The sequence below is a fragment of the Ziziphus jujuba genome, chromosome 7, assembly GCF_031755915.1.
Source record: "Ziziphus jujuba cultivar Dongzao chromosome 7, ASM3175591v1".
Classification (NCBI taxonomy): Eukaryota; Viridiplantae; Streptophyta; class Magnoliopsida; order Rosales; family Rhamnaceae; genus Ziziphus; species Ziziphus jujuba.
Genome location: NC_083385.1, coordinates 28,140,251 through 28,212,339, shown reverse-complemented (window position 1 = coordinate 28,212,339; position 72,089 = coordinate 28,140,251). Strand labels below are relative to the sequence as shown.

Genomic DNA, 72,089 nt, shown 5'->3' with positions numbered 1-72,089 from the left:
AGAATTAAACCGGATAAAATTTTATTTCACTTCTTCATTTATGCCGTTTATTATGTTGGGGCTTTAGAATTGGATTTTTAGTTTTCATTTTTTGTTATTTATTATTATTATTATTTATTTATTTATTTATTTATTTTTATGAAGTTGACTATTCAAGCAAAAGCAAGGTGCGATCCAACTAATGGATGTATATAGTTTCTCGTATTACAAGAAACATGTTTAGATCAATTTCACTTTAGTTCTTGCTACTATAATGTAAAAGAATGTTTTTGGTCAGGGTTTTAAAGTTTAATTATGATCCAACCATATCTAATTGATTTTTATGAAACCTTACTAATGGATTGTGAACTAAAATTGATGTTTGTGCATGAAAAATATTGTTTTTATGATGTATATGGAAATCTACGAATTTTTTAATGATCAAGAAATATTATTTGATATCTTAGATATTGTTTTGATGATCTAAGTACACATTTTAATAATCTTGTTATGCAAGAAACCCAAAAATACTAAATGCGGTCCAAAAACGTGCAAAACATACTGGCCCTTAGATTATACTGAACGGTTCAGATTGCATTTTTTTCCCTTCTAGTAACACTCTCTCACGTTTTTTTCTTCCTCTTCTCCTCTGCTTCCACCCTAAATGCAAGTGCTGTCCCTTGCGTTGATGTAATGTACAAATCATAAAAAATGATTGAGAAAAAAGGGAAAAATTAATTTGATAACAGCATCCAAAACTATTGACTTTGGTAAGTGGGTATACAATTGAATGCAAAAACTTTTAACAGTAGCGTGAGCCTGGTTCTTCTATCCTCCCTTCCTTTCCTCATCAGTTCCAATCTTTTTTCCTTAGCTTTCTCCGTAAGCAAGCCTTAGTGCACAGCCAATTTGGTGAAAAATACTATTTCACTACTAAAAACTTTTGAATGGAAATTTCTAAATCAATCCGGTTTTAGAAGGTTACAAGAGCAGATTTTTACAGAAAACAAACATTTATTATTTTACCCAGGGTGACAATAAAAATGGCAATTAACAAGCTCTAAAACTTACTTCAATGGATCCACTTGCTTGACACTCGGATGATCAGAACTGGGAATTTTAACAGCATTTGACTTAGCATTTGAGCCCTTTCTTAACAACTGGTGCTGTGCCAAGGCAATTTCCAGTTCTGATACTCTGTCCCTCTTTTTTTTTTTTTCCTAAAAATAAAATTTGGTGGCTGCTTGCTTGACGGGAAGATGGTGGTCGCTTGCTAGAATGGTGAGAGATGCTGGCTGCTGGATGGGTGAAAGCAGAGGAGAGGAGGAAGGGTGGAAGCAGAAGGGTAAGGGAATGCACGTGAGAGCCTTTTTGGGAGGGGAAAAAAAGGTGCAATCTGAGCCGTTCGGTATAATCTAAAGGCTAGTATATTTTGCAAGTTTTTGGACCGCATTGAAGTTAATCAGGTCAGTCCTCAAGGTAGTCTTCCTGTATATATATATATAGATCGTTGAATAGTCAAATTTCTGTTTGCTACACAGTATTAAGATATTGGAGTTATAACTAAACGGTTTCAAGTGGGTAATATCATTTTCTAGGATATCAATACTAACCTAGCACATTTTGGCTACAAGGACCTGTTATACCAACTCCAACTCCATTTTTATGTATAAACATTCATTAGGTGTTAGTTCATTTGTCATTCTTATTCATTAGGTGTCAATTTCATTACTCATACATATTCATTTATATCAGTGTACATTTTAGGTGTGCATACCCAATATTAAGCTTTCATACAAAAATGATTCAGTCTATCTAGTCCTTTTGCAATTCAAAAAGGCTACAAGTTGTATACATTAAGGTAAGTCTGCACGTCAATCTCAGCTCAGAATAACTAGATATCAATCTTGGACTGAAATGGCTACAACATTAGGGTGCCTTGGACTTCTCTTCATACTCAATAATAACTACAAGTTGGTCAAGGATCAATAAAAGTTACAAACCATATATGTTGTAGGGCAATTCTCTTGCATCTATCAGGTTCTTAATCCTAGACAGACATTAAGTTAGCCAAGCAAGTAGCGAAATGATAGCAAAGTCTATAGCCTCATAGCACAAGCTAGTCTTGAGCATATTATAACACCCATCTCTACTGGCAAATTTGTGACTCTCTATCGATATTGTTCTCAATTCAGTTACCTCACTCGGTGTAGGATTTTTTGTTTTTCAAGGAGATCATTCATCCTACAATTGCTCTCACCTAAGCACGTTTAACTTTGAAGTTATTTCAAACTGAAGCCTACCACTCTGAAAAGGTTTCAGCGTTGTGAGATTAACTATTATTACATTTGAATCATTTCCTGATCTACACCCGGATGATTTAGGATTGGACACATTAGCCTGCCAATGTTCTGTACCCACCCACATTGGTCGTTACAATTCATCCCCTTTATGGTTCAGCATCCTCGCTAGTATACTTTTGATAGGGTACAGGCTATGATACCATTTGTGATACTCACATCCACTGGTTGACTTGTAATTCTCCACCGATATTGTCATTAATTTAGCCACCGCACTAGATATAGAATTTTTTTGTTCAAAACTTCCCAAAATGTGACCAATTTTAGGATTACTCTAGCTTGAGCACGCTTAATTTTGGAGTTCTTTCAAACCTTAAAGCCAATTGCTTTGAAAAAGTCTCGGCATTATAAGAGTGACTTTTTACATTTGAATCATCTACTGATCTACATCTAGATGATGTGGGATTGGACACTAGGTACTTACTGGTGCCCTACACCCACCACATTCATTGTCACACATATGTTATCTTGAAAATGCAAGGAATGAACATTGCAACGTTAACTTAGCATTGGCTTAAACTATTATCCTTGGGATTGGTATGAAAACGGCAAATATGGAATCAACATAAAAATGACAAATATGGAATTGTCATGAAGACACAACTCAAGCAAACCAAAAGCAATCCTCAACTTATAAGTCAACATTCATTATTCCATTGAGTAAATTCTTTATTAAGAGGAGTAGTAGACTAATTGTGCGGGTAAATTCATTCATCCCTTAAATATTTAGACAAATAAGGAAAATACATTTAAACTGCTTCAACTATAAAATAATTAGGACTTTGTGGTCCTATCAATTTGGATTGTCCAAATCTTGAATCCTAATTAGAATATCTTTTATCCTATATACTATTTATTTTAGTAAATATTTTTCTTGTTAAGACCCTAATTAACAGCCTATAAAGAGTCCTAAATTGTCATACAAGCTACGGTGATTTTATACTACACATATATTTTCTTCCTTTTCATAGAAAACATAAATTCTTCTTTTGACTTAAGCATTGGAGGGTTTTTGGCCCGTGCCACACCAGTCAACGGCATGTCAATGACATTTTCTAGCTGGTAAGCATCACAGGTTTATCAACGGTGAGGGAGAGTATACAATTTTTTTTTGTTAATTTTTTGCATCAACAAGTGCCTAAAATATAACAAAAGTATTTCGCTTTCAAAAATTCAACTAAGGACATTGGTGTGTGCTAAATGTTCTAAAATTAATTTTACAACTCTAAGATTACAAAAATAACACTAAGGGATTCAATTATATTGTGAACTCTTTGGATCCGATATCTAAAATTGAGGTTTTTTTCATATGATCAATTTTATGCAATTGAATCTTCCTTTAGCTCTTAATAACCTCTAGGAACATGTTACCAACAAAAATTTAATCCTAAATTGTTCAATTTTTCCAAGTATTTACATAATTGACCCATGTTGTGTAACATACCGAAATTTTTAAATTTATTATTCTCAATTTGCAAGATATCTTTGATCATTTTTTCTTGGTATCTTATTTTCTTATTAAAATTTTCTGTTAGAAAAATTTGGCCTTTTTTTTTTTCAACTGTACTTTGGAGTACCAAAATTTATATGGGCAAAAGAAAATGTAATTATGTATGCATATGCGCACATGGTTGATAGTTTAAATGAAAAAAATTTGTTTTAATTTTAAAAACCATGAATTACCACGTGGCAGGCGTATATGTATATATAGATATACAATTTTTGGTTGGGAAATTTATTTTGTCCTTTACTAGGGGTAGTTTTGGAAAGAAAATTTACGGAGGGGTATATGCATGATTTAACTTGGACTAGCAAAGAATAATTGTGACATTTCATATGCAAGGCCTTGTAAAATACCAAATTTGCCCCCCATCTCTCTTGGCCTATGTAAACCCAACCCCAAACACATTTGATGAATCTTTCCATTCATTTGTCTTCCTTCATCGAACACACACACCACTTCATTTCTTCTCCTTCTTTTCTTTTCCAAACAAAATAAACCTCACCATTACTTTTCCATTTTCTTCGTCTTCTTCAATTCTTGCAAAACCATGGCTACTAACGTTAAATAACCTCCCCAATCTCATAATTTTTCAAACAAACTTTTGTTCTTCAATTTTCTTAGAAACCCGAGAGGCTTATGTTTTGGGTATTTGGTTTTTGAGTTAGAATTTTATGTTACATGTGTGAGATTACTTGAGTTTTGAACAAAAATTATGTGTTCTTTCTTTTTGTTCAAAATTGAGAACACCCCTCGATTTTTAAATAAGTTACCTTTATTTTTACATAGATTTTTGGCTTGGAATTGATTTATGTTAGGGTAATTTTGATCTATTAGAGAGAAATATATCTGAAATGAAATCACTTTTCATAAGTTTAAGCTTTTGGAATTAATGGTAATTCAAATTGGTATCAGAGCTAGCGATCCGAGAAGTTTTGAATTTAAAACTCAACAACTCCATCCAAAATAAATAAATAAATAAATAAAAATAAAAAAACATATAAGAATAAAAAAAAATCCAAAAGAGATGGGTTTACATATGAGAGGGAGTGTTAGAGAAAAATATTTTAAATAAAACCACTTTCTATAAGTTTAAATTTTTAGAATCAGTAGTAATTCAATTGGATTTGAGCTTTGTTTGGGTGTTGCATGTGAATGATCCTTGAATAATTTGGGTAAGTAGGATTTAGAGTGTTGGTTACATGCATGTCGAATCTAAGGATGGATCTTGAGTTCTTAAAATTTATGGAGTTGGATTCTTGAATGTTTGATGTTATTAAAGTAGTTCGAATATAATTTTTGTTGTTGTGTTGGATATAATGTGAGATTGGAGTTTTATTTATTATTTTGTTGATAATTTTGTTAAATATCGAAATAATTGTGTTTGTTTTATTGATGATTCTTTGTCACGTATTAGTTTGGATATAAGATTTGATGTTGGGAAATTGATTTTGTTGATTATTTTTGCTTGTGTACCAATTTCTTTGGTGAATAAGGGTTTTAGGTTTTGCTTATTGAAATGGTGTGTCAGGATCCGTCCAAAATTTCTCACCGGAACCCTAGACAAACGTGATCCCAGGGAAATCCTACCAGATCCTCTAATGGAAAATCCGTTAGAACCTCCCTTAAGGGTTGGACTTACCATAATTTTCCTGCACTGAAAACACACTTCTATAAACATCATCTTATTCCTCCCACATTACTACAATTTAATTCCACAAATTTGCAGCACTCCAAATAATAGGAAATTAATGCAGTATTTAATAAAATGTGTCCAATATAGTATACAGAGCATTATGCAAGTAAATGTAAGATTAATACAATGTCAGATAAAGAAGCAATGCAAGATGAAGAGGAAAAAGGAAGGAAATGCTTCTTGGACTTTCGGCAATGAACTGAGAAGTCGAGTTCGCCCCGGACGATCAACGTCTCCCAATCCTTGTACCTAGGAGAATGGATTTTAAAAATATAAGATACTAATCATCTCAGTGAGTGACCCTATCTACTGTACACTTATAAAGCAACGATAATTATAGTACATTTGGTTAATTAAGAATAAATAAGTAAATAAATAATACTTAATTGAAAATAATATTTTCTCTCAAAACCCTCACCATTCACTCCGTTGGAAAAGTTTTCCTTTTAAAACATTTTCCAAAACCCGCTATTTGTATGCCCCGAAAACCAAGGAAAACAATTAATCAACTAAATATCAAAAAAATATTAATGAGACTTACATTAAGACAATTCAGGAAATAATAAAATAATTAGAATGAATCAATTAATTGAACAATTAAATAAATGAATAATTAAATCAAATTAAAACCTCCATTTAAAATGAATGGTAAGAACATAGTAAAATCGCTTTAAAATTAGCAAATTAATATAAAGAGTAAAATAAATCATTTAATTAATAAAAGAAATACTTAAATCAATTTAATCATCTATTTGAAGTAAATGATAAAACTATAAGATAATTTATTTGAAAACACCAATCCATTTAAATAGTAAAATAATCAAGATAAAATGCATTTTAGAAACATTGATTAAATAAATTATAAAAATTCCATTAGATACATTTTTATTTTAAATACTCTTTAAAAACATTATTATTTGGAAATAATATCAAAAGTTACTTGACGCATCACACTATATACCAGTGATGTCCCACGATATCCAGCGTCCCAAGCACCGTGTAACGGGAGGTTAAAGAGAGAAACTTGCATACGGTCGCTTCGGCGTCCCGACAGCGCCGCTGCTTAAATCGTCATCCCGGCCATGGAGGGGAACGGCTTATGGCCAATATCAAACTTGTCTATCCTCGGTCCAATGGCAACTCACGGGAGACATTATAACTTGCGCGCTCATCCACATACACAGTATAGAACACCAGTACTGTATGAGTGCATCTAAAACAGATAACCAAATTTATTATTAAAATATTCAATTTTTTCAAAATTCACTGTGGGAATTATACCATTTTTTCTATATTCACCATCTCACATTTTTCCTTTAATAACACCAGCATGAATACTTCGATAATATATATAATTTTTCTCATATCACAAAATCCATCGATACAATTATAAACTTTTCAAATCCATCAACTCAAATATACAATTTTCCAATGGCATAAATATTTTTGAAACATAATTCTTTAAAACAATATTTTTCTCCAATCCTCAAAATCCATTTAAATCAACATATCCTTAAAACCACATAAATTTCATATAAATAATTAAATTCCACGATTCCTCAATATATAATAAATTTAAAATAAATAATTCCCTTCAAATCCATAAAATCAATCCATACCAAAGTAATATTAAATCACATAATTTCATCAGTATTAAAATCATATAACTATGCACAATAAATCTAATAATAAACATAACAATAAATTAAAGGAATTAAAACCACAATTCCTTTAATTCACAAATATATTTTTGGCGCCAAAACACACATTGAAATTATCATAAATTAACAATATAAAATTAAAGAGTAATTTTATTAAATCACTAACACATAAAACATAATTTCCAAATAATCAATTGACATAAAATATATAATTAATCACCCAAAATAATTTTGAAGGTGGGTCACTCACCTCGAGCATGCAATTAACTCAAGATCCTCCATGGGATCAATTCCACGATGCACACGTGCTCGGACCTCCATTGACCCCAATTTCGCCGGTGGTGGTCGGAATTTTCCCGGAAAGTACCGGCCAAACTTCACCTCTTCATAACTCGCGAACCACTTCGAATTTAAACAATTGAAGACCATATTTGAACTTAGAGGACCCAAAATAGGGGGAAAGAGGTGGAAAATCGGACTGGGCTGGCCGGAAATGGTGAGAATGGCCGGAAAAACGGAGTGAGCCGCCGCCAGCTTCAACCGCCGATCTAGGCACGTCGCCTATCGGCCGGCCGCCAAACTTGGCGCATGAGCTCGCTGATGGCTGGGCTTCACCGGTGGCTGGCGCGTGTGGCCGTCCGGCGATCGAAAACTGAGAAATGGCAAGGACCCGAGAGGAGGAAAAAGAAGGAGAAGAAAGAAGAAGAAGGAAGAAGAAGAAGAAGGTTCGCCCAGGGGGGGGGGGGCTGGGGTCTTTTTCCCACGTGGGGGAAGGAAAAAAAAGAAAAAAGAAAAAAGAAAAAAGAAAAGAAAAATAAAGAAAAATAAAATAAAAGAAAATAATTAAATAATATTAAAATAATATTATTGTATAAAATAATAATAAAATAATATGGTATTTAATCATAGTTGACATGTGGCATCTCACCGTTGTGACACATGGTACCTTTTATTAAGTCACACTTGGCACAATGTTCACATATTTAAAAATAATATTAAAATGATACTGTATTTGAAAAACTTTGTATGTCCATAAATTTTTAACCAGATGTCCAAATCGGGCGTACCATTGGTCTATGAACTCGTATCGATGAGTACTTCACAACCATGCATGAGTCAAAGCTCAACTTTACATGAACAAAAAGTCAACTCCGACATTCCTTAAACAGTTTGGATCTCAACTTGTTTTGCTCATAACTTTCAAACTGTAGCTCCGTTTTCAACGTGCTACTAGTTTATGAACTCGTGACAATGTGTACTTTTTAATGGTACCTCGGTCAATGTGAAATTCCATCAAAAACAAAAAGTCAACATGTGACCCCTTTTCGATTAACTATAGTCAAACCCGGTCAACCTTGGTCAAATTTTAGAAATTTCGATGTACTTTGGGACGGGGTGTTACATGGTGGTTGGACTTTCAAGATATAATTGTTAAGTTTGGTTTATAAAACTTGGTTTTTTGACATGCACGTACATTTTAAGGTTGAGATTTATGTTTTGAATTTCTTAAAGTTTAATTTTTCAATTTGATGGAATTTTCGACGCTTTGTTTTGTTAAGGATAATGCAATGGATTTGCATGTTGAGCTTATAAATGGATTTATATTTTTTTGTGATTAATAATTTGAGGTTAAAATTATTATATTTGAATTATTGGAATTTATGAGCTTTGAATTATTGGAAATGAATTTTGTTTTTGGGGTTGAGTTGGCCAAATGGTTTATCTAAATTGAAGGAGTTTATTGAAGTGTTTTCTTAAATTTTGGAGATGATTTTTGAATCCATATTTCATATTGGTATTTGATTTAATTACTTTTGTGGTTAAATTTGCACGTGAAATTTTGGATTTAAATTATATTTTAAAGTTAAGTGGACTTCTCAAAAATTTTTGGAAGATTTTTGGACATTTGAATTCAGTGAGTTTAAGTTCGATTTTCTTTGAATTTTTTAAGACATTTGGGTTTTTAGTTTAATATATTTAGAGATTAAAAAATAATTTACTTTGCTTTTGGAAGACATTTGGAAGTGTAAAATTTGTCGGAACTCAACCTTTCCAAAGTCCTACTGCAACGATGTTAGCTACCTTAACGTCGCTAAGTAGTCCACCTTATGCAGATATCTTTGCTTTTGAAATGCTATTCATCCAATCATGTATTTACCTCCATCTTTAGGGTTAGTTACAACACCAACAATAATACCTTAACAACATTAAAGATTATGCAAGTTTAAATATAAAAATCTTAAACTTTATATACCAAGATATTAATCCATCAGGCTCAGAATTACAAGCTACAAATCCAATATCTTCAAAACTACTTACCTCAAAATAAGCATAAATAAATGCGATACAATTTTTGGTACGAATCATACTCAACCTTAATACTATTTTGAATCAATATCCAAATATGAATAGAAAATCATAAATTCCTTTAAGTACAACATTAGTACAAAAATAACTTTTACCATATCATTGCTCCGTGATCTAGTTTGCTCACTTCACTCTTGAAATCAGTATCACTTTACTACCAATGAAGTTTGGAAACCGTGCGGTGAGTACAAGTACTTGATGAGGGGTTTTTTAACACTCACACCAAAATACATAATTCCAAAATATCATAATATATATACAAGTATACAGCTAGTCTCAAGTAAAGTGCATATTACTTTATTAAATTAAGGTCCATCCTCAATGACTATTGGATCACATTGAAAGCTAAGATAGAAACTTTGAAAAATGGTCATATATGGGTTTAGTGACATACTAAAACCTTATTTAGGAAAAGTGAATCCTGTTGAAACTCGATGACTAATAAAAGTAATTTTAAATCTCAGTTTTTGATATGATCCAAAGGTGAAAAAAAGACTTCTTGTTAGTAATCATATTAAGGATCTTATTTAACCGTGACTCTATAAGTATAAATATATATAATCACGATATGGAATGCAATGCACATGTAACATTAGTGTATGTTTGGCTTACTGATAAATCATTTACCTAATACACATGTCAAGAATAAATCAAGACATGTTAGAGAAAAACTTCTACCGTATAAAGAGAATAAGTATATATGGCTTGTAAGTAACCAAATATGGTCTCAAGTACTTGGTGGAAATACTTGTCACCAAGTATGAGGAAAATATCAATATCATAAACAACATTATAAAAAATCATCAACATAATCATCATACCATAGCCTCACTCCGACAATTGGGAACTAGATCAAACCCAATTATTAGGCCTACATATCTCTAGGTAGTAGTCAACCTCGCGGCCACATAAAATACCTACTTGTCTTTCCAAGTGATCAATTCAAGGCCATAGGACAACCCTATCTCTATTCCTTATACTGGTCAGACTAAATCTAGAGATAAAAAAAAACAATTTCATATAATATAATCAAATCAATCAATCAGAATCAAATCGTAATCAATCATATCCATATTTAGAAGTCATTAATTCTTTTCTAGGGTTTAAGGATTTGTTCAAAAATCAATTTTCAAAGATTAGACCATACACTTTGCAAATTCAATTATAAATCTCTTTGATAAAAAAAAGGATCATGTGCTATGTTTATTGCATGCTATGCGTGGTACTGTAGGCGTAAAACAATTCAAATTAATTTAAAACACAATATATCCAAAGTGACCTTAATTAAATAAATAAATAGTAATTGTTGTTCACAAATTACAAATCAAAAAATGTATATCAAAACCACAACTAAACATATTTACAAACAATTCAGATAAACATATTTACAAACAATTCAGATGTCATACTCATGAATGCATAAATATAATATACATCACCGTGTACATGCATTCTAGAAAATAATAAAGTTTAGAAAGGTCCTACTCATGTTACAATCTAGAACTCCAATCAAAATTACCCCTTGTTTAGGCATGAGGTGGTGTCCTTTCATTTGTAAAAAACCAATACTTCTAGTTATAACTCAGTCATAATTCTTAGTCCAACATATTCTATAAAATAGCCAAACCAAAGTATCCTTATTTTCTTTAAGTACCAATTGCTTACTACACAGCATTCCTTTTTGATCCACTGTCTTTCTCCCTATCAAATTTTCAAGGTTGGAAAGTTTAGTACTTATCAATTTATCCTAATTACTTCCAATAACTACCAATAATAAGATTAATTCTATAATTTATATTAGCACTTCCATTAAATCCCCAACGTTAGATAACTTGTAATCAAAGAAATGTAACTTAACTTCCAAGAAAAGAAAGTAAGGGTCCAAAAATAATTTTATGAACATCTCCAGTAAACTTGACCTTAACATCAATCATTTAAATCCAAAATAATTTATAAATCTTATATTAAAACAAGCTTAATAGTCTCTAACCAAGAAAATCAATTTTCTCAACCTTATAAAATAAATGATTCCAAAAGTCTTTCAAAATAAGAAAATTAAAACTTGACCTCAAAATACTCTTAGTTGTCCATAAGTCTTTTAATAACTTTGAAAATTAAAACTTAATCCTTGGGAAATAAACGTTCAAAGTCAAAAAAAAAAAAAAAAACTCACATTTATTGTAAAAGATTCCACTTAAATTTCATTAAGAAAATCTAAATTAAAAGTCCTTTTTGTTTTAGTGAATTGAAAACAATTCAAACCATTTCTTTAAAACTCCATTCGGCCAAACTCAACTCAATTCCCCTTTTATTAACCTTTAACCATATCTTGATTATCATCCATCTGGTTTAATCAATCAAACAATTTAAAACAAAACCAAATACTCCTCTTACTTTCAAACCTTTACTTAACAACAGATTTGTCCATCTCATGGTCAAGAACCCAATTAAACCAAATCTGATCCAAGTCCTTTAAATTTAATTCATTACGGTGCATAACTATAATGAACATTCTTTAAACTTTTCTAGCTTCAAAATAAACAAAAATACAAGGGTTTTAAATCTTTCAACTTTACACAAGTAAAAGAGAGATCTTTTAACACTAGGGCAAGATTTAGCAAGAATGAGAATTAGGCACATAACATGGAATATTGGTAGAACAATGCAAAATTCTCAAATTAAGGACAACAAGAAGTTCAAGAATTTACTTTGAAAGAATTTGTAAGAAAAGCTTAAAACAATACAAACTTAAGAACTTAAAATTAATTGACAAACTACCATTTTATTGGAAGTCAAAATAGTACACGAAGGAAACGATCAAGGCAGCAAATTAAATCATGTTTCTCTGCTTTACTCAAGCATGAATAAAAATTCCAACTTTAAGAATCTTAGTACACAAGCCTTCACACTTAAACAAAATAATGCAATTATTGAGTGTAAATTTTAAAACATAAATTTTGGTACAAAATTAAGATCAAAATAAATCAATACTCTTGGTTGATCAAGACATTATCTAAAGCATTTAAAACTTGAAATACAATACTTAGAAAATGCACCAAACAAAGTTCACCTTAACAACTTTAAAACCTTACAAAACCCCAATTGTAAAGCAAAATGAAAATGAGTCATTTTCCTCATTCAAAACCCTTTTGAAATACCAAAATTTCTAATCATACACAAGAACTCCCTGTTGAAAACCTTTGGTAGATTCTTAAGCCAAAAAAAGTTCTTTGGAACACAAGTGATTAAGAACATTAGAACATTTCACGTGAAGTTTACATGGCAAGGTCAACCAACTAAACATAAAAATTTTTAACAAGCTTTTAAACTAAAATTCTTTCAAGTCCAAAACAAATCCAAACAAAACAAAACATAAATTCATGGTTCTGAATCAACATAGCCAAAGCAAAGAAACATTTCTTGATTATAACTCACATATCAAATTATCTCTGCAACAAAGATATAAAACAAGTTGAGAACAAAAACAACAAGGATTGCATGAGGGAATCTCGGGTGAAAACTTTCCTTGCTATTGATAAGGATCAATTTTTCACTTTCCTAAATTCCTTTTCTTTGCAATTCTCTTCACATACTGTGGCAACTCATCATTCAAACCAAAAATAAAAATTAAGAAAAGAAAAAAAATATTGAACTTTAAACATGGAGTCAAGGATTTTAAGCACATAAAAACCTTGTCTATTAAACCTGATTTTACCTATTTAGATTGCAACTTCAAAATTTTGTCTCAAACGCCTTTGATCATTACATTCAAAGTAAGATCAAGAGTTTAATAACATTTAATCAAACCATACGTAAAAATCAAGTTTTAAATCAAAGGAAAAATAATTAAAGTTCATGATCAAAGCTTGTACTAGTGTAGGGCAAAAGAAACTCTACCAAAGAACTTAAAAATAGCCTTTATAACCTCATTAAATTCAACATGCATGAAGATCAAAGTAGAGATAGAACTTATTTAAGCTTTCAAAAGAATGTTAATGGAATGTTGCAAGCCAAAACAAGAAAATTCATGAGAAAACTCATGGTAAGTCTCCTTTACTATTTCTGGTTTATCAATTCTTACGCATATGGGTGTCTCTTCACAAAAGTATAAGATCAAGCATAAAAATCAACATGCAAGATGACCTAAACACTCAAAACTATCATTTTCAAAGTTTTAAACGTAAATTTACAAAAATACTTAACAAAAACCAACAAGATCAAACCATCACTTCAATATCACTCTCAGCAACAACCAACACATATTAGAACAAAAACTAAGGAAAAGAACCATACTTCACTAAATGAAAGTAGGAGAAACTAACTTTAAGGAAAAGAACCATACTTCACTAAATGAAAGTAGGAGAAACTAACTTTAAGACACTTTTAAGGAATGGTGTGGTGGCTTCGGTGAAGGAAAAATGATGAAGTAAAGGTGGGAGTTTATGAGAAGAGAAAAGGCTTTTGGGAGTTATAGAGAAGGAGGAGAAAAATGAAAAGAAAGAGAGAGTGAGAGAAAGCTCCGATGAAGAAGAGTGAAAAATGAAATAGAATAATGTTAAAATTGGTTTTATAGACAAGGAAAGGGTAGTTTGGTAATTTCCAAGCTTTTGATCATTACAAAGATGAAAATGCCCTCTCTATTCTTTATAAAAATTCAGTCAAGCCACCACTTCTTTCAAATAATGTCAATTCTAACCTTTTTCTACAAAAATCTGAAAATTCAAATACCATAAAAAATAAAACAAATCATTTTTTTCCAAACTTGTAAAATGCAATAATACACTTTAATAAAAGACAACCATAGAAAAAAAAAATGTACATAAAGTAAATTTCTTAGCTCTTAAGAAATAAATAAACCATATATACATATATACATACACATAACCACATATATAATCATACAGATAAGAAAACTATAAGAAATTAGTGAACAAAAAGTTGAAATTTGAAGGACTATAAGGTAACTCGAGTCCTAAGAAAACATTTAACAAACTACTTTCACAATGTCAAAGAAATCAAGTAGCATATACAACTTGGTCTAACAAATACATAAGGGTTGAATAGCTTGCAACCCAAAAGTAGTAAAAAAAAAAAAAAAAAAATTCCATTGCCAACATTCTTAAAAAAAACCCTTAAAACTTTAGTCTAAGTACTATAAGAATTTCATCATTGTTTAAGAAATTAGAAATTTAAATTTTGGGGTGTTATAAAATTTTTATTGTTTGGTTTTGTTTTAGGACTTGACATTGAATACTTGACGTTGAGTTTTAATTTTTGTTTAAGATTGCTTAGAATTATTAATTACACTTTGATGATGAGATAGAAGTATTGGATTAATGGTAGATATTGGATTTCTATTATTGGACTTGGTCTGTAAATCTGTAGAGATTGAAATTTGATTATGAGTTATGTTTTGAATTGTGGTGATTAGAATATTGAGTGGAATTGGGTTCATATCTTGGATTGGGTATTAACTAAGTTATAGTGAGCATCTAAAACGGATTGGCAAGGAGGTCTTTGCTTGGATGGAGGTTACTAGAGGAATAGTTCTATGAGTGAGATTTTTCCTTGAATCCTTTATATATATACATATATATATATATATATATATATATGTATGTATGTATTAGGTGCACATGGGTTGGGGTTGGCCAGGCTGAGGGGTAAACCCAAACACCAAATTGACTTTAGTCTATTGATCGAGTAACTACCCAATTACAAAAAAAATAAAAAAGTACCCTATTCAAACTATTACCTAACGGTGGGGTTTAGTCGATCTTAATGCATTACCAACAACCTTAAAAACAATCACTTTATGATATAAAATCTTGAACTATTAAGTTGGGACAAGAGAAGGTTTCGAGCTCTATATATAAGATAATAAAAGTTATGAAAACATATTCCTAGTTGATGTGGGACAAATACATTTAGCTTCGATCTACAAAGACACTTCAAGCACAGATTTAATAAATAAGAAAATTGCTACATTAAATGCAAAACAAGCAAGCACCTCAGTGGTTGCATGTGAGGCATGCATATTCATTAGCTAAGGTTTAAGCCTTGGGTCCTTCATATTTTGAAGGTATCTTTAATGTGTATTTTGGTCGGTTTGGTTGTATGTGGGTTTGACATTGTCTTACCAATGGGCTGACCAAAATAGATTAGGTTGGACATTATCCTACATGTGGACCGATTGAAGTGCCATGTGCACCATCAAAATCGGTTTGGGCTAAGGTAGCTTGGGTAAGTTGTCGAGTATTTTGAACAACTTTAATATGTATAGATATATGTACTTGTATTCATGCATTCATGAGTATGGTTGATAAGTAAGGTTGTATCTAAGAATTTTTATTAAGTTAGGATATTATATATACAATTATTCTCTTAAATAAATATATAATTATATATATATACACATGTTTATGAGCACATGTGTATACTATATCATGCATAGCATTTGAACACTAAAGTCAACTATTTTGAAAAGGTATTGGCTTTATTAAAGTGACAATATTTACATTTGAATTATCCCGTTCTATGGCAATGTTGGATTGGACACTACGTAGCCTGTCAGTGCCTCTTGTACTAGCTCACACTGGTCATTACAATCTATCTTCCTTGAGGCTCAGTGTCCTCACTAGCATGCTTCGGACCAAGTTTAGGCTCTAATACCATTTGTACTACCCATCCTTCACTGGCGGACTTGTCATTTTCTACTAATATTTTTCCCCACTAAGCCACCACACTCAATATGAGGTTTTTTGTTTAGAGCTTTCTAGAAGGTTATCCATCTTCCTATTGAAGCACGCTTAATTGCTGAGTTCTTTCGAACCCTAAAGTCAACCACTCTGAAATGGTCTCACAGTTTTGAGAGTAACTATTTTTTAAATTTGAATCATTTTTCATTCCATCCCCTGACAATATAAGATTAGACATCGGATAGCCTGTCAGTGTCTCTTGCACTCACTCACACTATTCGTCACATGAACATCTAGTAGCGGATGTTCGTTTGATTTGGGTATTAGAGCTAGTTAAATATTTTGTCACGTATCTGGAAGATGATATTTCTCTAAATCATAAGAAGGTCATGGTGATGTTGATGATGATATGATGATTATGGCTAGTTTATGATGATAATATATTGATTATGATTATTTCTACTACTTGGTGTTGAGTTCTTACCAAGTAACGGTAGATGGGGTTATGGTTATGTTACATGCCCTAAATATTTTAATATGTTCTTATTGTGTGTTAGTGGCATAAGGATTCACCTACATACTTTGATATGTTATTGGTATGCATTAATATATATTGTTTCTCCCTGCTAGTGTTCTTGGTATGTAGTGGCATTCTATCATGGTTTTTATTATTCTTGGACTAGTTTTCTTGGGTTTACAAGATTTTTGACAAACAATATTTACATTGCATCATTGCATTGCATGCCATATATTATATTTTGTTATGTTGGACAACTATTAATTTAGGGTGAATGCTTAAAACCCACTCACTAAGTATTCGTATTTATCCCTCCTTACCGAATCTCCAACAGGTTATAGTGAAGAAGTAACGGTTTTGCCTGGGTTGGAAGTGAAGTTTCACATCGAGGTTAAGCTGGATTATTATTGGATTGGAATGATATATTTGGAACATTTACGTATTTTGCTATTATTTTGAACTCGTATTATTGTTTACAATTTATGTTTTTTATTTACAATTTGTGGTGATATATAATCCTCTAAACTTTAATTTGTTGTATATGGCCATTTAGAAGCTTCTTCAGAAATGTATGGTTAGGCAAACAAATATATATATATATATATATCATTACTTTGGTCTGACAATTTGTAATGATACATGTAATCCTCACAGTTATGTAAGTGACGTTCGCCGATTAGGTTTGCTTGTGGGGAAAAGGAGAGGTTCAGGTTCCAAGTGCTTTGGGGGCAAAATGAATGTTTTTAATTTGTTAATCCCTATGCAAGCCTTTCCCCCTTATATATATATATATATATATACACCCAGATCATTTTTAATACAATTTAGATACTAATACAGACACTGGTAAAATACTTTAGCATAAAAATTCATATATCTATAACTTTGAAACCATAACTCATGAGAATTGAGTTTGTTGCCTTGTTGCCAATTTACGACCTCATGTTGATGAGTTTTATGCAACCTTGTAATAGTCAAAACCAAAACTTGACCCTATGAAAAGTCAGCCCTTAAATCGGGTTATAATTCAATTGGTCAAACTTATATAATTAAATAATACTTAGTACAGATTGTAATGGTAAAAATAATTACCTTTGTTTTTTTTTTTTTTTTTTGGATAACAAAATATAATTAACATGGCCTCTAATGTAATATCACAATCTCTTTTTTATTTTTCTTATTTATTATTATTTTTTTTTGGGGGAAAAATGACCAATGACCCAATTAAATTCTTTTTTTTTTTTTTTTTAATTTTTTGTTTGCGTAACCATGCATTTTTGAAGCAGCTTCTCTGTAGCCATACAACAAATTAAAGTATAGAGGATTTTTGTCACGAGTGTTTCTTCTCTGCCAGGGTAATTGTTTTTCCATTGCCAATTTTACCCTTTTAAATTTCAAGTGCAAAATCAAACTTTGGAAGAAAGAATTACGAGACTGACAAAATCTCATTCCATGTTTCCATGTGCCTTTGTTATTGCTGTTAGTCTGACAAAATCTCTCTGGCTTTTCTCTTTGAAGTTTTTATGTGTGTGTGTGTGTGTGTGTTTTTTTTTTTTTTCCTTTGCATTTTTAACACTGTATTCCACGGTTATTGTAGGAAAATGTCTGGCTCCGTTGAAATTGAAACAATTTCTTCTATGAACCCTCAAATTTCCCACCTTCTATCTCTGTCATTTCGTTTCCCTTCAATTTTTTGTTATCTTGGTTTTCTTCAGCCAATTTGTCATCTCTGTTCACGTCACGAACAAATAAAGAAGAAGATGGTGGACTCCTACAGGCCCATTTTTGTATTGTAAACTATCCATTTTTAATTTCCATCATGCGTTTTCTATTCAATTAAAAAAAAAAAAATGTGGGAGGGGAGAACTTGGGGCAATCGGATATTGGTTTTTCGCAGGCCATGGGAGTTCACTTAGCTATCAGTTTGCGGAGGCGATGGGATTGGAAGAGGTTCCAAATACAAAAGGGCAAATTGGAAGTGGAAAACATTTACCGTGGCAATAACGCTGCCCCATTTGTATGTAAAAACTTCTTCAAAATGGATCACACACACACACAGACTATATTCAATAAACATTTTGTAGCATGCACATATTTTATTTTAAATTATCATAATATCGAGCATAATTATAAAATATATCATTAAATTTACAACATACATTGATGAGCTGCATAACATTATTATGCCCCATGTGCATCAAACACATTGATCACATGGGAGGTTACTATCCGAGAAATTCCTCATGATCTTTTTTTTTTTTTCCCAATAAAATTCATTGTATATATATATATATATATTATATAATATTTTGAATAGTAAAACTATAATGCTAAAATTATCAAAATGTCTATTAAGTTTATTTATCAAACGATGTGATAGATGATATGTTAATCTTAATTGGCTTATTTATTTATCTAGTTAAAAATTTATTTATTTATATTTAAATTATATAAATATGTTAACTAATAATATATTAACTTATATCATTTGCTAAATAAATTGAATAAATAATTAATGCCCATATCACTATTTAGTACTGCATTTATTTCACTCTATGTTTGTATTCGGATTGTTAACCCTTTTATCATCAACACTTTTATATTCTTAATATCATATAAATAAAACATTTATAGCATATGTGCATTTCGCATTCTCATTTTTATGTGTGTTTATAGTTTTGTTCTTTTTTAATTTTTATAAAATAGAAATATAACAACAGTTCAAATTTTTATTAACTTTTTTTTCCTAAAAAGGAAATTTGTTTTTTACTCAAAAAAAAAAAAAAAAACTCTTTTTTTAAACCCTTTTGCCTTATAATTATTATAAACTCCGGACATTGGTTAAGATAATGTTCGAAGCTAGAATCCATTAAAAAAGGAACATTAAAGTAAAAAGAACATATTATTGGGTATTTAGTTTTCATTTAGTATATATTTGATCAAAAGATTCTTTTTCTCCTTTTTTGTTTTTAAAATTTCTGGACAAAGATTAATTGAAAGACATATAAAGTTTGTTCATTTAATTTCACCATGATCAGAAGTATATCAAACCTAAGCGCTTCAAGATTGGAAGCGATTATATATTTTGCTGATGTAAAATGTATAACTACAACAAATGTCTAAGATATTTCTTCTAATAAATTGTAACTAAAAGTACATAATTGCAGGAATATCATAAACCACGCCCTTATTAATTAATTAAGAAAATTAATTCGAATCGTTATAATTCCAAACAACTAAAAATGGTAGAATTGTCTTTTTCAACCATAAAATCACAACAATAATTATACAAATGTGAGCCAAAAAATGAGCGGTATTGGGATTTGAAGCAGAAGCTTTTAATGAAAATGATAAAGCTGTGAATCTGTAACACTCCACTTTGTTGAATTTGCATCACTTGAATATCAGAACCCTCTATAGAATAGTACAATAACAACCACTTACCCCACAAAAAAAAAAAAAAAAAAAGGGTTTTGGGTGTTTTCAAAGCCCTAAGAAAAAGTACAAAGCAATTCCAAGGAAGAGAGCTTTCGAAGGCCTATAATAAGCGGCAACAAGGGAGATAAAACTTTTTCCATGTCTTTTTCCTTATTTGGGAACTTGAAATTCCTCACCCTAAGCAATTGTCACTATAATCCGGAACTTAATTTGAGGAAGGAAAACAAAATTGGGTTTTGGGTTGAATTTCATGAATACCCTTTTTTCTTTTACTTGCTTTTATGGTGGTGGAGAAATGAATGCAAAAGGATATATGTCAGATCTGAACCAATCGAAAAATCCTTCTAATAATATAATTTAATATATATATATATATATATATTCTTTCCTATTTACCACCCGCTGCTAGTCTGCTACTACTTATACATACTCCTAGTAAGTCTCCTTCAATGTACACAAACAATAATGAGGACCATCTTGCTATAGGGCTTGTCTTGTTTTCATGCCAACAAAGAACTTTTCTTGTGAATTTAACTAGTCCAAAGAAATGGATCTACCATTTTCTTGAAGTTTGTAATACATTCCCAACTGTTTTGTTCTTGTTTTTTGGTTTTTTGGTTTTTCTTTTTTCTTTTTAAAATTTTTATATATATATTTTTTATAATAATTTATAAGACTGCATATGTATGTATGTATATATATCTTATCTAATTATGCTTGTGATCTTATTTTTACTAATTAATTACTTGTTTAATTAATTACATATATGGAAAACCAAATCCAATCAAATCGAATTTCTAAACTGGGTAAGTTAATGGGAAAGTCACTTTTTAAAGTTTCAACACTGATTGGTGCAATGTGCACTTACATGTAAATCATATCACCATATATGAACCATATTTATGCTGACTAGAGTGCATATACAAATGATGCTGTGGGCAGAACACCCAGCTGGAATTTGTTAACACTAAATGAACGTGCAGAGCGAATAATGATTCTAGAATTATTAACAAGATCTTGAAATCACAAACTATTTAAATTTAACTAACCATTACTTTTTATAAATCAATTAGATGGCTACCTAAAGTAATCAAAATCATGATCTTGATAATTGTTATTTCATGCACGGAAGAACATGATGCGATGTGCTCATTAATTAAATCAAGATTATTAAGATTATTTAACCGGATAATAATCAATCCAATAATATCTGTAGCTAGCTCTCTATATTAATTAGTTACCTAAGATTAATTAAATAGCAGTATTAGTTATGATAGCTAATGTCAAAGATAATATGAATAAAACGCGATGACTCACCTCTCATTAGCTAAGTAAGTTCTTATGAAGATTCATAATTTAATTGCCAGCATCAAGATTAAGATTAGTGATAGAACAAATGGTCCAATCAATCTTCATGACAAATACAATTGCTTGTATGTGGGTTTATATATGTTTATATGTATGTTTTTATAAATTTATATTTTATTATATGTGCATGGATGGTGAGTTTAATATATATATTTATAGTATGTTTGAATATAGATACCATGCAAAACTGAGAATGTTACATCATTGGGTTTTTCGGAACCAACCCTAGAATGATTGCTTTTGGTGCATGCGCAAAGGAAGAGCAGCGGGAATTATGACATAACATAGATACAATGAGAGTGACCTGCTTATTGCACTTCAAAACAAAAAGATGACCTAATATAGTCTTACCCTACCCTCTGATCTTCCACATTATTAGAGGTGATGATGCAATTTTTACGTGTTTCAAGTCCCTCTTCTATATTTCAATAATATATAATAATACCAAAAAAAAAAAAAGAAAAAAAAGGTACATTTGTAAAAGGATTTTCTTCCATTTTTTTTTTATGTGTTATTTTCCTGATTTTTTCTTCTTTCCTGATATTGGGCATTGGGGGGATTTGAATTTGAAATTATTGTCCAAAGAAAAATTAGCTCTATTTGTAAAATTGGCTTTACTTGTCCTAGTATTGAAGATTCTCACACATAGAATACAACGATTGTATATTTCTTATTAACTTTTTTGAGAGTTATTTATATTTTAGTATCCTTTTAGTTTGAAAAAATTATACTTTTGACCATTAAATTTAAAAATTTCCAATTTAGGCCTTTAAATTTCAATTTTTTGTATACATTCAATTGAATTTTTGTCCAACTGCGGTAAATGGTTTCGGGTATTAAAATGCAACTTTTTGAAGATTTAAAAGGCCTAAATTGTAACAAATTGCATTTTAATATTGGTTCAATATGATGAAATTATTAATATTAAAATTTTCCCATTTAGACCTTTAAATTTCAATTTTTTGTATTGTGGACATTCAATTGAATTTTTGTCCAACTGCGGTAAACGGTTTGGGATATTAAAATGCAATTTTCCAAAGATTTAAAACGCCTAAACTGTAACAAATCGCATTTTAATATTGGTTAAATATGATGAAATTATTAATATCACCGTTAGCCAAAAAATCCAATTGGACCAAAATGCAATAAGATGAAATTGAAGAACCTCTATTGGAACTTTTAAATTTGAAAGGTAAAAGTACAACTTCCATAAATTAAAAGGCAATAAAATGTAATTAACCCCTTACTTTAAAAGTTTTGCTATTGATCACCATGGGTTATGAGTATGAATGGGATCTATGCCGAGATGATAAATCTGAATTTGATATATTTAATTAATGTTATATATATATATATATATATATTAAAACATAGTATGGGAAATTGAACCCTTCTGAAATCTCTAATTAAATTAAATTATTAAATAGCATGTGGATTTCATTTGTGCTTCATTAAATGGTGTTGCCATACCGTAGAACTGGATGCACAATTTTTTGTTTATTATAATTCCATCGCAAAATGTTATACATAGTTTATAATTTTTTATTGCAAAAAGGTAAAAATCGACTTTTGACAAATGCTGTTATTATTATTATTATTATTTTGTTATTCATGTAGGGAAACTCTAGCTTGAATCATTTTTCAAGAAAACAATAGTTTTTAACAATTGATTATCTTCGTGTGGAGTTGTAATTGTTATTGATTTTACTAATTTGAGGCGAATCCAAAACATGATAAATGGACAACATGCTATAATATTCTATTTTTGTCCAACGCTATCTTTTTTTTTTTTTTTTTTTTTTGGTGTTTTTTTAAAGAGGTCCAATACTAATTGAGAAAGACAAAGACATACATTGTATTAGTAAATATATAATGCTCATAAATTGGCGTTTATAAGTATGAGCGTGCATGTGTATAAAGTTATTAATTCTTTCAGTTTAATCTCTGGTAGCTATAGTTAATTATATAACATTTACTAGGCTGTCATTTAAGAAAATTATGTGTTCATTCACACACCTATTTTTATAAATTTATGCTGGATATATTGGTAATCATAATGCATCTAGCTAGGTTTGAAATTTGAATTCATTAAAAAAAAGACAATATATATATATATATATATATATATATGTAGCCAGACTTAAATAAGATTTCCAATTCATTAAAAAAAAGACAATATATATATAGCCAGATTTAAATAATATTTCTAATATAAACAATACTAATATAAGGTTTTCTTTGATGTCTTTTGAATTTTGCAATTTAAAATTATATTTATTAATAGTTGGATTCTAATAGAATTTATTTTACTTAAATAGATCAATATCTCATTAAATTCATATTTAATATATACACTTATTTCCATGGTTATTAAATTAAAGTTTCTTGTTACAGCTATAAAGCAAGTTGAAAGGGCTTAATATATATATATACACAACAATTCTCTAGTTGAGAAATCCTTGATTTTTGTTAAAAGGGTTGCCATATTCTATTTTAGGTCGTTGAGATTAATGAGTTTTGCTATTTATTACTACTAATAAATATTAATAGTTTTATGTGGCAAATTTAATTAGGATATTTAATTATATTATTTTTTATATTAAAATATTAAAATTTAATCCTTTAATGGTAGCCATTTAATTTATCATCTGATATGTGAATGTTCAACGATGAAGATAAATTACATTTTTTAGATCAAATTCAAATAAAATAAAAAATGATAATTTAACAAACTAATAAACATTTACTATTTAAATAAATAAGAGATTTCTTCATATATAAGATACCAACTGCATACACATGTATAAATTTTCCATTTCAAAATCAGTATTTTTTAAATTATTTAGATAAATTAGAGATTTCTTGATATATAAGATATCAACTACATATACATGTATAAATTTTCCATTTCAGAATCAGTATTTCTTAAATTTAAAGCACATGACTAAATGATGGAATATTTAAATAAGTCAAAGATTTCCTTATATATAATATACCTACTATGTGTATACACGTATAAATTTTCCATTTCAGAATTAGTATTTTTTAAATTTAAAGCACATGACTAGATGTCGATTCGAACTTGAATCATGATCTTAAAATAAATTAGTTATCAACGCCAATTTGACAATGATAGATAGCGCAAGGATTGCTTCCATAATGTAAATAAATCATACAATCATTTCAAAGCTAGATTTGTTGGCTTTAATTACACTGTAACCCCGATCATATGGCAGTGGAGATCAATCTTTGGTACGGAAAATAAATTGCTAAGCATTATATGTGGTGCTAGCCTAGCAATAGCATCTTCAATGTGTATTTCTCGAACCGAAACACACTACTTATATCTACCGTACGTAACAATTAAAGGTAAGCCTGTAATAGTATTAGTGGTATCATATATATACTCTTCATTATTACTTTTTTTTTGGTTTATTATTCTTTTTTACCTAAATGTGGGGCATTAGGAATGCCTTTCTCTGATTTAAATTACATGTATGTGAAGATTTTAGCTCATAGATTACTAAGCATCAAATCCTCTAAATTACTATAAGAGTTTGTTGGCAATACCTTAAAATTTACTTCTTTTCTTTTCATTTCTTTTTTAAAAAAAGTACTACAATCAAAAGATCAATTGTTAATTTATAATTAAAAAAAAGGGTTTCTGAAATGGGAAGAAACTTCTTAATTTTTTTGTTTACGTTGTTGTTTTTTTTTTTTTTCTTTCCCTTTTTTTAAAACTAATTTATTCGTTGTTTGCTAATTGGCATAATTATGGTTACTGTTGCATAGTTAGTTGGAGAATATCCAAAAGATCATAGATATAGGCTTCCTAAGTAATTCATAAAAAGTGCACATATATATATTTATATGGACTCATATAAATTCCAAGTAAAATTTCTTGAGTCTTAACCAATAAAGTAATCTGAAAATGGATAAAGGGCATCCTCATGATATTTTATATTAGAACTACTCTATATTAATATATACATTTAAGTTCACGTCGAGTTAACCTAATGATTTTATCATGTGAACTTCGTTTATCAATTTTAAAATCATTTCAAAGATTAAATTTAAAAAATGCATTAGCGGTTTCCTTTGTTCAAAATAGAGTTTTAGTGTTTTACTAAATCAATAGTGTCATTGAGTGATTCAAGGTTGATGATGGAAGTTCTCATAGTAAAAGTATACAATAAGATCTACATGATATAAATAAGATTATATATGAAAACGCTATTATAGAAGAAGTAACACACTATTTGGTGGATAGCAGCCATTTACAGCTATCAGATCATGTAGATCATACAATCTGACGGCAGTGAATAATGATCACCCATCATGTGGTGCCTTATTTTGCCCACAATAGCAACCTTAGGAATATGTGTGTGTATATATATATATATATATATACAGTGAATAACTATATATATATATAGGCTAAAAAAAGTAACGGTAATTAATTTTGGTGATGACTTTCAAAAAGCTTTGCATGTGCTTATGAAGTTAACAAATTGTACTCTCCCCCATAAAAACACTTGAGAAATCCAAACCATAACAGAAATAATAGCTAGCGAAAGTAATCATGTCATGGACAGAGAAGCATAAACCATAAAGAAACAAACCCTAGGATTTCAGTGCTTTATATTGTTCATCCAAATAAATAAATAATTAAATGGGAGAGAACTCCCTATAGGATTGTGGCAAACCCTCCTTATCCCTCACTAAGAGCAATCCTTGACCCCTAAGACTACATTTTCCGGGAAAGATAATAATAATAATAATAATAATAATAATAATAATAATAATTATTATTATTATAATTATAATAATAAAATATTAACCCCTTGATTATTTGGTCCTTGTAGGCCCACCCTTTGTCTACCTAGTTTTTCTATTCATCTTGATCTATAACTTTTTGCATCGCACAAAGCCCCCTCTTCAGTAAAAATCTGCTCCCAAATCATTCTCCTTCTCTCTCTCTTTCTCTCTGTCTCTCTCTCTCTCTCTCTCTCTCACTCATACACACACATAGACAAACAAACCTACATTATCTGTCACCAAAGCCCCTAAAAGAAACAAAATACCTGAAAGGGTTTTCCTTCACAACTCACCAAACCCCTCATCTCTTGTTCTTATACAGAAAAAAATGGTAAACTATTTTGTGTTATCATTCATGTATATATCTCTCTAGAGCCACTTCAAGAATTCATCCAATAAGAATTCATTTTCCTCTTTGTTTTTCCCCCCCTTCATTTCTACTCAGAAAACTCATCCCCTCCAAGTTATATATGCCATGGACACCAACTCAACCTGGAATAATCTTCATCATATGACCATGGAAGAAAATACCAACCACCAACACCAAATTCCCTCCAATTCATTTTGGCCAAACTATCCTTTTGAACCGCATCAAATACCTACTCCATCATCAAATTTCACAAGTAGCGGTGATCATCATCAGATAGGGAATCATCAGTTGGAAGAAGAGGACGAGCAAGAAGAAGAAGAAGAGTTGGGAGCTATGAAGGAAATGATGTACAAAATCGCGGCGATGCAGCCTGTGGACATTGATCCGACCACAATTCGTAAGCCTAAACGACGGAATGTCCGGATTAGCGATGATCCACAGAGCGTGGCGGCGCGTCACAGGAGGGAACGAATAAGCGAGAAAATCCGAATCCTACAAAGACTTGTTCCAGGTGGAACCAAGATGGACACAGCTTCCATGCTAGATGAAGCCATTCGGTACGTCAAGTTCTTGAAGAGACAAATCCGTTTGCTCCAATCAAACCAATGTGTGGGAAATTGGGCTTTTGCACCTAACAAACCACCTGGCTCGTCTAGTGACGCCGCGATGACGAACACCACCGCCGGAGCTGCCGGATTTGGGTTTGGAGGAGCCAACAGGGGAGATGGTGGTTTGTCCTATAATAATCATGAGGTAATTAGTGATGATTAAGTGGGAAATTAGTAATTATTCTGGTAATTGTAATTAAGGCAAGTGTACACAGAGTTTGAAGTTTTTAATTTTTAGTGTTAAAAAAAAAAGAAAAAAGTGATGGATTTTCATGTGGGAGAGGAAAATGGCTAGCTAGCTGTTAGGATATTGTTGACTAAAAGTGTCAGGACCCGTCCAAAGTTCCCCACCGGAACCCTAGACAAGCCCTGATCCCAGGGAAACCCTACCGGACCCTTCTGTGGAAGATCCGGCAGAACCTCCCCTAAGGGATGGACTTACCACAAAAGTTCCTGCACTGAAAACACACTTCTATAATTGTTCCCTTATTCCTCCCACAGTACTACGAACTGGTTCCACAAATTTCAGCACTCCAAAATAAAAATACAGTAATCCAGTGCAATACAAATACTTAAGTGTCCCATACAGTATACAGAGCTTTATGAAGTACTGAAGTACTACAAAATACAGAATACGGTAAAAGTGAAAGAAATAGTACAACTGCAGTAAAAGAAGAACAAGGTACTGCACGAACAAATACAGCGAGGAAGATCAAGTCCGCTCCGAGTGAACACCGACAACCTGGTACCTAGAGGAACGGAATTTAAGAGTGTGAGATGCTAATCATCTCAGTGAGCGACCCAACTACTCTACACTATCATACCACGGTAATAGGTATATAAATAATAATTATTTGGAAATAATAATTATTTGGAAATAATAATGTCTCTCAAAACCCTTACAATTCTCTCAGTTGGAAAGGTTCCCCTTTTAAAACATTTTCACAAAACCCTTTATTCATATTTCCCGAAAACCAAGACATCAATTAAATACCAGAAGCGGTAACAATTATATTTTTAATTCTAATTCAGTTTCCAAACATTTTATTTTTAAAACACAGTTCTGAAAATCATTTGATGCACCCACTATATACCAGTGGCGCCAACAGTACCCAGCGTCCCAAGGTACCGCCAGACAGGAGGTTATAGAAAGAAACCGGCATACGGTCGCGTGGCGTCCCACTGCGCCGCTGCTAACCTGGTGTCCCGGCCAATGGGGGGTGGCCGCCCTCTCCGATGGCATCCACAGGACACCCTCATAATATCAACCGCGCGCTACTCACACCCACCTGCGCGCTAATCATATCCGTGTGCACAATATCCATATCACATATACCATATCACATAATCAGAACACCAGTACGTGCACGGTGCATCTAAAAATCATAAAATCCACAATTTAAATTATAAAACAAATTTCACATTTTTCATAAACATAGCGGGCATAATCCATCCGCTTGAACCGGGAAATTCTCCACAATTTCCTTATAATTAATACCATAAATCCCATGATTTTCAAATCCACCAACTCCCAAATCCATCAATTCAAATATCCACATTTTTTCCAAGCATAAATAATTTCTCGAAATATCATAATCAAATCCCATAATATTTTATGGGCATATTTCATAAAAATTGAAATCACCAACATAACCAAATATTTTCCTTGAACTATTTGAAAATCGAATCGTGCCCAATTTACCATTAAAACCACACCAATTTCAAAATCCTCAAAACCATAAAATAATTCCACATGGCATAAATTGGTGAAATACACATTTTCTTAAATCCGATAAATTCACAAATAATTCCACAATAATTCAAATAAATATTTGGCACATAGAAATTAAATTCCAAATATTTAAATCACACATTATATATTCACCAATTAAATTCCCAAAATTAATTTGAAGGTGGGTCACTCACCTTGTGCACGTATCTCAATCAAGATCCTCCGCAGGATCGACTCCGCTACTTGCACGTGCACCTAAAACATCCACAGTACCAAAACCACAAATATTAATATTTTATTCGGGTAATCCCCAAATGGGTACCCGGGGAGCGAACACCAAACGATAACTAAAATTTACGAATTATATACCGAATCGAAGCTCGAGTGATGCTAATCACAGATCCGGTCTTAATTTCCGATGATCGTACCCGACGGGGTCGGAATTTTATCGGGAAGCTTTTCGGGTTTCGGCTCCGCAATTCTCCCAAACCGTCGCGAATTGGTGGAAACGGAAGTCGGATTTGGGTTCAGGAGGTCGAACACTGCGGACTGGAGCTGGCCGGAATTTTCGGGGTACTCGCCGGAACAGTACTTTCCGGCGGGCCGCCACGTCACCGGCAACCGTCGCCGGAACAGTAATTTCCGACGGTGGCCGTTTGCTGTGAAATTTTGCAGATTTGTAGATCGTGAGGAGAGCAATCCAACGGGACCGACGGTGAGCAAAACGGAGGTCGGACGGCGGAGAAATCACCGTTTGAAGATTTTCGACCCCTCGCCGGAAAACGCTCCGATCCCGGCGCGTCGGTGGTCCGATGGTCGTGATTTTTGGTGGGTAGGCCGGACTTGAGGAGAGGATCAAGGCTGTCAGGCGCGTGTACTGTTTATAGGCCGGAATAGTGCCGATTCGCGGTGGCCGGCGGTGGAGGGGAAAAATCGCCGCCAAACTTCGGACGTCCGATCCGGGCGCGTCCGGCGGCCGTTCGCCGTGAAATTTGGAGGTTTTGCCGGAAATGAGGTGGGCAATCTGGCTGGCCGGCGCGTGTACAGTAACTAGGCCGGAAAAACGTGAAAATGGCCGGCGGCCGGCGGGTCCTCTTTCTCTCTCCTCTCTCTCTTTCTCTCTCTTCTCTCTCTTTCTCTCTCTTCCCCGAGAGTTTTTCAAAATTAAAACCCTGGGTGACACTGTTCATGCCACGTGGACCACTCAGAAGCTGACACGTGGCATTTCACTGTTCACGACCCAAAAACATTAAAATAATACGGTATCCGGTAAACTTCAAACGTCCATAACTTTTTAACCGGATGTCCGATTTAAGCGTGCCGCTAGTCTATGAACTCGTATCGACGAGTACTTTACAACCATACAAGAGTCAACTCACAATTACATCACAAGAAAAAGTCAACTCCCGGCACCTTTTAGACAGTTTACACTTCAACTTGTTTTGCCCATAACTTTCAAACCGTAGCTCCGTTTTCGACGTGCTACTAGTCTACGAACTCAGGGCGTCATGCACTTCGCCACGGTACCCTGGTCAACTCGAAATTCCCACCGAGTCAAAAAGTCAACTTTGACCCCTTCGGTCAACGGTCAACGGTCAACCTCGGTCAACGTGCACGGATTCCGGTGCGATTCGGGACGGGGTGTTACAGCCTTCCCCCCTTACAAAAATTTCGTCCTCGAAATTTCCGCACGTCACTGGAACAGATACGAGTACTGCTCACGCATCTGTGCTTCGGGTTCCCACGTTGCTTCCTCGACCAAGTGGTTCCGCCATAAGACCTTAACTAGAGGAATAGTCTTGTTGCGTAGCGTGCGTTCCTCGCGATCCAAAATCTGTACTGGCTGCTCCACATACGAAAGATCTTCCCTTATCTCTATATCCGGACTCTCGAGTACGTGCGAAGGGTCTGCAATATACTTCCGTAGCATCGACACATGAAACACGTTGTGTACTCGAGCTAGCTCTTCCGGTAACACCAACCTATACGCCACCGGGCCAATCCTCTCCGTAACCTCGTAAGGCCCAATATAACGAGGACCCAACTTACCTCGTCGTCCAAAACGTACTACTCCTTTCCATGGAGATAGTTTTAGGAATACCCAATCTCCTACCTCGAATTCCAAATCCTTTCTACGCACATCGGCGTAACTCTTCTGTCTATCTTGGGCAACCTTCAATCGATCCCTAATGATCTTCACCTTGTCCAAGGTCATCCTTAAATACTCAGATCCGACCGCATTAGTTGTTGCAAGGAGCCTCTCTTCTCCTACCTCACTCCAACACAAAGGTGTCCGACACTGCCTCCCATATAAAGCTTCATACGGGGACATTCCAGTACTCGCTTGATAACTGTTGTTGTAGACAAACTCTATCAGTGGCAGTTGTTCATCCCAGCTACCGCTAAATTGCATAATGCAAGACCTTAGCATGTCTTCTAATGTCTGGATTGTGCGCTCTGCTTGTCCATCAGATTGTGGGTGAAAAGCGGTGCTGTAGTTAAGTCTTGCTCCTAGTGCATCAGCCAACTTCCGCCATAGTCGTGAAGTAAAGCGCGGATCTCGATCGGAGACGATGGCTAACGGTACTCCATGAAGACTTACAATGCGTTGCACGAACAACTGGGCTAACTTCTCGGGCGAAAAACGTTCTCGTACCGGTAGGAAGTGTGCCGACTTGGTGAGACGATCAATGATTACCCAAATGCCGTCGTACCTTCTAGGTGTGGAAGGAAGCTTGAATACGAAGTCCATGTTGAGTTCTTCCCACTTCCACACGGGAATCGGTAAAGGTTGGAGTAGTCCCGAAGGCTTCTGTCTTTCTGCTTTCACTTGTTGACAAATCAAACACTTTGATACAAAGTCTGCCACTTCTCTCTTCATACCAATCCACCAATAATACTTAACAAGCGTCCGATACATCTTGGTACTCCCAGGATGCATCGCATACATCGAGCTATGCGCCTCCTCCAAAATCTCCTTCTTGAGTCCTGGGATATCCGGAACGCAAAGTCGTCCTTTATACACGAGGGCTCCATCCCTCCTTATGGAAAATTCCGGATCAAGACCTTCTTGTACCTTGCCCTTAATTGTCCTCAACTTAGGATCTTCCATTTGGGTCTTTACTATACGATCCACCAACACCGGTCGTACCTGGAAGCTAGCCATGAGAACTCCTGAAGGATGCATATGCATTAACACCCCCATCTTCTTCAACTCCACCATGAGAGGTAGTTGGATGACTTGGATGTGAGCAAGGGATCCAGTAGCCTTCCTACTCAAAGCATCTGCCACTACATTCGCCTTACCCGGGTGATAGTCAATCACACAGTCATAATCCTTTAACAACTCCATCCATCGCCTTTGCCTCATATTTAACTCCTTCTGAGTGAAAATATACTTGAGGCTCTTGTGGTCGGTATAGATTTGGCACGTGGCCCCATACAAGTAGTGCCTCCACTTCTTTAGAGCAAAGACTACCGCCGCCAATTCTAAGTCGTGCGTAGGGTAATTCTGTTCGTGCTGCTTCAATTGCCGAGATGCATACGCTACCACCCTTTGATTCTGCATTAGCACGCAACCCAACCCTTGATGGGATGCATCACAATAAACTTCAAAACCTTCATTCCCATCAGGTAAAGTTAAAACAGGTGCGGATGTCAACTTTTGCTTCAACTCCTGAAAACTCTGTTCACACCTGTCCGTCCAACTAAGTTCAACATTCTTTCGGGTCAATCTATGAAGCGGCCCGGCAGTCCTTGAAAACCCTTCAATAAAACGACGGTAGTAACCCGCTAATCCAAGAAAACTTCGTACCTCCCTCACAGTGGTAGGGCGCTCCCAACTCAACACTGCCTTTACCTTATCAGGGTCCACATAGATACCTTCTGCCGACACGATATGTCCGAGAAAACCCACTTGATTTAACCAGAATTCACACTTGTCGAATTTAGCATATAGCTGATGCTGCCTTAGAGTTTGGAGCACTCTCTTCAAATGCCTCACGTGCTCTTCTTGGCTCCTTGAATAGATCAGAATGTCATCGATAAATACAATGACAAAATGATCCAAGTACGGACGAAACACCCTATTCATCAAGTCCATGAAAGCTGCTGGGGCGTTGGTGAGTCCGAACGACATCACTAGGAATTCATAATGTCCGTACCTCGTCCTAAAGGCAGTCTTAGGAATGTCCGACTCTCGGATCCTTAACTGATGGTATCCCGACCTCAAGTCGATCTTGGAGAACACCTTGGCACCTTGGAGTTGGTCGAATAGATCATCTATCCTTGGCAACGGATAGCGATTAGGAATGGTGACCTTATTAAGTTGTCGGTAGTCTATACACAGCCTTAGACTACCATCCTTTTTCTTTACAAACAAAACTGGGGCTCCCCACGGCGATATACTTGGTCTAATAAACCCCTTATCTACCAAATCTTGCAACTGGACCTTTAGCTCCCTTAACTCCGCTGGAGCCATCCGATACGGTGGTAGAGAAATAGGCACGGTGCCTGGAATCAATTCAATGGGAAAGTCAACTTCCCTTTCCGGAGGCAATCCTGGTAACTCCTCAGGAAACACGTCTGGGAAATCCCTCACAACGGGCATGTCTTCCAACCTGACCCCACTTACTCGGGTATCTATCACATGAGCCAAATACCCCTGGCAACCTTTATTCAGTAGCTTCTTGGCGGTAAGGGTAGATATCAACCTCGGTAAGGGCCTTCCAACTCCTCCACGGAATACTACTTCTGGCAACCCTGGCCTCCTGAATGTAACTTCCTTGCTGAAACAGTCTACAGATGCATGGTTCCTTGCCAACCAATCCATGCCCAAAATTACATCAAGTCCGGACAGATCCAACAGGATCAAGTCCGCCTCCATCACTTGATCTTCGATGCAGAAGAAACATTTCTTGATTAACTGGCTAGGCCACAAGGATTCTCCTGCAGGAGTGGCTATCTCTACTAGACATTCTAAAGAAGTAGGGGTCATACCGACCCGAGTGACGAATTCCTTGGAGATAAATGAATGTGTTGCTCCCGGGTCTATAAGTACTAATGCATCATTACCAAATATATTCAACGTACCTGCCACGACGTCCGGTGTAGCTAGGGCCTCCTGCTGGGTCATCGCAAACACTCGACCCTGCCCTGTCTGCTGGGGCCTCCGTCCTCTACCCCTGCTCGGTCCAACAGGCTGTGGGACTGATCCCGATGAACCTCCTACTGCATAACTCCCTCGGGAACTCTGACCCCGCGATCCACTGGCCTGATGTGATGGTGGGCTCGCCCCTAACACTCCCGCCTCTCCATAAGGGCAATTTCTCTTAATATGTCCCGCCTGTCCACACTGAAAGCACACACCCTCAAACTGGCAAATCCCATGGTGTGCTCTATTGCAACGTCTGCAGAATGGCTTGGGGCTAAACCCAGAGTGCTGATATGAGCTCGTGCCGCCGCTGATGGAATGGCGCGCTGGTTGGGGCATACGATAGCCGCCTCTCCTCTGAAATCTGCCTCGAAGGCTGAACCCACCACTGTCTGAGCCTGAACTATGACTCTTCTTAGATGCCCCCTGTCGAGGTACCCCGCTGTACGAACCTTCGAACGGTCTGCGCCTCGAGGGTCTGTGTATCTCCGCCTGTCTCTCTAGCTCGAGCGCTGCATCCCTGGCGGACTGATAGGTGGGGTGTACTGACCCAGAAAGGGTGTAGCCGATGCTCTCGTTCAACCCGTCTATGAACCTCACCTTCTTCGCGTGATCGTCGGGAATCAAGTGCATGCAGAACTCTGACAGCTCCCGGAACCTCCTCTCGTACTCTGTCACCGTCATGTTTCCCTGGCGCAGTCCCTCGAACTCTCTCCTTCTCGCCTCACGGTAGGTAGGAGGACAGAACTCAGTAGAGAAGGCAATCTTGAACTGGTCCCACGTATGCCTTCTGCGGGTCTTCTCCATTTGCCACCACTTCCGGGCGTCTCCCTCTAACATGAACCCAGAAATCCTCACCATATCCTCATCGGGGCACTGCATCCCCTCTTCCAAGATTTTCTCCATGCTGGATAGCCACTTCAAGGCTGCAGCTGGGCCTTGGCTTCCATCGAACTCCACGGCTCCTAAACGTCGAGCCTGATCCACGGATCGGTTACTAGAGCTTGAACCTCCTAAGGCTCTAGTTAGCTGAGAGATCAGATCTCTAAGGCTTGATCGACTCCCGGAACTCTCAGCCGAGCGTTCCCGAGTTCTACGTGTGTCCCGCCGACTCATCGTAGTCGATTACTGAAGAAACAAACAAGAGTTTAGAAACAGGGACACTTAAGCACGATTACAAAAGGAAGGAATTTACGGATGGGCTGTACAGCAATGCACAGTCCCTTAGGATTACAAGAACCTATGCTCTGATACCAACTGTCAGGACCCGTCCAAAGTTCCCCACCGGAACCCTAGACAAGCCCTGATCCCAGGGAAACCCTACCGGACCCTTCTGTGGAAGATCCGGCAGAACCTCCCCTAAGGGATGGACTTACCACAAAAGTTCCTGCACTGAAAACACACTTCTATAATTGTTCCCTTATTCCTCCCACAGTACTACGAACTGGTTCCACAAATTTCAGCACTCCAAAATAAAAATACAGTAATCCAGTGCAATACAAATACTTAAGTGTCCCATACAGTATACAGAGCTTTATGAAGTACTGAAGTACTACAAAATACAGAATACGGTAAAAGTGAAAGAAATAGTACAACTGCAGTAAAAGAAGAACAAGGTACTGCACGAACAAATACAGCGAGGAAGATCAAGTCCGCTCCGAGTGAACACCGACAACCTGGTACCTAGAGGAACGGAATTTAAGAGTGTGAGATGCTAATCATCTCAGTGAGCGACCCAACTACTCTACACTATCATACCACGGTAATAGGTATATAAATAATAATTATTTGGAAATAATAATTATTTGGAAATAATAATGTCTCTCAAAACCCTTACAATTCTCTCAGTTGGAAAGGTTCCCCTTTTAAAACATTTTCACAAAACCCTTTATTCATATTTCCCGAAAACCAAGACATCAATTAAATACCAGAAGCGGTAACAATTATATTTTTAATTCTAATTCAGTTTCCAAACATTTTATTTTTAAAACACAGTTCTGAAAATCATTTGATGCACCCACTATATACCAGTGGCGCCAACAGTACCCAGCGTCCCAAGGTACCGCCAGACAGGAGGTTATAGAAAGAAACCGGCATACGGTCGCGTGGCGTCCCACTGCGCCGCTGCTAACCTGGTGTCCCGGCCAATGGGGGGTGGCCGCCCTCTCCGATGGCATCCACAGGACACCCTCATAATATCAACCGCGCGCTACTCACACCCACCTGCGCGCTAATCATATCCGTGTGCACAATATCCATATCACATATACCATATCACATAATCAGAACACCAGTACGTGCACGGTGCATCTAAAAATCATAAAATCCACAATTTAAATTATAAAACAAATTTCACATTTTTCATAAACATAGCGGGCATAATCCATCCGCTTGAACCGGGAAATTCTCCACAATTTCCTTATAATTAATACCATAAATCCCATGATTTTCAAATCCACCAACTCCCAAATCCATCAATTCAAATATCCACATTTTTTCCAAGCATAAATAATTTCTCGAAATATCATAATCAAATCCCATAATATTTTATGGGCATATTTCATAAAAATTGAAATCACCAACATAACCAAATATTTTCCTTGAACTATTTGAAAATCGAATCGTGCCCAATTTACCATTAAAACCACACCAATTTCAAAATCCTCAAAACCATAAAATAATTCCACATGGCATAAATTGGTGAAATACACATTTTCTTAAATCCGATAAATTCACAAATAATTCCACAATAATTCAAATAAATATTTGGCACATAGAAATTAAATTCCAAATATTTAAATCACACATTATATATTCACCAATTAAATTCCCAAAATTAATTTGAAGGTGGGTCACTCACCTTGTGCACGTATCTCAATCAAGATCCTCCGCAGGATCGACTCCGCTACTTGCACGTGCACCTAAAACATCCACAGTACCAAAACCACAAATATTAATATTTTATTCGGGTAATCCCCAAATGGGTACCCGGGGAGCGAACACCAAACGATAACTAAAATTTACGAATTATATACCGAATCGAAGCTCGAGTGATGCTAATCACAGATCCGGTCTTAATTTCCGATGATCGTACCCGACGGGGTCGGAATTTTATCGGGAAGCTTTTCGGGTTTCGGCTCCGCAATTCTCCCAAACCGTCGCGAATTGGTGGAAACGGAAGTCGGATTTGGGTTCAGGAGGTCGAACACTGCGGACTGGAGCTGGCCGGAATTTTCGGGGTACTCGCCGGAACAGTACTTTCCGGCGGGCCGCCACGTCACCGGCAACCGTCGCCGGAACAGTAATTTCCGACGGTGGCCGTTTGCTGTGAAATTTTGCAGATTTGTAGATCGTGAGGAGAGCAATCCAACGGGACCGACGGTGAGCAAAACGGAGGTCGGACGGCGGAGAAATCACCGTTTGAAGATTTTCGACCCCTCGCCGGAAAACGCTCCGATCCCGGCGCGTCGGTGGTCCGATGGTCGTGATTTTTGGTGGGTAGGCCGGACTTGAGGAGAGGATCAAGGCTGTCAGGCGCGTGTACTGTTTATAGGCCGGAATAGTGCCGATTCGCGGTGGCCGGCGGTGGAGGGGAAAAATCGCCGCCAAACTTCGGACGTCCGATCCGGGCGCGTCCGGCGGCCGTTCGCCGTGAAATTTGGAGGTTTTGCCGGAAATGAGGTGGGCAATCTGGCTGGCCGGCGCGTGTACAGTAACTAGGCCGGAAAAACGTGAAAATGGCCGGCGGCCGGCGGGTCCTCTTTCTCTCTCCTCTCTCTCTTTCTCTCTCTTCTCTCTCTTTCTCTCTCTTCCCCGAGAGTTTTTCAAAATTAAAACCCTGGGTGACACTGTTCATGCCACGTGGACCACTCAGAAGCTGACACGTGGCATTTCACTGTTCACGACCCAAAAACATTAAAATAATACGGTATCCGGTAAACTTCAAACGTCCATAACTTTTTAACCGGATGTCCGATTTAAGCGTGCCGCTAGTCTATGAACTCGTATCGACGAGTACTTTACAACCATACAAGAGTCAACTCACAATTACATCACAAGAAAAAGTCAACTCCCGGCACCTTTTAGACAGTTTACACTTCAACTTGTTTTGCCCATAACTTTCAAACCGTAGCTCCGTTTTCGACGTGCTACTAGTCTACGAACTCAGGGCGTCATGCACTTCGCCACGGTACCCTGGTCAACTCGAAATTCCCACCGAGTCAAAAAGTCAACTTTGACCCCTTCGGTCAACGGTCAACGGTCAACCTCGGTCAACGTGCACGGATTCCGGTGCGATTCGGGACGGGGTGTTACAGCCTTCCCCCCTTACAAAAATTTCGTCCTCGAAATTTCCGCACGTCACTGGAACAGATACGAGTACTGCTCACGCATCTGTGCTTCGGGTTCCCACGTTGCTTCCTCGACCAAGTGGTTCCGCCATAAGACCTTAACTAGAGGAATAGTCTTGTTGCGTAGCGTGCGTTCCTCGCGATCCAAAATCTGTACTGGCTGCTCCACATACGAAAGATCTTCCCTTATCTCTATATCCGGACTCTCGAGTACGTGCGAAGGGTCTGCAATATACTTCCGTAGCATCGACACATGAAACACGTTGTGTACTCGAGCTAGCTCTTCCGGTAACACCAACCTATACGCCACCGGGCCAATCCTCTCCGTAACCTCGTAAGGCCCAATATAACGAGGACCCAACTTACCTCGTCGTCCAAAACGTACTACTCCTTTCCATGGAGATAGTTTTAGGAATACCCAATCTCCTACCTCGAATTCCAAATCCTTTCTACGCACATCGGCGTAACTCTTCTGTCTATCTTGGGCAACCTTCAATCGATCCCTAATGATCTTCACCTTGTCCAAGGTCATCCTTAAATACTCAGATCCGACCGCATTAGTTGTTGCAAGGAGCCTCTCTTCTCCTACCTCACTCCAACACAAAGGTGTCCGACACTGCCTCCCATATAAAGCTTCATACGGGGACATTCCAGTACTCGCTTGATAACTGTTGTTGTAGACAAACTCTATCAGTGGCAGTTGTTCATCCCAGCTACCGCTAAATTGCATAATGCAAGACCTTAGCATGTCTTCTAATGTCTGGATTGTGCGCTCTGCTTGTCCATCAGATTGTGGGTGAAAAGCGGTGCTGTAGTTAAGTCTTGCTCCTAGTGCATCAGCCAACTTCCGCCATAGTCGTGAAGTAAAGCGCGGATCTCGATCGGAGACGATGGCTAACGGTACTCCATGAAGACTTACAATGCGTTGCACGAACAACTGGGCTAACTTCTCGGGCGAAAAACGTTCTCGTACCGGTAGGAAGTGTGCCGACTTGGTGAGACGATCAATGATTACCCAAATGCCGTCGTACCTTCTAGGTGTGGAAGGAAGCTTGAATACGAAGTCCATGTTGAGTTCTTCCCACTTCCACACGGGAATCGGTAAAGGTTGGAGTAGTCCCGAAGGCTTCTGTCTTTCTGCTTTCACTTGTTGACAAATCAAACACTTTGATACAAAGTCTGCCACTTCTCTCTTCATACCAATCCACCAATAATACTTAACAAGCGTCCGATACATCTTGGTACTCCCAGGATGCATCGCATACATCGAGCTATGCGCCTCCTCCAAAATCTCCTTCTTGAGTCCTGGGATATCCGGAACGCAAAGTCGTCCTTTATACACGAGGGCTCCATCCCTCCTTATGGAAAATTCCGGATCAAGACCTTCTTGTACCTTGCCCTTAATTGTCCTCAACTTAGGATCTTCCATTTGGGTCTTTACTATACGATCCACCAACACCGGTCGTACCTGGAAGCTAGCCATGAGAACTCCTGAAGGATGCATATGCATTAACACCCCCATCTTCTTCAACTCCACCATGAGAGGTAGTTGGATGACTTGGATGTGAGCAAGGGATCCAGTAGCCTTCCTACTCAAAGCATCTGCCACTACATTCGCCTTACCCGGGTGATAGTCAATCACACAGTCATAATCCTTTAACAACTCCATCCATCGCCTTTGCCTCATATTTAACTCCTTCTGAGTGAAAATATACTTGAGGCTCTTGTGGTCGGTATAGATTTGGCACGTGGCCCCATACAAGTAGTGCCTCCACTTCTTTAGAGCAAAGACTACCGCCGCCAATTCTAAGTCGTGCGTAGGGTAATTCTGTTCGTGCTGCTTCAATTGCCGAGATGCATACGCTACCACCCTTTGATTCTGCATTAGCACGCAACCCAACCCTTGATGGGATGCATCACAATAAACTTCAAAACCTTCATTCCCATCAGGTAAAGTTAAAACAGGTGCGGATGTCAACTTTTGCTTCAACTCCTGAAAACTCTGTTCACACCTGTCCGTCCAACTAAGTTCAACATTCTTTCGGGTCAATCTATGAAGCGGCCCGGCAGTCCTTGAAAACCCTTCAATAAAACGACGGTAGTAACCCGCTAATCCAAGAAAACTTCGTACCTCCCTCACAGTGGTAGGGCGCTCCCAACTCAACACTGCCTTTACCTTATCAGGGTCCACATAGATACCTTCTGCCGACACGATATGTCCGAGAAAACCCACTTGATTTAACCAGAATTCACACTTGTCGAATTTAGCATATAGCTGATGCTGCCTTAGAGTTTGGAGCACTCTCTTCAAATGCCTCACGTGCTCTTCTTGGCTCCTTGAATAGATCAGAATGTCATCGATAAATACAATGACAAAATGATCCAAGTACGGACGAAACACCCTATTCATCAAGTCCATGAAAGCTGCTGGGGCGTTGGTGAGTCCGAACGACATCACTAGGAATTCATAATGTCCGTACCTCGTCCTAAAGGCAGTCTTAGGAATGTCCGACTCTCGGATCCTTAACTGATGGTATCCCGACCTCAAGTCGATCTTGGAGAACACCTTGGCACCTTGGAGTTGGTCGAATAGATCATCTATCCTTGGCAACGGATAGCGATTAGGAATGGTGACCTTATTAAGTTGTCGGTAGTCTATACACAGCCTTAGACTACCATCCTTTTTCTTTACAAACAAAACTGGGGCTCCCCACGGCGATATACTTGGTCTAATAAACCCCTTATCTACCAAATCTTGCAACTGGACCTTTAGCTCCCTTAACTCCGCTGGAGCCATCCGATACGGTGGTAGAGAAATAGGCACGGTGCCTGGAATCAATTCAATGGGAAAGTCAACTTCCCTTTCCGGAGGCAATCCTGGTAACTCCTCAGGAAACACGTCTGGGAAATCCCTCACAACGGGCATGTCTTCCAACCTGACCCCACTTACTCGGGTATCTATCACATGAGCCAAATACCCCTGGCAACCTTTATTCAGTAGCTTCTTGGCGGTAAGGGTAGATATCAACCTCGGTAAGGGCCTTCCAACTCCTCCACGGAATACTACTTCTGGCAACCCTGGCCTCCTGAATGTAACTTCCTTGCTGAAACAGTCTACAGATGCATGGTTCCTTGCCAACCAATCCATGCCCAAAATTACATCAAGTCCGGACAGATCCAACAGGATCAAGTCCGCCTCCATCACTTGATCTTCGATGCAGAAGAAACATTTCTTGATTAACTGGCTAGGCCACAAGGATTCTCCTGCAGGAGTGGCTATCTCTACTAGACATTCTAAAGAAGTAGGGGTCATACCGACCCGAGTGACGAATTCCTTGGAGATAAATGAATGTGTTGCTCCCGGGTCTATAAGTACTAATGCATCATTACCAAATATATTCAACGTACCTGCCACGACGTCCGGTGTAGCTAGGGCCTCCTGCTGGGTCATCGCAAACACTCGACCCTGCCCTGTCTGCTGGGGCCTCCGTCCTCTACCCCTGCTCGGTCCAACAGGCTGTGGGACTGATCCCGATGAACCTCCTACTGCATAACTCCCTCGGGAACTCTGACCCCGCGATCCACTGGCCTGATGTGATGGTGGGCTCGCCCCTAACACTCCCGCCTCTCCATAAGGGCAATTTCTCTTAATATGTCCCGCCTGTCCACACTGAAAGCACACACCCTCAAACTGGCAAATCCCATGGTGTGCTCTATTGCAACGTCTGCAGAATGGCTTGGGGCTAAACCCAGAGTGCTGATATGAGCTCGTGCCGCCGCTGATGGAATGGCGCGCTGGTTGGGGCATACGATAGCCGCCTCTCCTCTGAAATCTGCCTCGAAGGCTGAACCCACCACTGTCTGAGCCTGAACTATGACTCTTCTTAGATGCCCCCTGTCGAGGTACCCCGCTGTACGAACCTTCGAACGGTCTGCGCCTCGAGGGTCTGTGTATCTCCGCCTGTCTCTCTAGCTCGAGCGCTGCATCCCTGGCGGACTGATAGGTGGGGTGTACTGACCCAGAAAGGGTGTAGCCGATGCTCTCGTTCAACCCGTCTATGAACCTCACCTTCTTCGCGTGATCGTCGGGAATCAAGTGCATGCAGAACTCTGACAGCTCCCGGAACCTCCTCTCGTACTCTGTCACCGTCATGTTTCCCTGGCGCAGTCCCTCGAACTCTCTCCTTCTCGCCTCACGGTAGGTAGGAGGACAGAACTCAGTAGAGAAGGCAATCTTGAACTGGTCCCACGTATGCCTTCTGCGGGTCTTCTCCATTTGCCACCACTTCCGGGCGTCTCCCTCTAACATGAACCCAGAAATCCTCACCATATCCTCATCGGGGCACTGCATCCCCTCTTCCAAGATTTTCTCCATGCTGGATAGCCACTTCAAGGCTGCAGCTGGGCCTTGGCTTCCATCGAACTCCACGGCTCCTAAACGTCGAGCCTGATCCACGGATCGGTTACTAGAGCTTGAACCTCCTAAGGCTCTAGTTAGCTGAGAGATCAGATCTCTAAGGCTTGATCGACTCCCGGAACTCTCAGCCGAGCGTTCCCGAGTTCTACGTGTGTCCCGCCGACTCATCGTAGTCGATTACTGAAGAAACAAACAAGAGTTTAGAAACAGGGACACTTAAGCACGATTACAAAAGGAAGGAATTTACGGATGGGCTGTACAGCAATGCACAGTCCCTTAGGATTACAAGAACCTATGCTCTGATACCAACTGTCAGGACCCGTCCAAAGTTCCCCACCGGAACCCTAGACAAGCCCTGATCCCAGGGAAACCCTACCGGACCCTTCTGTGGAAGATCCGGCAGAACCTCCCCTAAGGGATGGACTTACCACAAAAGTTCCTGCACTGAAAACACACTTCTATAATTGTTCCCTTATTCCTCCCACAGTACTACGAACTGGTTCCACAAATTTCAGCACTCCAAAATAAAAATACAGTAATCCAGTGCAATACAAATACTTAAGTGTCCCATACAGTATACAGAGCTTTATGAAGTACTGAAGTACTACAAAATACAGAATACGGTAAAAGTGAAAGAAATAGTACAACTGCAGTAAAAGAAGAACAAGGTACTGCACGAACAAATACAGCGAGGAAGATCAAGTCCGCTCCGAGTGAACACCGACAACCTGGTACCTAGAGGAACGGAATTTAAGAGTGTGAGATGCTAATCATCTCAGTGAGCGACCCAACTACTCTACACTATCATACCACGGTAATAGGTATATAAATAATAATTATTTGGAAATAATAATTATTTGGAAATAATAATGTCTCTCAAAACCCTTACAATTCTCTCAGTTGGAAAGGTTCCCCTTTTAAAACATTTTCACAAAACCCTTTATTCATATTTCCCGAAAACCAAGACATCAATTAAATACCAGAAGCGGTAACAATTATATTTTTAATTCTAATTCAGTTTCCAAACATTTTATTTTTAAAACACAGTTCTGAAAATCATTTGATGCACCCACTATATACCAGTGGCGCCAACAGTACCCAGCGTCCCAAGGTACCGCCAGACAGGAGGTTATAGAAAGAAACCGGCATACGGTCGCGTGGCGTCCCACTGCGCCGCTGCTAACCTGGTGTCCCGGCCAATGGGGGGTGGCCGCCCTCTCCGATGGCATCCACAGGACACCCTCATAATATCAACCGCGCGCTACTCACACCCACCTGCGCGCTAATCATATCCGTGTGCACAATATCCATATCACATATACCATATCACATAATCAGAACACCAGTACGTGCACGGTGCATCTAAAAATCATAAAATCCACAATTTAAATTATAAAACAAATTTCACATTTTTCATAAACATAGCGGGCATAATCCATCCGCTTGAACCGGGAAATTCTCCACAATTTCCTTATAATTAATACCATAAATCCCATGATTTTCAAATCCACCAACTCCCAAATCCATCAATTCAAATATCCACATTTTTTCCAAGCATAAATAATTTCTCGAAATATCATAATCAAATCCCATAATATTTTATGGGCATATTTCATAAAAATTGAAATCACCAACATAACCAAATATTTTCCTTGAACTATTTGAAAATCGAATCGTGCCCAATTTACCATTAAAACCACACCAATTTCAAAATCCTCAAAACCATAAAATAATTCCACATGGCATAAATTGGTGAAATACACATTTTCTTAAATCCGATAAATTCACAAATAATTCCACAATAATTCAAATAAATATTTGGCACATAGAAATTAAATTCCAAATATTTAAATCACACATTATATATTCACCAATTAAATTCCCAAAATTAATTTGAAGGTGGGTCACTCACCTTGTGCACGTATCTCAATCAAGATCCTCCGCAGGATCGACTCCGCTACTTGCACGTGCACCTAAAACATCCACAGTACCAAAACCACAAATATTAATATTTTATTCGGGTAATCCCCAAATGGGTACCCGGGGAGCGAACACCAAACGATAACTAAAATTTACGAATTATATACCGAATCGAAGCTCGAGTGATGCTAATCACAGATCCGGTCTTAATTTCCGATGATCGTACCCGACGGGGTCGGAATTTTATCGGGAAGCTTTTCGGGTTTCGGCTCCGCAATTCTCCCAAACCGTCGCGAATTGGTGGAAACGGAAGTCGGATTTGGGTTCAGGAGGTCGAACACTGCGGACTGGAGCTGGCCGGAATTTTCGGGGTACTCGCCGGAACAGTACTTTCCGGCGGGCCGCCACGTCACCGGCAACCGTCGCCGGAACAGTAATTTCCGACGGTGGCCGTTTGCTGTGAAATTTTGCAGATTTGTAGATCGTGAGGAGAGCAATCCAACGGGACCGACGGTGAGCAAAACGGAGGTCGGACGGCGGAGAAATCACCGTTTGAAGATTTTCGACCCCTCGCCGGAAAACGCTCCGATCCCGGCGCGTCGGTGGTCCGATGGTCGTGATTTTTGGTGGGTAGGCCGGACTTGAGGAGAGGATCAAGGCTGTCAGGCGCGTGTACTGTTTATAGGCCGGAATAGTGCCGATTCGCGGTGGCCGGCGGTGGAGGGGAAAAATCGCCGCCAAACTTCGGACGTCCGATCCGGGCGCGTCCGGCGGCCGTTCGCCGTGAAATTTGGAGGTTTTGCCGGAAATGAGGTGGGCAATCTGGCTGGCCGGCGCGTGTACAGTAACTAGGCCGGAAAAACGTGAAAATGGCCGGCGGCCGGCGGGTCCTCTTTCTCTCTCCTCTCTCTCTTTCTCTCTCTTCTCTCTCTTTCTCTCTCTTCCCCGAGAGTTTTTCAAAATTAAAACCCTGGGTGACACTGTTCATGCCACGTGGACCACTCAGAAGCTGACACGTGGCATTTCACTGTTCACGACCCAAAAACATTAAAATAATACGGTATCCGGTAAACTTCAAACGTCCATAACTTTTTAACCGGATGTCCGATTTAAGCGTGCCGCTAGTCTATGAACTCGTATCGACGAGTACTTTACAACCATACAAGAGTCAACTCACAATTACATCACAAGAAAAAGTCAACTCCCGGCACCTTTTAGACAGTTTACACTTCAACTTGTTTTGCCCATAACTTTCAAACCGTAGCTCCGTTTTCGACGTGCTACTAGTCTACGAACTCAGGGCGTCATGCACTTCGCCACGGTACCCTGGTCAACTCGAAATTCCCACCGAGTCAAAAAGTCAACTTTGACCCCTTCGGTCAACGGTCAACGGTCAACCTCGGTCAACGTGCACGGATTCCGGTGCGATTCGGGACGGGGTGTTACAAAAAGGGCTCTCTGGAATAATCATAACGGTTAGCTTGGATTACGTATTACCATATATAAAAAAAATATTTTATAATAAGAAAAAAAGAATGAATATTTTGGAGTTTGGGAAGTTGGCCGTAAAGTTTGTTTGGAGGAGTACTCTTTCCGGGAAAAAAACTGTGACGTTGGAAAGCTATTAAATATTATTATACCCTTTAACTTCTAGCAATCTATCTCTATGCATATGTACATAAATACATGTGTATGTATATGGTGGGTATATTATGTACATAGCAAGGCACATATGCATGTGTCACATGTGTTTGGCTTGTATGTGCCAATTATGAGTTGGGATATGTAGAAATTATATAATTCTGAAAATTAATGCTGTGAAGAACATGATTCTTCCTGAGTAGTAGACCCCAAAAGTTTCTTTTTTACCAACCGTGGAAGAAAACCCTAAAGGGAAATGAAGTGAAACCCTAGAGTACTCCAAATCAGCCTACAGCAGAAGAAACCTAGGAGTTTGGTTTTACAAATGAAATTTTATGCCAAAAAAAAAAAAAAATTAGAGCTTGTACGGCACTCTAATAAATTATACATGATTCTCATGTTAATATTAGCTTGATGGTTAAGACCTAGATTAGTTTTGCAATTCTCAAGATTCTTAACATGATATAATAGTTTTAGCTCATATTTTCATTTATTAGCCTAAATCGTTTCAAAAGTTTGAAATTTAAAAATCAATCAATGATTTAAAGTGACCAATTAATATGAATTTAATGTTAATTCAAAATCCTATTTAGAGAAAATCCAATAAATCATAAATAAAATTTTTTAAATATTATTTATAAAATGATATGGTTGATAAAAGATATCCTGATGATTTTATATTAATCTAATTGCGTGTATATATATGTATATATAAATATTTATCCTTCTTTACCAATATAAATTTGCTTGTAGCATTTTTTCTAAATGGTCATTTGCATGGCATCGTTGTTATTTATTTATTTTTTGTTCTAGAATATTTAAAATTTAAGATTATTGTATTTTATTTTTGTAGAAAATAATTTAAGTCAACCCTTCAAATTCGTTTAGTTTATGATGTTGTAATATAGATGAAAAATGAGTGGGGAAAACGATTTCTTAGTTTAGAAAATTTTTTAATATTTACAATGATTTTATTCTCAATTTTACGTTTTGCGTATTAGATTTATTTATTATATTATTATTATTATTATTATTTTTTGTCTATGAATTTTTTCTTTATTAACTGAAAAATCGAAATTAACTTCATGGATTTTTACATAAAATGAAGAAAAGAAAAACAAAGTTACAATTTTTCCCGTAATAATATAATGCACAAAACACAGCCTTATGAATTGAAGTATTTTTGTGCTGAATGAACTTAATTAATTTCATTAATTTTTTATGTATTAATTAATAGCTAGAAAGAAACAAAGCTCACAGTAATCTCAAGGTTTCCATTGATCACGCAAAATGTGGCTTGAAATTGCTCGCATATATATGAAGACTTAAATTTAATATTATAATCCACTAAATTGTCTTTTCTTGAAAACATGCTTCCTTACATAAGGGGGGAACATGCTGATCTGTCTGAGAAGGATGATATGGAAGTTAACTTCAATAAATAACAGCTCAGATTAAAAGCCTCATAGGCAAGATTAATATTCCGCTTAAAGCAGTCCTCTATTTTTTTTGTTTTTTTTTTATTTTTTTTTTCTGTGAAATTTATTATTTCCTATTTCTCACCTTCTTTTCGGAAAATCGATCTATTTATACATTCGGCTGTAATATTATTTTTTCCTCGTTCTGTGCATCGTTCTGCTTCTCTAAAAAACTGTTGTAAAATTGATTGATTCCATCTCTTTAACTATTTGTTTTGCTTTTATCTTTTCCTTTTCGCAGCTTCTCCATTTTTATATATATCTTCTTTGATTTTTCCTTCTCTGGATTTGCACATCTACCATCTACAAATAGAGTTGTTGGTTTCAAATTAAAATTAAAAGCATCAAACAACTATTGAAAGTATTATAATAATTACCAATTAACATGGGATTGTAAGTTTCCTGTTAAGATTTTCTTCTTGTTATAAAAAATAGTTTTTTTATTGCTAAAGGATGAAGCGTCAATCTGCAGTCTGAAGGTGTCCAAAATTGTTTATGGGTGAAAATAAAAGCAGAAAAAATGAAAGTGGTGGCCGAATTTATTTGAATTAACTAATAGATGAGAAAAGTTTATTGATTATGAATCAATTTTTAATCGGGTTGGTTTTTGTGCACACAAAAATTCACTGCCACCATCATCCTTCTTATCATTTGAGAAGGAAGTTTTACTCTTTTTCAACACAGTGAGCAAGAGGCAAAAAAAAAAAAAAAAAGAAAAAAAAAGCCGGGGCAAACAATGGCGAAGTTGCAGAAAGGTAAAGATAAAAGCGAAAGAAATTAAGGATTTTATCGCTTTTTCCATAAAGACGCATAAAAGGAAAAATAATATAAACATTGAAGGAAAGAGCGTTTTTTTTTTTTTTCTCTATTGAATTTTTTTAATAACATTGACGGAACTAATTGTTTTGAGAAATATAAATTAATAAGATCGTTGAGAAATATAAATTAATATAAAAAAAAAAGGTAACGGCGTTAATTTTGGTTACATAGCCTTAAAATATGATATGTTATTTATTGACATGTGGCATTATATTATTAGCTATGTACACCAAATAGAATATTGAGTGAATATAAATTGTGTAGCCATTAATTTCTAATATAGATATATTTTATTATCAAAAAACAATATATGCTTTTAGTAATAATTAATATTAATTAATACTACAGTAATGCTACATTTATCAAAATACTTATGAAATTTAGCTATTAAATAATATGTTGAAATATTATTAGTTGATATATTTATATAATCCAAAAATATACGAGTAAACATTTAAATAGAAAAGTGAACTACGAAAATAGTAAGCAAATTAAATATTATCACATCATCTACTATGTCATTTGGTTAATAATTTAATGAATATTTTGATAAACCTAGCACTGCTGTTAATATTAATGTTAAATTGAACACTTTGATTGTCTATTTGATATGTTTCAATGGATAATACAGACTTTTTCTTTATTTTTTGTTTTAATCATTCAACTGTTGAACATAAATTTCTCTCACAATTAAAGTAGTGGGCATTACCAGCAAGCTATCCTCTCAAAGCTATCCGCATCGGATAGGATACTATAGAATGTTGGACTATATTTATAATTATATATATATATATATATATTATTTTTATCCTTTTACATTAATGTCCTTGAACTATGACCAATTTTGCATTTATCTTCATCATATATACATAGTCAGTCTTTTAGTAGGACATCCTAATGGATTTTCTATTTGTACCTTAGTTATTAACCTTGAATTTTTTTAAGAGCTGATATTTAAAAATGTATTTAGGGTTTTAACTCTATCATGGTTTCCTAATGAGAGATTGATTATATATATAAATCTCAGCTTTTAACAATATTCAAAGAATGATAAGGGTGATCCCAATGGAAAATCTATCGAAGTCTCCCAATGAGAGATTTGTTATAAATTTATGTAACAACTCGTATTTAAAAATATTCTTGTTATACAAGTTTGATTATTTAACCAACTAAACAATATATCAATCTAAATTTGACTTTTTATGTGATCAAGTTTTAGGTTAGATCAATATACCATTATATAGAGCTCATCGACACGAATTTATAAACTAATAGTATGCCTAATTCTCCATTGTAGTTAAAAAATTATGGGTCTATAAAATTTTGAGCATCAATATTTTATTAGTGTCCAAACTAACATCCATTTTGCTCTTTTAGTGGACCCAAATGTCTATAAATACATGGTGATCACACATTGGAAAAACAAATTCAAAATTACCCAACATGCCCCTCCAAAATCTTGGAACCCAAGAGTACCATGCAGACTCGTGAACAACCAGATCAACCCAGAAACTTGCCACCAAGCTAGGCGTGTCTTCGGAACTAACCCATTTTCCGGTTGAATTGAACTACGTGCATCGAACCCTCTCCCAATACATTTTCCAGCCTTGCCCTTGAATTTCATGGCAAACCATCATCAGACATGCCAAGATCGACAGTTGGAAGATATCGCCAACATTTCAATCAGGTATCCAAAAACTTGGCCGTTTCTAGCCATTTAAAGCAGTGTGATACCTCCTCCTTCACTATTTTGAAACCCTAAGTTCATTTTTAACCTTTGTTTGCCTTGATTCTACAACATTGAAGAGATCTAGCAACCTCAAGTTTGGCCAAAACTTTGGACACATTTTCTTATCATCGGCAACATTTTTTTATCCATGGTAAGCTTAGCATATTGTTACCTATTCCACAAGCTTTGATTTGGTACATAATTTGTCAATTTTGGTCACAATTTGAATAATTACCCATTTCTAGGTCAATTGGTTTAATACTGGATAAATTGGACTGTATATGGAAATTTAGGTCCAAATTGATATCGAAAATGTGTTGCTAGATTATATTAGAATCCATTAGAAGGTTCAATTTCATAAAATTGACCTTTGAATGAAAAAACTCAATTTGGATACCAGCTCTAAAGGGTTCGTATATGATTAGACTATTTGATGTCCAATATGGTTAGATTATTTGCTGTCCAATTTATGTAATCTTAGAGTTATGTAAACTATTTTTAGATATTTAGTGCACACCAATGTCTTTCGTCTAGCTTTTGAAACTTAAAAAATATTTTATTATATTTTAGGCATTTGTACTGTGCATGAAGGTAACTTTATGGAGGAGCATGAACAATTATCAGTAATATCTGTGGGTAGTCTTACTTTTTAAATGAATTTGGGAATACTACTACAATATATGTATATATTGTTTGAGAATAAAAATATTTATTTATCCACATATGATTATCTATATTTACATATATGTGATATCATGTCATTTGATTTTTGGCTAGATTTTACATGGTTCTAGACTTTAATTTATTCATTTTGAACTTGTTAATATTAGTATTTAAATGTTTTGGTATTTGAAATGATATTTTAGTCCAATTGAAAGAAAACTGCTTTTAAGAAAGTGAACGAGAAAATTGTATATTTTTAAGCATTATTTAAGTGTTTTAAATTTCAAAGTGCATAAAAATAATTTTGTGGTGATATACATTTCACTGTTGGTATCCATGCTATAATTTCATATATATATATATATATATATATTGTTTAAGCATGAAATAATAATTTGAAATATTTCAATATATGGTTTGGTTTTATATATTAGATTCTAGTTTATGGTACAATTTGTTTGGAATATATATCCCTAATAAGAAGTGTACTAGTAAGGACGTTGGGTCCAATGAGGGTGCATTGTAAGACTTGTGAGGCTTGAAGGATATAAGACAAGAATGAGCAAGATCGGTGAACAATCTCATATTGCTAAAAAAAATGTTGGTTAAGTGACATATATGTGTGGGCACATGTAACATCCCACATCGGTTGGAAAGGGGAACGAAGAATGCCATTTAAGTGGGTGTGGATACCTTTTCCTTGCGAGGCCTTTTCCTGTGACCCACCGTTGTTCTGGGGTCGGGAAGAGCAAAACCGTGCGGGCCCGGCCCAAAGCGGACAATATCACATGCGGGTGGTCTGGGCTGTTACAGTGGTATCAGAGCCGGACTCGGATCGGTGTGCCAGCAAGGACGCTGGGCCCTAAGGAGGGTGGATTGTAACATCCCACATCGATTGGAAAGGGGAACGAAGCATGCCATATAAGTGGGTGTGGATACCTTTCCCTTGCGAGGCCTTTTCCTGTGACCCACCGTTGTTCTGGGGTTGGGAAGAGCAAAACCGTGCGGGCCCGGCCCAAAACGGACAATATCGCATGCGGGTGGTCTGGGCTGTTACACTATAAATATATTCAAAAAACAAATAATGTACCATATTATATACCTAATGCTGCAAAGTGGTGTATGACATCTTGGAACACCACAAACAGTACAAAACCTATGAGAAGAATACAATCCATGACCCCTAACGTCTTAAAGATATTGTGGTAAATAAGAACCTATATGAGTAATGCAATTCATGGCCCTTAATGTACTAACGATATCGTGGCAATAAAGAACTTCTAGGAAGAATTCAACTCACAACCCTATGTAAATATTAGTATTCACTAAACAATATTTTCCATATCATACTTTATGTCACACTCTAGGTCCATGATCCACCCTCACTAATATGATATTGTCCTCTTTGGGTTCAACCCATACGATTTTTCTTTAACCTAGGCTCTAAAAGCTTGCCTAAAAGGTCTCATGCTAGTAAGAGATGTGCTGTAACATCCCACATCGGTTGGAAAGGGGAACGAAGTATGCCATATAAGTGGGTGTGGATACCTTTCCTTTGCGAGAGCTTTTCCTATGACCCATCGTTGTTCTGGGGTCGGGAAGAGCAAAACCGTGCGGGCCCGGCCCAAAGCGGACAAGATGTAAACATGGATTTCGTGCTTAAATTATCGTTCACAAGAGAAAGTACGACAGCGTTTTAGAGAATCAAACAAGATCCAGATAGCGATTAAAGTTCTACTTGGCTGTTGATTTAGGGATGCATGCTTCAGAAGCACTTTATGGTTAGCTTTCGACTATGACTAAGACTTGCAGATCGTGTTCTTGTGGACTAGTTTGAATATCCTTAATTAGTGGGCATGAGAAGAAAAGTTGCACAAGAGGAAAGTTAAAATTCACTATTAGTGTAACACCCCGTCCCGAATCGCACCGGAATCCGTGCACGTTGACCGTTAACCGTTGACCAAAGGGGTCAAAAGTTGACTTTTTGACTCAGTGGGAATTTCGAGTTGACCAGGGTACCATGGCGAAGTGCATGACGCTCTGAGTTCGTAGACTAGTAGCACGTCGAAAACGGAGCTACGGTTTGAAAGTTATGGGCAAAACAAGTTGAAGTGTAAACTGTCTAAAAGGTGCCGGGAGTTGACTTTTTCTTGTGATGTAATTGTGAGTTGACTCTTGTATGGTTGTAAAGTACTCATCGATACGAGTTCATAGACTAGCGGCACGCTTAGATCGGACATGTGGTTAAAAAGTTATGGACGTTTGAAGTTTACCGGATACCGTATTATTTTAATGTTTTTGGGTCGTAAACAGTGAAATGCCACGTGTCAGCTTCTGAGTGGTCCACGTGGCATGAACAGTGTCATACAGGGTTTTAATTTTTAAAAACTCTCGGGGAAGAGAGAGAAAGAGAGAGAAAGAGAGAGAGGAGAGAGAAAGAGAGAGAGAGGACCCGCCGGCCGCCGGCCATTTTCACGTTTTCCGGCCTAGTTACTGTACATGAGCCGGCCAGCCAGATTGCCCACCTCATTTCCGGCAAAACCTCCAAATTTCACGGCGAACGGCCGCCGGACGCGCCCGGATCGGACGTCCGAAGTTTGGCGGCGATTTTTCCCCCTCCACCGCCGGCCACCACGAATCGGCACTATTCCGGCCAATATACAGTACACGCGCCATACACCCAGCATCCTCTCCTCAAGTCCGGCCTACCCACCAAAAATCACGGCCATCGGACCACCGACGCGCCGGGATCGGAGCGTTTTCCGGCAAGGGGTCGAAAATCTTCAAACGGTGATTTCTCCGCCGTCCGACCTCCGTTTTGCTCACCGTCGGTCCCGTTGGATTGCTCTCCTCACGATCTACAAATCTGCAAAATTTCACAGCAAACGGCCACCGCCGGAAAATACTGTTCCGGCGAGTACCCGAAAATTCCGGCCAGCTCCAGTCCGCAGTGTTCGACCTCCTGAACCCAAATCCGACTTCCGTTTCCACCAATTCGCGACGGTTTGGGAGAATTGCGGAGCCGAAACCCGAAAAGCTTCCCGATAAAATTCAAACCCCGTCGGGTACGATCATCGAAAATTAAGACCGGATCTGTGATTAGCATCACTCGAGCTTCGATTCGGTATATAACTCGTAAATTCTAGATATCGTTTGTGTTTTGACCCCCCGGGTACCGGGTATTATTTACCCGAATAAAATATTAATTTATTTGACTGTCTGTGAATTTTGTTTTAGGAGCACCGGTGAGTCGTAGAATTGATCCCGTAGTGGATCGTGGGTTAATTGCGTGCTCCAGGTGAGTGACCCACCTTCAAATTAATTTTGGGGAATTTAATTTGTGAATATAATATGTGTGTGATTTAAATATTTGGAATTTAAATTCTATGTGCCAAATATTTATTCAATTTATTGGGGAATTATTTATGAATTTATTGGATTTAAGAAAATGTACATTTTATAAAATTATGCCATGTGAAATTATTTTATGGATTTGAGGATTTTGAAATTGGTGTGGTTTTAATAGTAAAATGGGCACGATTTGATTTTCAAATATTTCAAGGAAAATATTTGGTTATATTGATGATTTCAATTTTTATAAAATATGCTCATGGAATATTATGAGATTTGATTATGATATTTCGAGAAATTATTATGCTTGGAAAAATGTGGATATTTGAATTGATGGATTTTGGGAGTTGGTGGATTTGAAAATCATGGAATTTATGGTATGGATTATAAGGAAATTGTGGAGAATTTCCCGGTTCAAGCGGATGGATTATGCCCGCTATGCTTATGAAAAATGTGAAATTTGTTTTATGATTTAAATTTATGGATTTTATAATTTTTAGATGCACCGTGCACGTACTGGTGTTCTGATTATGTGATATGGTATATGTGATATGGTTAGTGTGCACACGGTTGTGATTAGCGCGCAGGTGGGTGTGATTAGCGCGCAGGTGGGTGTGAGTAGCGCGCGGTTGATATTATGAGGGTGTCCTGTGGATGCCATCGGAGAGGGCGGCCACCCCCCTTTGGCCGGGACACCAGGTTAGCAGCGGCGCAGTGGGACGCCACGCGACCGTATGCCGGTTTCTTTCTATAACCTCCTGTCTGGCGGTACCTTGGGACGCTGGGTACTGTTGGCGCCACTGGTATATAGTGGGTGCATCAAATGATTTTCAGAACTGTGTTTTAAAAATAAAATGTTTGGAAACTGTATTGGAAAAATAAAATTAATTATTACTGTTCGGATATTTATTTGATGTCTTGGTTTTCGGGGAATATGAATAAAGGGTTTTGTGAAAATGTTTTAAAAGGGGAACCTTTCCAACTGAGAGAATTGTAAGGGTTTTGAGAGAAATTATTATTTCCAAATAATTAGTATTTATATACCTATTACCGTGGTATTATATGGTATAGTAGTAGGGTCGCTCACTGAGATGATTAGCATCTCACACTCTTAAATTCCGTTCCTCTAGGTACCAGGTTGTCGGTGTTCATTCGGAGCGGACTTGATCTTCCTCGCTGTTTTAGTTCGGCAGTACCCGTTTATTCTTTTATTGCAGTTGTAATATTTCTTTCACTCTTGTTGTATTTATTTTGCACTGGATTACTGTATTTATATTGAAGTGCTGAAATTTGTGGAAACAATTTGTAGTCTGTGGGAGGAATAAGGGGATGTTGTTAGAAGTGTGTTTTCAGTGCAGGTAATGTGTGGTAAGTAAATCCCTTAGGAGAGGCTCTGCCGGATTTTCCGTTGGAGGGTTCGGTAGGGTTTCCCTGGGATCAGGGCTGTCTAGGGTTCCGGGGAAGGAATTCTGGACGGGTCCTGACAATTAGGCGTGATGGTAGTGCAGTGAGAGTGGATGAGGTCTCTATTATACTTGCTAAGTTAAGCTGCTCAGGTTCAGAAGAAGAGCTATACAGTTGTGTGTATATAGATACACTTGGAGCGAGACTTAACGACTGCATCGCCTTTCACCACAGGTCATTGGACAAGCAAAGTGCAGAATTCACACTCGGAAGTTATGTTGAGGCCGTGCGTTATGCAATGTCAAAAGGAGCTGGATTGAGCAATTGGCATCAATAGAATTCGTTACGATATTAGCCACCAAGCGAGCATCGAGGTGTCTTCGTGTGAGATTCTATATGGGAGGCAGCGCCGAACTCCACAGTGTTGGAGTGAAGTAGGTAAGGAGAAGCACCGCACGACGACCAACGTGAATTGGATGCAAGCACCTACGAATGACTACGAATAAGGCGAAGGTCATCCAAGAGAGTTTGAAGACCGCTCAGGAATCGACAAATGAGTTAAGCCGACGTGCATGGAAAAGATGTTGAGTTCAAAGTCCGAGATTAAGTTTTTGAGATTTTCTCCATAGAAGAGAATCGTATGCTTTGGTTGACAGAGAGGGCCAAGTTCTTGTCACATTGGTTCTACAGGGTTATTGGAAGAATTGGTTTTGTGGTTTGCAAGTTAGTACTTTCGGGAAAGCAGACATCGGCATGCAGCGTAATTCACGTATTGTTACTACGAGAAGACATCGAAGACCTGTCATGTAAGGAGCGACCAGTGCAGATTTTAAGTCATGAAGAATGCATATGGGTCAATAAGACTATTTTCTCAGATCAAAAGTCTCGTGGTGAATTAATCTAGTTGAGAAAGCCACGTGGAAGCTCGAGGCACAAATCCGCAATCAATATTTTTATATGTTTCAGCGACGTGAGAAATTTCGAGGATGAAATTTTTGTAAGGGGGGAAGATTGTAACACCCCGTCCCAAAGTACAACGGAAATTTTCCAACTTTGACAGAGGTTGACCGTTGACCGTTGACTGTTGACCTGAAGGGGTCAAAAGTTGACTTTTTGTTCCAATTGGAATTCTAGGTTGACTGAGGTACCGTTACGAAGTACACGTTGGCACGAGTTCGTAGACTAGTAGCACATTGAAAACAGAGTTACGGTTTGAAAGTTATGAGCAAAACAAGTTGAGGTCCAAACTGTCCAAGGGGTGCCGGAGTTGACTTTTTATTCATGCAAAGTTGAGCTTTGACTCATACATGGTTGTGAAGTGTTCCTCGATATGAGTCCGTAGACTAGAGGCACGTCCGATTTGGACATGTGGTTTGAAAGTTATGGACCTGTAGAGTTTTTCAAATACTGTATTATTTTAATAATATTTTTTTAAACGTGTAACGATGTGCCATGTGTGACTTAATAAATGTGACCATGTGTCACTATGTTGAGATGCCACATGTCAACCATGCTTAATACCATATTATTTTATTGTTATTTGTTATAATAATATTATTTTTAATATTTTTTAATTAAATTATTTTATTTTCTTTTATTTCTTTTTTCTTTTCTTTTTTCTTTTTTTTTCTTTTCCCCCACGTGGGAAAAAAGGCCAGGGGCCCGTTCTTCTTCTTCTTCTTCTTCTTCCTTCTTCTTCTTTTCTTCTTCCTTTCCCTTCCTTTCTCCCTCCCGAGTCTTGCCGTATTTTTTAATTCTGGCCACCACCTTACTACACGCGCTGGCCATTGATGAGCGGAGGGAGGAGACGAGCTCGGTCGCAAAATTTCACCGTCACCGGCCGCCGGACGCGCCCAGATCGGGCAGGAGAAGCCGCCGGCCGGAAAATTTCTCTCTGCTCTTTTCTTGTGTTTTTCGGCCAGCCCAGTCCAAATTACCACCCTTTTCCCCCTATTTTGGGTCCTCTGAGTTCAAATATGGCCTCCAATTTCAAAAATTCGAAGCGGTTTGCGAGATGCGAGGAGATCAAAATTGGCCGAAGCTTTCCGGCCAAATTCCGGCCACCACCGGCGGAATTGGGGTCAATAGAGACCGGTAATGCGATCCTCGTTCCACAAGCTTCGATTCGGTATATTATTCGACAATTTTGGTTAACGTTTGTGTTTAACCCCCCGGGTACCGGGTATTATTTACCTGAATAAAATATTAATTTATTTGACTGTGTGTGAATTGTGTTCTAGGAGCACGGGTGAGTCGTGGAATTGATCCCATGGTGGATCATGGTTTATTTGCGTGCTCCAGGTGAGTAACCCACCTTTAAAAATATTTTTGGGGTAATTAATTATATTTATGTCGTGTTAATTTGATATTTGGAATTTATGCTCATGTGGTGTATTTTAAATATAATCGGGAAAAAATATTATTTTATATATATTTACCCATTGGTGCTAAACGGAAATTTGGGGTCATTAAGAAATTCCCGATTATTATTTTATTTTGATTAAATGGTATTTATTACACATGAGCAAATATTTTCAGTAATTAATTGTGTCTGGATTTTTATATTATTTTTGGGCATAATTGGTTTGAATATTTTAAGAAAATTATTTGTTTAATTGGTGGTTTAAATTTTATAATTATGCCCGTGGTATATTATTTGTTGAATCTCGTGTTACGAGAAAAATTATTGTTTTATCGTTATCGATGGTTTCGTACCGGGTCTGTTAAAGAAAAATATGTGGGATGGTAAAAAAATTGAAATTGATATATTTCCCACGGTAATTTTGGAAAACAGTACGGTTATAATTAATTTAGTAATTATTTTAGACACACTCATACAGTATTGGTGTTCTGGTGTATATGTGGTTTAGCGCGCAAGTTAATATATCTCCCGTGAGTTGCCATTGGACCGAGGGTAGGCAAGTCTTATATATTGCGCATCAGCTGCCCTCCTCCTTGGCCGGGATGACGGTTTTAGCAGCGGTACTGTCGGGACGCCGAAGTGCCGTATGCAAGTTTCTCTCTTTAATCTCCCGCCAGTCGGTGCTCGGGACGCTGGGTATCGGAGGGCATCACTGGTATATGGTGTGGTGCGTCAAGTGTAAATTTTCAAATAAAATTTCAAACCCCAAAGAGTACAAAAATTATTTATTATAATTTATTACATTTTAATTATATTTGGGGTATTTATATATTTATTGTTTATTAAATTGTTTGATCCCTTGGTTTTCGGGAAGTACGAATAGCGGGTTTTGTGAAAATGTTTTAAAAGGGGAACATTTCCAACGGAGTGAATAGTGAGGGTTTTGAGAGAAATTATTACTTTTAAATGTTTATTATTATTTATTTATTTAACTGTTTGGTATTGATTAATTAAATCCCTTTATTTGTTATATTATTAATATTAAAAGTGTACAGTAGATAGGGTCACTCACTGAGATGATTAGCATCTCATATTTTTAAATTCCATTCCTTTAGGTTCGGGCTAGTCGACGTTGATCGTCCGGGGCGAGCTCGACGTCTCAGTTCATTGCCGAAAGTCCAAGGAGCATTTTCTTCCCTTCTTCCTCTTCATCTTATATTGCTTCTTTATCTGTCATTATATTAATTCCACATTTATTTGTATAATGCTCTGTATACTGTATTGGACATTTAGTTATTAATTATGCACTGATTTACTGTTATTTATTTGAAGTGCTGCAAATTTGTGGAATTATATTGTAGTAATGTGGGAGGAATAAGGGGATGTGTATAGAAGTGTGTTTTCAGTGCAGGATATTTGTGGTAAGTCCAACCCTTAGAAGAGGTTCTGCCGGATTTTCCATTGGAGGGTCTGGTAGGGTTTCCCTGGGATCAGGGCCTGTCTAGGGTTCCGGTGAGAAATTTTGGACGGGTCCTGACATAAACCTCATTGTCATCAAGTATAATAGATTTTCAAACCCTCTGTGACCTTATCAAAAGGCACACATCAGCATCAACTGCAACCAAAATATCACATTCTATCTCAATAGGTTTAATTATGACTAATTACTAGTTTCACAATAATTGAAACAAAAAAAAAAAAAAATCTTTAGGAGGGACATAAGTAGTGGAAATCATAACACTTTCCTCTATGGAAAAACAAGAATCTTTGGTCCTTTGCTCTAACCAAAATTGAAACATCCTCAAAATTAATAGCCATGTTTATCTTAACAACCATGATGGTATGAGATGAGTAATAAAATTTGGAACCTTTTGATTATTTATAAGAACTAACAAAATAACTATCTTTACAAGAACTAAGAAAATAACCATTAATGGTTTTAAGATTCAACTTCTTGATATTGTAATTATACATCATAACCTCAACTTTACAACATCATACATAAGAAAATATGTAAACTAGGTATAACTTGTTACCCATAAGAAAATGGTAAATTAAAGTTTGCCAAAAACACCACACTATATCCATTAAAACTGCGGCTCTTCCTCTCAATTATGCCATTTTCCAAGGAGTGCCCGTTATTATAAACTATGCATCAATGCTGCACTCACACAAATGAAATATAAATGACAGTAGATTCTGTTTAATCTCATCATATCTACCATAATATTCATCACCTTGTTAGACCTCACGGCCTTCAACTTTTTATTTTTCTAAACCTTAATTTTCAACTCGAACTTCTTTAAGGCAACCAAGGAGTCGAACTTCTCACTAATAATCTCAACATATCCATAATAGGAGAAGTTATGAGCATAGGTAATAAAATATTTATAGCCTCTCAAAGCAGGTGATGTACAAAAACCATAGAGATTATTGCCATAACATAAAGAATCATTATAAAATTTGGCACATACTAGTGCAACTATAGGAGTAACAACAACAAAATAAGGAAATTAATACAAGCAACAACTTATAAGCCAAGTTACCATAAAATGCCATATAAAGTCTCAAGCAACTTACCTTATCATCTCTTATTAAGCCATCAATTTTCAACAATTCACCAAATTGTAGTCAAAATTTCTATCATTCAGGAAATGATTTTTTCTTTTCACCTACTAATGACAAACCACCTTTTGTACCAATAAAAAGAACTTGACAACAAAGCCCTTATTTTTCATTGACCTTTAGATATTTGCTATCATTATAGAAACGTTCTTGAAATTGTCCTTTTAATTGGTCACCTAACAAAAGGCTTAAGCTTATTTAACTTGAAGTCATCCTTTTCATTGAAAAAAGTAGCAGTAACTCCTTTAAATTACATCCAAACTTCCTAATGTAATGAGGCTTGACGTAATAGTGTTAAAAAAGATGATAAAGCTCCTCACTACGGTAAGAGATACTCCTTACCAAAATTCTTATCAATATCCATGAGATCAATATGATAAGAGGAAAGTTTCAAAAATAAGTTCATCCACACCACTAACTCCATCACACATAATTGAGTTCTATAAATACAAATAGTGGTGTTTCTCAATTTATCAAAATTGATAAATTTTTTATTAATCTCAAAGAGCTTATGAACAGTATTCATAGAACATAATACCTAAAGTATAGAATCATGCATATGATTCTCCATTACCATTACATAGCACTTATACAAGTGCTTGAAGTCCTTTTACAACATTTAACCTTCGTAATATTATAAATATTTGGTATCTCTGGTGGACCAATTTTCAAAGCCATATCTAGCTTTGTGAGAGTAAAATATATTCGAATTTTTTGCCACTGCTGATAATTAGTCTATTCAATTTTATCATGGCACTCATGAGCAGAGTATTAGGGGTGTTCCCAACTGTGGAATAGTAAATAACAAATATGCGATACATCACAAAGACTATGCAAATGCTATTTGCATAGTCCCGTTTAAACATATCATAACACATAATATTGCTAGGGTCCTCATAGTACAAAGGGTACCTATACACGGGCAAGGGACAGTTAAACAAATCACCACATTCAAATGCATTGAGCTAAATCATCGACAGAGTAACTTAGAACCTATGATTTATGATATTTAATCAACTTCTATTGTCATTCCAAGCATCCTACCAAGCAATTGATCCACCGACAGGTAGCCTAATCACCAGTATGGATCTCGATTCATAAGTGGGAAAAAATAAGTTACATTGGCAATTTCATGAAATAGGCAAGCTACATTTTATGACAGGTATATATTAGCATCCTATCCGTTATGCCAACTCCAAGTTGTCACCCATAAATTAAACAAATAAAACCTCACTATAGATGAGTACGTAAAATTACATTTACTATATCAACTTCTATTCCATTGGCAATTTCATGATATGGAGAAATTAAATCTTACAACAGGTGAGTACTTAAAATTCCACACCACCATGCCAACTAGGTACTAAGTTTCATCACAATTCATGGTTTGGACATATCAAATCTTGCAATAGGCAAGCACTTAGTCAATCCTCACCACTACGTCAAATATAGCATAAAGCTTTTAAATGAAAAATATCTAATTTGGACCTTGGGTATTTTTAATAAAATAAAATTGAGAAATTGAGAATGGAGTAAAGTTTCCATACATAAAAATAAATAAATAAAACAACATATTTAATATTAATAATAATAAATGGTTTTTTTTTTTTTTTGGAAAAAAAGGTTGTTAATGTCAGCATGTTGATGTCAGCAAATGACATGTTGTGCTGACGTCAGTATGATGATGTCAACAATGGCATAAAATGACATGCATCACATGTCTTCTTCCTCAACCATCGGGGTCGACCCAAATTACATATGAATGGGTCACTGACCCATAATATGACCCGCCTGATTCTCACACATCCAGCATCAATTTTCGGTGATTTAAATGAAAAATATTTAATTTGGATCTTGGGCATTTTTAATAAAATAAAATTGAGAAATTGAGAATGGAGTAAATTTTCCATACATAAAAATATATATATAAATAAATAAAACCACATTTTTTATATTAATAATAATAAATGTTTTTTTTTTTTAAAGTTGTTAATGTCAACAAACGACATGTTGTGCTGACATCAACATGATGATGTCAGCAATGGCACCAAACGACATGCAGCACATGTCTTCTTCCTTAACCATCTAGGTCGACCAGAATTACATATGAACGGGTCACCGACCCATAATATGACCCGCCTGATTCAGACACATCCGGCATCAATTTTCGGTGATTTTTACGCCATCCAATTCATTTAGATGCTGATGATACGATTCCGGTGCCAAACCGACTAAAAACCACCGGTAAGCCAATGCCTAAACACAAAAACATGTCGGCCAAAGATTTCATAGTATTGCCTGATTTCACATGGTTTCAGGCCAAATTGAAACTTCTAAATCACTCCATCCAACTCGAAAAATGAATTTCCAACATAGTCCAGGTCATAAATTCATGCAAAATAGAATTTTTTCAAAATTTTGCAAAAATACAATATATTGTGTAAACTATTTTACACTGGAACCCAATATTGCATAAGTTTTGCCAATAATTTCACAAGTTTCACACAAATAAATAATATGTAAATATTTATTTCAATTAAAGGGCTCCAAAATTTTTTTTTAATAAAATCCAAAATTAAATTTCGATCAAACTTCTATCCATAACTATATGCAAACATAGAATCTGAATATTTCTATAAAATAAAATGCATAATATATAGTATAATGATTTGTGTATATTGGCCATGATACCAATTATTAGTGGTATGATAAAATAAATAAATTAAACAAAGCATGTAGCAATCACATCACAGTATTATAAATTGAGGATCTACATACATGCATATACTGTATTATAAAATATAATATACTAACATTTAAGCATAACCATTGATTCATCAGATCTTTTAAATCTTTTAACTTGTAAAATGGAACACTGGAGTGGTGCCTAATGGACACATGGCTCTCTAACCTTTCTTCCTTAGGTTTTCAACAAACAAGCATCCATAGATACTCCAACCCTAATTCCTCAATTGGATGTGTTGTATTGATTCACTGGTCACTTATTCCTAATTTATCTATATATATAGATAATAATTAATAAAACAATAATAGTAATGTAATATAATATAATATATAATGAATATAATAATATAATAATAATAATATGGAATAAGCTAATTGGACTTTTAGAAAGAATAGATCCTTCAGTCTAATGGGTTAACTGAAGTATTACAAAGACTATATGCCTAAGGGTTCTATTGAAAAGGTCAATAAATAAGCCAATCCTATTATTGGCACAAACAAGTGAGTTATATGATTATTACTAGTTCACACAAAATATCTAATAAAAATTAATCCATTATTATAATAATTATTATTATTATTAATTTTAGTAGTCTAATTGGTTAATTGATGTTTTGATAAACATTTTGGTTATCTAATAACTTCATTGAACGCTTCATACTTCTAGCAATCTTATTCGTAATTAGCTTCTCTTTGGTGGTGTTTGGTTGTAAGAATTGAGGAGGGAATGAATGAATGAGGTTGAAATAGAATGGAATGGAATTGAGGGTGGAAAGAAAATGGAGGAGGAATGGATTTTGACAAAAATAGCTTTCATTGCATTTATTTAATACAAAACTAATATTAGACTAATAAGAATACTTTTTCCACGTTTTCTTTCTACTTTCCCTTTCTATTTTCCCTCACCATATTATGTGGCCACTTTTTTTGTCCCCTATTTTTTTCCATTTTGTCTACATTTTTTAACCTTAATTATACTACAATTATTCTTCTCTAGTGTGTATGTCATAATTATTCAAAATAACTTTTCTAAGACAAACTGGATAATAATTATTCTTATTTTTTGTCTTAATTATGTTTTAATTTCGTTCTAGTTTTTAATTATTATTATCATAATTATTCTCTATAAATTGGCAAGCTCCAAATTTTATCTTATATTTAATGGCTTCAAAATTCATTGTGCCAGCTAATTGAAATTTGAAACAAGAACTCTTACAGATATGTTCAAATAGTCAACATGAAAATTATTAAATTAGTTTAGCAAGAAAAAAATCACCAAGAAAATTAATCAAAGTTGTTAAGGGCTCATTAAAGGATTCTAGTAAAAATAAATAAATAAAAGTAAAAATTTCCAGTAAGGGCTCATTAAGCAGTGTAATCCTATTATCTATGCTGGTGTTTTTTTTGTAAACGCTTTTGTTATATATTCTTAAAGCATGATCCAGACTCTATAGAATCCTCGGTCATAGTTTTCAAATGTAATAGATTGGCAAACACTACTAGAGTTGCATTGACAAATGACGCAATAAATGCGTCGCACAAAATAAACAACGATGTATCGCATGACGTCGCCTAACAACCTGTTGCAAAATCCATAAGACAACAAGCAACGCAGTATGAGAGTCGCCTATCTTTAAGTTTTTGGCGACGCATATTGACTTTTAACGACGCATTCTGTCAATCCACTTATAGCGACACTTCATCACAATGTTGCTAAAAATATATTAGCGACTATTTCATATAGCATCGCTTAATATATTTGTCGCTAATGAGTCGCCTCTTTAGCGACGCATTAATAGAGTCGCCTATTTAGCGACGCATCAACACTTTTAGCGATGCATTTATCAAATGCATCAATTTTTTCATCAGATTTTTAGCAACCCTCTCAGCAATGTGTCAGATTTGATGATCCACATATAACAACGCATTATTTAGCAATGCTGTTCGAGAAAGTCGCTAAAAAAGCTATTAGGGACTTATTTTAAAGCACCGCTAAATATATGAGTCACTAAAAATAGGCAATTAAAGGTCACTAAATATGTTAGGCGATGTTGTTATGTGTTAATGCGTCGCCCCTTTTTTTTATTTTTTTTATTTTGTGAAAAGTGATTAAAATAGTAAAAATATAAAAATAATTAAAATACAAGAAAAAAAAAAACTAGCTTCATCCAAAATAATTAGAATACAAAAATTTAAAATAAATATTTTGTCATAACAAATTAATTATCAAATAAATTAAATATTATCTCATTGATATATTTTTACATAATTTGTAAACTATTGTATTTTTTCATAACAAATTTATTATTAATTAAACTTCCATGAATGCCTACTCATTGAGGTGGAAGTTGACATCCTTTTGTTGATGATATTACACCCTCATACTGCATATGGAAAAATTAAAACAGTTATTAATACTTATGCAAAATAGATAAAATATTAATCATTATTAAATTTTTTATGTAGTAAATGAAAATTTAAAGAATATTACCATTGTTCTTAAGATTTAGTGAGGCACATTTCTCTCTTCACAGTCATTACAAACATAGCCACTCTCACATTCATCCTCATTATTATTTTCATCGATACTTTGCAATTATATGACAAATGGATTGTGAGCCATCGTAGTATCTCCAAGAACATCTCGAATCAAGTTGATCTTCAACATAAAATACTTGTTGAACTTAGCAAAACAATGTCAAGCAATATCGCAAACAAAATTTCTACAAAAGCAAGATTAATAAAAACCAACGAACTTAACCTGCGGTTAAAATGAAAAAAAAAAAGAAAAGCCAACTCACCTCATGTCTTTGCCAACCACAAAGAAAAATAAACTCACCTAAACGATGGAGACAAAGAAAGAAGAAACCCAGAAAATCACGAGGGCGACACAGAAAAATCCAGCTTCCCGGCCGACAGCTACGGCAAATGAAAAATGAAACCTGAAATATCTCACTCTTCAAGTCTCTCTTAGACTGCTTCCAAATCTAATATCTATTAGATAGTGTACTTGATGTAGTTTTAAAAAAGAAAAGGGATTCAAAGGCGCGCGTAAAAATTTTAAAACGCACCAAAAATTTTCAAAAATGGCAAAAACGCACCTTTTCTCTCAATTTCATTTTTTTTCTTTGATTAATTTTTTTATTTTTCATATACAAATAAAAACTAAAAATATTTCTTAAAAATACAAAGCAAAATATCGAAGATTGCTGTTTATTTTTCTGTTTTTCAAGTACACTTTTATTCTTTATAAAAATTGCATGTCTTTTAAAATTTTTATTTTTTTTAATTGAGAGAACAGGCGACGCATTCTCTTCAAGAAGAGTCGCCTGTTCTTGAATTGTGGGATCAAGCGACGCATTATGGTCAAAAAGTGTTGCCTGTTCTTTTTTTATATTTTCTTTATAATCTTTAAATAATTTTTTAATTGTTCATCTACAAATATATTTATGTAGCAATCCAACGAATATAAATTCCATTGATCTAAAAATAGAAAATAGTTTTTTCAATGCTCTTCTCAATTATTCACATATATGTGTATAGACGAGACACAAAATATTTCAAGACCTAATTTGAGATAGGGTACCGAATATAGAATTCTAATTCAACAAGCATTTCTTGACCAATTTATCTACATAAGTATGTTAAATGAGCTTAACTTTCATATGTGGTCAATGATAACTTACTTGTTTTTAAAAATTAAAAGTCTATTAAATTGCTCTTTCTTAAAAAAAAAAAAAATTGAAGGAACAGGCAACGCAATTCCATTAAAATGCGTCGCCTATTCCATGATTTTTTTTCTTTTTAATCTTCAATTAGTTTTGTTGATTGCTCATCTACAAATTAAAAAAAAGAAAAGAAGCATATTTGTAAAATAAAAAAAATTACTAAAAACAACTTTCAAATTAAAAAAAAAAAGTTAAAATTTGGTTGGGTGAAACATCGACGCAGTTGTTGACAAATACATCACCTTTTAGTCTATTTAGTGACTCTTTGTTAAAAGAATGCATCGCCTAAAACTATACTAGCTAGTTCTTGTTGTATTAATACATCCAAGTCATTTGGCCTGGTGGTGTGGTGATTCCTTGAGAGTGTAAGAGGTCCTGGGTTTAAATATTAGCATGGCCCTATCTGATTTTTTTTTTTCTTTTATGGGCTTGTAAATTTTTAAATTAAAAAAAGAAAAATTTTTATGGGTTTGTAAATTTTTAAATAAAAAAAAAAATACAACGCAGTTGTTGAAACATGCGTCGCCTTTTCATCTATTTGGCGACTCTTTATTAAAAGAATGCGTCGCCTGAAACTATATTAGCTAGTTCTTGTTGTGTTAGTACATCCAAGTCATTTGGCCTGATGGTGTTGTGATTTTTCAAGAGTGTAGGAGGTCCTGGGTTCAATTCTTGGCATGGTCCTATTTGATTTTATTTTTTTTATGGGTTTCTAAATGTTTAAATAAAAAAATTGAAAAACAAAAGAAGACGAAAAGGCTACGCATTTGTTGAATAATGCGTCGCGTTTTCATCTATTTGGCGACTCTTTCTTAAAAGGATGCGTTGCCTAAAACTATATTAGCTAGTTTTTATTGTAATATTACATCCAAGTTATTTGGTCTGCTGGTGTGGTGATTCCTTAAGAGTGTAGGAGGTCCTGGGTTCAATTCTTGGCATGGCCCTATTTGATTTTATTTTATTTTATGGGTTTCTAAATGTTTAAATAAAAAATTGAAAAAAGAAAAAGAAAAGGCGATGCATTTGTTGAAAAATGCATCATCGTTTCGTCTATTTGGCGACTCTTTGTTAAAAGAATACGTCACCTAAAACTATATTAGCTAATTTTTGTTGTATTATTACATCCAAGTCATTTGGTTTAGCGGTGTGGTGATACCTCGAGAGTGTAAGAGGTTCTAGGTTCAATTCTTAGCATGGCCCTATCTGATACTAAAAAAAAAAAAAAAAAAAAAAAAAAAACTAAAAAAAGAAAAAAAAAGATGAGGAGAGAACAGGTGACGCACAATCTAAATAGTGCGTCTGTGCGTCGCCTGTTAACTATATATTAAAAAAAAAATTGGTTATTTGTTATTGAAATAAAATTAGATTGATTAAAAGAACTACAAAAAAAGAAAAGGTGAGAAGAGAACATGCGATGCACAATCTAAATAGTGCGTCGCCTGTTAACTGTACAAAAAAAAGAAAAAAAAACCCACTTAGTTTTAGTGCTCTAATATTTTTACTGGTTATTTATTATTGAAATAAAATTAGATTGATTAAAAGTAGTAAAAAAAAATGTGAAGAGAGAACAGGCGACTCACAAGCTTATTGGTGCGTCGCCTGTTACATATATAACCAAAAAAAAAAAAAAAAAAAAAGCAGTTCAGTTATGTTACTCTAATATTTTTACGGATTATTTGTTATTGAATTAAAATTAGATTGATTAAAAGAACTAAAAAAAAAGGGGAGGAGAGAATAGGCAATGCACAATCTATATAGTGCATTGTGCGTAGCCTATTAACTAAAAAAAAAAAAAAGCTCAATTTTGTCGTTCTAATATTTTTACTGGTTATTTATTATTAAAATAAAATTAGATTGTTTAAAAAAAACTAAAAAAAAAAAGGAAGTAAAAGGAAGAGAACAGGTGATGCACAATCTAATTAGTGCATCACCTGTAACATATATAATTAAAAAAAAATCAGCTTGGTTATGTTACTTTAATATTTTTACTGCTTATTTGTTGTTGAAATAAAATTAGATTGATTAAAAGAACTAAAAAAAAAAAAAAGGTAGGAGAGAACAGGCGACGCACAATCTAAATAGTGCGTCGCTTGTTAACTATATATTAAAAAAAAAAACCATCTCAGTTTTGTCACTCTAATATTTTTACTGATTATTTGTTGTTGAAATAAAATTAGATTGTTTAAAAGATCTAAAAGAAATTAAAAAGTAAAGGGAAGATAACAGGCGACGCACAATCTAAATAGTTCGTCGCCTTTTACCTCTATTAAAAAAAAAAAAAAAACCAGCTTAGTTATGTTACTCTAATATTTTTACTGGTTATTTGTAGTTAAAATAAAAGAATACTATTTAAGAAATTTGCAAGAATAAACTGTACAAGAAAAATTATATAATTGAACAACAACCTCCTATAATTAAATTTTATTATTATGTCAACATAGATTAGTGGTTGGTATTTATTTTTCATGAGTAGCATTTAAATGTACAATACAATTCAAATAAAATATACATGCAGTATTAATGGCAACTCTGGTTAGCCCCATATTCAGCAACCCTTAATGGATGTGTCGCGTGTTTTTGTTTTTAGCGACCTTTTGAGGATAATTTTTAGATGTGTCGTATATTTATTGAATTTTTACTGACGCGTTAACCTCAGAGTCGCGGTTTTGTTTTTTCAGACGCGTTTGTTTTGTAGCGTCACTAAGTAAGTGTCGTTAGATATCAATTTCACGTAGTGAAATTATCACCTTATATATACATATATACTTACATATCGTCAAAAGATTAACAATTAAAGAAAATATGAAGTTTGGACATTAATTTTACCAGCAACATTGTTGTTATCATTGTGCCATAAAACAAAGTAGAGAGAGAAAGCACAGAGAAAAAAAAAGTTGACGGAGAAAAAATAGAGAGAGAAAATATAAAGAGAGAAATCGTACAGAAAAAATAGAAGAAAATGGCGGAAGTAAAAAAAGAAAATGGAGGTATAGAAGGATGTAACGAGAGAGAAAGTAAAGGGTGATATAAAGGATGTAACTAGAGAGAGAAAGTAAAGAGTGAAGGTAGAGAGAGAAAATGAAATTTTAAAAAAAATACTGACAAAAAGTGGCATTAAAAAAATAAAGTTAAATTTGAGTGTACAATAGTACATACAATATAATATAAATGATGGAATGGTAGAGAGAGAAAGTAAAGAGTGATAGAGAAGGATGTAACTAGAGAGAGAAAGTAAAGAGTGAAGGTAGAGAGAGAAAATGAAATGAAAAAAATACAGAAAAAAAAGTGGCATTAAAAAAATAAAGTTAAATTTGAGTGTAAAATAGTACATGCAATATAATATAAATGATGGAAGGGAGGATTCTTTGTAAGTGCTATCAAACTAGAACAATTAAAAATATATTAATTGTAGCACTATAAATCCTGTTTCTATACATAATTACAGAATTGTAATTAACTAAATTACTAACATTTTAAAACAAGTCATTGAATTATAAATAAAATAAATTATTTGATCCGCAAAATAGAAAACAAAGTGATAGAAGCAGTGCCAAATGGGTACATCGCTATCTAACCTTTCTCTCTTAGATTTTTACCTAATAGGTATCATAAATGCTTTAAAACCCTAATCTTAATATTATATGTATCGTATTATTCATTGATAACTTATTCACAATTTATTTATATATACAAAAATAATTAATAAAATAATAATAATAATAAAAACAGAGAATAAGCCAATTGAGCTTCTAAAGAGAACAAATCTTTTAATTCAATGGGCCAACTGAAGTATTACAAAGAGTGTGTGCCTAAGGGCTCGACTGAACAAAGTAAATCAACAAGTTAGTCTCATTACTGGTATAAACAACCCATGTAAGTGAATTAAATGAGTATGGCTAGTTCACATAAAATATCTAATAGTCTTTCACTTGAACTGCATAATCATCACAAATAACAATAAAGTCATTTACTACAGAATCTCCCAAAACAAAATACCATTTCGTCTAAGTATATAGCATGTAGATAAGGTACAACAATATACCAGACTAGGTAATAGAGATTCTCTTAGTAAATCTCTCAAAAACTAGATATCATTTTAACTAAGCACTTTTTATGCCATAAACTCAGTTTAGGTAATAGAGATTTACCTTACCACATGCAATTCCCCAACACATGATATCGTTTCATTCAAGCACATTGCATATTGATATGGTATAACAACATACTCAAATTAAGTAGTAGGGACTCATCATAATACCTATGGATCAATCGTACACATAAACTTAGAAACTAAAGTCACATATAGGTCTGTTAGAATAAAAAGCAATAATATGTGTAATAAACATCTCATAACAATGATCCACATACCTACATGTACTGCTCACAAAGCAACACTTATTAGATATTACGTACAACATGGGATTTATTGCAGATTACAAAACTTTCACTGACCTATAGTAGTCTCAACTATTACACACCTATACAGAGACATATGCTCGTCAAACACTTATATAGGCAAGCCTTTGTTAGTGGATCTCCCACCATATTGTAACAGGCATGTACATAATAAAATAAGACTCAACCTAAATGATA

General features: G+C 35.6%; 4 protein-coding genes across 4 annotated transcripts in view; 2 read left to right on the top strand and 2 right to left on the bottom strand.

Moving 5' to 3' along the window:
- Window positions 1-389, top strand: part of LOC107435450 (uncharacterized) — a 17,742-nt gene extending 17,353 nt beyond the window's left edge. Inside the window, exon 20 of the mRNA XM_016047066.4 lies at window positions 1-389. This exon is cut by the window's left edge and continues 420 nt beyond it. The gene's annotated coding sequence lies outside the window, so the exon portion shown is untranslated.
- Window positions 390-26,545: 26,156 nt separating this feature from the next.
- Window positions 26,546-27,699, top strand: LOC107425697 (transcription factor HEC3). Its single transcript, XM_025076824.3, has one exon. The coding sequence runs from the start codon at window positions 26,879-26,881 to the stop codon at window positions 27,542-27,544; it is 666 nt and encodes a 221-aa protein (XP_024932592.3). The 5' UTR covers window positions 26,546-26,878; the 3' UTR covers window positions 27,545-27,699.
- Window positions 27,700-27,706: 7 nt separating this feature from the next.
- On the bottom strand, window positions 27,707-36,360 carry LOC132804433 (uncharacterized). Its single transcript, XM_060818795.1, has 2 exons — window positions 34,205-36,360; window positions 27,707-29,368 (listed from the first exon to the last, which is right to left on the bottom strand). Exons 1-2 carry the CDS (start codon window positions 35,379-35,381, stop codon window positions 29,322-29,324), a joined length of 1,224 nt encoding a protein of 407 aa, XP_060674778.1. The 5' UTR covers window positions 35,382-36,360; the 3' UTR covers window positions 27,707-29,321.
- Window positions 36,361-36,405: 45 nt separating this feature from the next.
- Window positions 36,406-44,826, bottom strand: LOC132804432 (uncharacterized). The gene is made up of 2 exons (XM_060818794.1): window positions 42,023-44,826; window positions 36,406-37,186 (listed from the first exon to the last, which is right to left on the bottom strand). The coding sequence occupies exons 1-2, from the start codon at window positions 43,197-43,199 to the stop codon at window positions 37,140-37,142; spliced, it is 1,224 nt and encodes a 407-aa protein (XP_060674777.1). The 5' UTR covers window positions 43,200-44,826; the 3' UTR covers window positions 36,406-37,139.
- Window positions 44,827-72,089: the final 27,263 nt, after the last annotated feature.

What these genes read in the sequence shown, in the direction of transcription:
- LOC107425697 (XM_025076824.3), top strand. Translation starts at nt 26,879, where the DNA reads ATGGACACCAACTCAACCTGGAATAATCTTCATCATATGACCATGGAA.
- LOC132804432 (XM_060818794.1), bottom strand. Translation starts at nt 43,199, where the DNA reads ATGAGTCGGCGGGACACACGTAGAACTCGGGAACGCTCGGCTGAGAGT. An exon ending in TACACCGGACGTCGTGGCAG is followed by an intron (nt 37,187 to 42,022) that starts GTACGTTGAATA and finishes TGGATGTTTTAG; the next exon opens with GTGCACGTGCAAGTAGCGGA.
- LOC132804433 (XM_060818795.1), bottom strand. Translation starts at nt 35,381, where the DNA reads ATGAGTCGGCGGGACACACGTAGAACTCGGGAACGCTCGGCTGAGAGT. An exon ending in TACACCGGACGTCGTGGCAG is followed by an intron (nt 29,369 to 34,204) that starts GTACGTTGAATA and finishes TGGATGTTTTAG; the next exon opens with GTGCACGTGCAAGTAGCGGA.